Source organism: Phyllostomus hastatus, unplaced genomic scaffold (assembly GCF_019186645.2).
Source record: "Phyllostomus hastatus isolate PE091 unplaced genomic scaffold, TTU_PhHast_1.1 phas_contig_283, whole genome shotgun sequence".
Classification (NCBI taxonomy): Eukaryota; Metazoa; Chordata; class Mammalia; order Chiroptera; family Phyllostomidae; genus Phyllostomus; species Phyllostomus hastatus.
In genome coordinates, this window is record NW_025333833.1 from 8,016,525 (window position 1) to 8,086,625 (window position 70,101).

The following is a 70,101-nucleotide window of genomic DNA, read 5'->3' on the forward strand; positions in this document are numbered from 1 at the left end:
TCAGAGTACCGTGCACAGAGCACCGAGGAAAGAAACGGGATGAACAGCAGACAGGCCCAGGCCCACAGGTGGTGGAAGAAGGAACGGACTTGCACCCAACTCTGGAACTTGGAGAAGAGAGGATTCTCGGTCATTACTGCGAAACCAGTGTCTGCCCTGAGGGCATACACGCCACCCGATAAAGACCACTTCAGAACCCTGTGCTGTCTCTTAACTGAGGGGAAAAAAACCTTTCCTTCCACGGAAAACAATGAATTATTTGGGGGCAGACGGTCTCATCCAGCACACCAGCTCCCAAGCCCCTTGCCTTTTTATTGCCTCCTGCTTTCCAGTTCTTTTCCCCTTGGCCGGCCTCTCCTCAGCTGTCCTTTCCAATCCCGGCTTCCCCTTCCCACCCGTCCTGCCCCACTCAGGCCGCAGAATCCTCAACAGTGTGCTGTTCTCCTTTCCGCCCACTTGCGTGTGCTTCCCACCAAGTGATCACGTCTCGCAAGCTGGGAACACGATACTCTGACCCTGACCGGCTCGCCCCTCCATCCCATCCTAAGATAGGCCCCTCCCGGATTCTTCCCCCGATGGTTAGACCTCGGCGTCGGTATGTGGTTCAAGGCTGAATGCACACTCCAGTGCTGGGCATCCCCTCCCCTCTAGAGAGGCTCAAGGCTCCTGTTCCGTAACCTACCCCACGTCCCCACGAGGGAAAAGAAATTGCTGTTTTGAATGTATCCATTCAGCTACCATTGACTGAAGGAAATAGAAAATTCCGACTCAAAATGGCCCAACCAACAATAGGTGGGCAGCTCCACCATGAATTTGGCAACTCGCTCACCTCATTAAGGACCCAGGTGCTTGTCCTCATTTTTGCCTGGTCACTCTCAGAGCGTCCACCTGGTCCATAGGGTTGCCCCCTTCATAGTCCCAAGTCCCTGCAGCAGTCCCAGGCGTCCTTCGGGCGGTAGACAGGGAGCCACCTCTTTCCCGTGTCTCTTTTGAAAAGTGAGAAAACCTTTCCCGTGAGCCCTTAGGACACTTACCACATTTCATTGGCTGGAACAGCATCGTGTATCTATAGCTAACCAATAACTGGCAAGGAGAATGGGACCACCCACTGTGGTTGGCTGAGACAGGGGCTCTCAAAGCATAGTCTCAGACCAGTGGTATCAGCCTCACTGGATACAAATGCCCTGACCCCACCCAGACCTACTGAATAAGAAATTCTAGGGGTAGAGCCCAGCAAGCGGTGTTTTAACAAGCCCGGCAGGTGACGCACGTTGAAGTTTAGGAACCACGGGCTTAGACCACCCAAGACTTGCTTCTGGGTTAAAACCTGCCTCCCTTGAAACATGCGCTTATGATGAATGAGGCCAACAGACATCATCAGGGCTCTTTAACGAAGGGGAGAGGAGCGAGGGAAGGTGAAGACAGCCAACACCATCTTCTATAACCACATTCCTTTTTTTCCTTTTTGACTAGAGAAGTAGCCTTCTTATATACTAAGCTTTTATCACACACACCCTATTAACCACTTTATGGATTGGCCAAAAAATGTGTTTGGTTAGTCTTCGAAAAAAGTTTGACTAACTCTATTTCTGTACAGCATCGACAACTCTTTAGCAAGGCAAAAGTTTCATGTTATCCCCGGACGATTCCATAAGGCGGAGAAAGAGCAGTTGCTGTATTTATGTTCATGGGACATATGGGAAGACAGCAGCTCAGAAAGGGCGGAATAACAGAGTGAGCCAATTTCAGAGCCAGGATCCACCTTGTAGATTTTCTGGCTTCAACTCTTCTCTCTAACTTCCACGGTGATACCAAGCTGCCCCTCAAAGTAAACACTGTTAGCCAGAAGTCATCATGACCCAAACTACCCCCTGCCAGAACTCCACGGGGGCGTGACCTCCTGCAATAAAGTCTTTGTGGCCAGGGGGAGCCATGACCGTGTTTGTGATTCTCATTTGGGTCTCCTTCTCTGACGCAGGACACTGGCATTCCAACCACAGGGAAATCTGACAGCCCAGAGACATGGAGAGATTTCTCTATCACTCCAACTGTGCGCGCCGCTGCCCACAAAGATGGGCGCTTTCATTAACACCACAGATTCCAGGAGCGACCTGAAGTTCAGCAAAAGTGGTGCTACCCTGACCACATTGAAACTACCGAAGAAGATACTTTCCTCTAGAAAACCCAAATGATTTTTTTTATTTTGTTTTCGGGAGATATGGATGATTTTTAAATCCTAAATCGGAAAAAGGAAAAAGAATGCACAGACGATGTACCGGAAAATATATTCGGCAATGGCTTTTCAGCTAGGGATCCAGGCCGCCGTGTTCTTGAACAGCCATCAGACCGGGAGCTTCACCCCCAAAGCTGAACCCCACATTGGGTATCTGGAGAAAGAGAACCCAAGGACAGGGCTGTCGTGCTGCTCAGCCTCGGGGCCTCCAGTCCCCTAGTTCTCTGTCCAGTCTCCACAAATTCCCTTCGTGTCCTGGGGGCACTTCCAACTAGAACAGCGCCACCTGAGGCGGGAACCCTGTGAGTTCCAGCACAGCCTGGGTCGACCCTATCAATCCTCTGCAGCAAGCCAGAGACCCACCGAGCAGAAAGTTTGCTTGGAGATTTCCAGAACAAAGGATCTGCACTGAGAAGAATATGTCAGCAGATGTCAAGGGAAACGTGAATCAAGGGCAAAGGCAACATGTTCCTGATGTCCTAGGATTCTCCCAGGGAAATGGCCATCTCCAGACGCCCCACTCCTGGCCCTGCCGCTGACTTTCCTTCCCCCCGTGTGTCGTCAGTGTCCCCAGAAGGACGACCTCTGAGTTCTGAAGTTCCACGAGCCCGTGCTGAGCTCGCCAGCTCCTGGTCCCAGCACCACTCCGACCTGCCTTGTCTTAGATCTCCGGCACCTGCTCACCGGGATGCTGTCACCAAGAACTTTCTTTTTGATAAAGAGAAATCCCAGCTCTGGCTCCACCGGGCCTTGGTGCATCTGCCACATCCTGTCCCTGACGGAAGTCAGACATCCTCCTGCGGGAACCCAGGTGGGGGCGAGCACGTTCTGCACCCCAGCCCTGCAGGAGTGCTGGAGTTCAAAGCCCCGGGAAGAGCTCCGCCTAAGCTGGGTTCATGAATGCTTTATTATTGTTCTGCTGAGCAGTTACCCCCATGCCAAGCAAGTCAGAACAAGCCTTTTAAGCCGTGGTGATGGATGTTTGCGGGAAACCCATGGGAGTTATTAATATTCATGTTCCTATCACACTTTCACAAGTAATGAAAGCTTGTTTTCTGTAACACATCGTTAGGCGAGGAAGACAAGTGACCTCCTACACTTTTGAAGCGCAAAGGTGGCCACCCAAGACCCAGGAGGGACTGTGGGGAGAGCAACGAGGTGGGAGGCTTGAAGGTGTTAAAGTCCCTCCTTTCGGAGACTCCCCAAAGCCTCTCAGTGGGTGCAGACCTGGGCCCCTGCAGACAGAACGGAGTGAACTGGGGCTGGTCACGGTCTCTTCCCTCTCTGCAGAGGACAGCAGCCCTCGGTGCAGGCGTCTGAGGTCACAGCTTTGAGAGCACGGAGTGAGCATTGGAGCACCTGAGCTGAGCCATCCTGCCTGCGTCAGAGCACCGGAGGGTCTGCAGACTCTGGGCAAAATGGCAGAGGGCCATGAGGGTGGGAAGGAGAGCATTGGCCGAACCTGGTCTTAGGGGAGACCGGGTTAGGTTCCAGCAGCAGGAACTGGAGTGAGGGAGGGAAGAAGTTCTGGCCAGTGGGGGCAGGAGCAGGACCAACAGCCTCTGCGAGTGCCCCCAACCCCTCCCCTCCCCGGGGGAGCCCCGTTGAAAGGCAAGCTGTTCCCACCCCCTTCACTCCTCAGGGCACGTCTCACACCGCATCGTAGCTCCATGCGTGGCTTCCTTGTGCCTCTGTTTCCTCACCTGCAAAGTGAGCGGGAGAGTGATCACCTCACTTTGTTGTAAGAATCAGAGGGCTTGATATGCATCAACGTTCTTAGAACAGCACCTGGCACATAGTATGCCCCATTAAATGGACGATCATCATTATTATGATTAGTATTATTTATGAGTCCATTTCCCTCAGCCGACTGACTTCTGGACGCAGAACCGGGTCTCATTGCATCTATTCTCCCAAAGCCCAGCACCGCGCCACACGCAATTGAACCACACAACAAATACCTAGGGGGTGAATGAATCAACCAATGAATGCACCTCCTCTAGTCTGGCCATCGCAGGAAAAGCCTCACTCCATCCTTAGACCACGCAGAGTCATCTCTTCCTAATGGCATCAGGTGGTCAGTCTGTTCAACAAATAATCATCGGCCATGCGCTGTGGTCCAGGTGCTGTTCCGGGTGCTGACGACCCAGCAGGGGACCGGAAATAGCAAGACCCCTGGACTTCGTGGAGCTTCCTTTTCGTGGGACAGATGGAAGGGCCAAACGAAAAAGCAACACCAGTGAGTAAAACATGTGATGTCAGATGCAGACCTGGACTGCAGAGAACTCCGAGATGGCGGGAAGCCCAGGGAGCGGAGGTGCTCAGTGTCACTCCTGCGCAGAGGGAAGACCCATTCGAGGAGGGGTCCTTGCATCAGCCAAGGAGGTGAGGGAGCCAGCCAGGAGGATGAGACTTCCGGTTAGAGAAAAACATTCGTCTCTTTTCCTCCTGGAAGCACCAGGGCGATGAGATGTATTTAAAATGTCTAGTCCCGTACCTGGCACATGGTAATAGCTTTAAATAGTTGTTCCTGTCATTCCAGCCGTATTCCCTCTGCCCTCCCCAACTTGCTCCCTTCCAAAATGCTGGGAAGGAGGGACGGTCCTGGAGGAGGTGTTGCTCTGTCGCTACTCGGGGAGAGTGGGTGCGGAGGGCGAGGGCAGGTGTGATGGACACTCACTGTGTGTTTTCGGCACCAGACCGGGGGCGGCTGGCCAGCAGCCCTCTCCACCTGTGCGGCTGTGCCCAGCAGAAAACCTGCCCCCCACACAACAGGCAGACAATAAGTGCTTGGTAAGTGGAAAAGCAGTGCAGGAACACGCGGTGGGGCGCCACTGTAATGCACTTGTTTTGATGAGTCCCGCCAGGCTTCTCAGCCAGCACGAGCTGGTGACACCCACAGGGCGAGCCTTGACGGAGCCCTCACACCTCAGGGGTTAAACTCTCCTGCCATCTCACGCGTGTGCTCCCTGCAACGTCCCCTGGCGTTCCGGGTGGTGCGGGAGTGGCCGACCACATGGGGGCTCAGGTGATGTCACTACAGTTTAGCTTTGTCGGCATTTAGGTAAATCCTCCTTTCCTGTAATTTTCAGCTTTAGCTCAGTGTTCTCAGAGACGATGTAAATTATTCAACAAAAGACAGCAACTCTGGCTTCTGATCAGATGGGTATTAGCATCACCTAGCACTGAGAAAAGTCCCTTCACGTGGCCCACATGTCAGCAGAAGGAGCTTATAATTTGGCAACGCAGCTCAAGTTCTGGCGGACGCTCATCTCGGATGTGCCTGGAACCCAGAAGGACTCATTAAAATGATCCGGGCATTCACTCCCACTGCAAGGGACAAGGAAAGGCCATGGGAAAGAGAAGAGGAAAGAAAAGAAAAAAGGAGGTCTCGGTATAAGAACAGAGGGAATTTACACGTGCTGTTCGTTTTCCATGTATCACATGAGGTACGCCCATGTCTCGTTCTAGCGTTTACATCCCAAGGTGGGTGCCGCGACCTCTGTTGTGCCGATGACGAAGCTGGAGGTCACAGAAACTGCGTAACTCACCCGAAGGCTCACGGCAGGGGGAGGAGCTGGGGGAGGGCATGGGACCCACCCCCTGGGCAGCCGCGCGGTGCGTCCCAAAGGGCTCAGGGGCCGAGAGCGAGGATGCCTGGGCACGAGCGTCAGTGGGGGCTGCCTCCGTTGAACAAGGGAGGAAAGAGTCCTCACCCATTTCAGTGACATCGGAATTATCTCCCCCCAGTGAGAAGAAAGAGCTGTTTCTTTACCCCCAAGTGAGCCGAAGTCGGGAGGTCCCAGAGCCCCTTTCTCACCACGCTCTTCACTGTGGGCTCCCAACGGGGCACGTGGGCGTCTCCCCTATTTGATTACAATCTGTATTGTGTGTGCAGGGGTTGAGCTGCCGAGGTACGGTGCAGAGGCCCCGTCAGTGTCGGAGCCCAGCCTTTGTACGGGTTTGCTCAACCCTCATGTACCACCCGTCATGGGAAATAAAAGGTTAGAACTGGTCCGACTAAAGTGGGTTCACAAGAGAGACGCCTTTAAATACCAGTTTTTGTTTTCGGACGCCAAAGGTAGATGCCCCTCCGGGAATTCTGCATGTAACAGGCGTTCCTGGCACCGGGATGCGGGGCATGGGAGGTCGGGGTAACCAGGCATCGGAACGAAAATCTCTCCTTTGCCAAAGAGTCCCCCCGCCAGACGCCTTGAATGACGAGTCTCACTTCTCAGGTTTGGTCTTCGCAGAAACGAGGGCGAACGTGGCTTTAAGAGGGAAAACCAGGGAGTTGAAAGGACACCTGTAAAAGGCACGGGGGATCCCCAGGGCAGAGTCCCAACGGTCAGAAGATGTTCGTGGGGAGGAGAGAGCAGGAGCTACCTGCCTGGACAAGGGTGACATTCTTCCCAACGAACGCCAGGAAAGTGGGGAAGAAAAGACTGCTGCAAAGTTCCTCGTAAGATGCTTTTTCCCGTTTGGAGAGACCACGCTCACGTTCACACACACACACACACACACACACACACAACTGGTGAGAACGTTCCCGAGCCTTGGTAACCTTCCAGCAACCACTGTTGCCAACGACTGTGCCCTTTGTCTCAAGCCACCTGCTCGGGGTGTCACGAGCCAGAGCTTCCAGCTGAGCACCCCAGGACCATAGAAGTTCACATCAGGCAGGTGATGCCCGCGCCCGAGGACAGAGCCAGCTCAAACATTGCACTTGGGGGCACGCCAAAAGGCAGCTGCCTAAATAGCAGCCCTGACACCAGCCCCAAGAAGATCTGTCCCTGGATGAGAAGGGTCGTGTCTGCTGCCAACACGGGGGCTGAGGGGCAGGGAGAGAGGTTTGGGTTGAAAGAGACTGACAAGGTGGTAAAGTCCGTGTTGTTCGTCCCTGGAAATGTCAAACCTTCTTAGAACAAAGACCTAGAGCAGTGGTTTTCCCAGCTTTTTCTTTCTTTCTTCTTTCCCCCGGTGGGAGGAGAAAGGGAAGATGCCCCGCCCGGAAGGGGAAATAATTGCCTTCAGGGTTCTAAGACTGCGCCCCCCCCACCCCGTGCTTATGCCATCAAAGTCAGCCACAAATTCAGAACCAACAATATACCCTTCTAGCTGCTCTTTCTTTAAGCAAATTTCCTGCCTCTCCACTTGGAGTCAAAGAAAATTTTAAAACCGAACACTAGTATTAGCCCTAACGATTATGTTCCACGTGCGTATTCTCAAAGACCCCTGCTGTCCGTACGCAGTTAATGGCTATGACAGGCCGCTCAGCGAGGCAGGTCACCCCAGTCCCTCCCTCCCGGCGACAGGGCGTCTGGGTGCCGGCGGAGTCAGCGCTCACCCACCCTCCTGCCCTCCAGCAGCCACAGAGCCCACGCTGCAGACCAGATCTCCCCGACACGTGGGACCAGGAGCGGCCAACGGCCTCCAGAAGAGATGGTGTTTACAAAAAGAAACGCTTATCGATCAATGACAGGATTTGAAGGGAGCGTTCCCACTCTTCAGGGGAGATCAGGCTTGTGAATAATAAGCAGAGAACAGGAGCAGAAGATGATGTAAAGACCCAGGGTGACGCCGTGAGACCCAGAGGGTCCGAGCTGGGGAAGTCCGAGGAAGCAGACGTGTGTATGGTGGATGGTGGGGGGATGGGGGGCGCAGATACACAGAGAGTCTACACACGCACGCACACACGCACGCACACACACACACACACACACACAGTTCGCCCCACTAGGATCCTCGTCGCTCACGGGGGTGCTCTGCATTCACAGTCAGGGCACGCACTCACATGCCCCACCTAGAGACGGCCCAGCCCCTCCACCCGCAGAAGAGAATGCGTCCGACGTTGTTAGGACCTCGGGCTTCTGTGCTCCTCTGTCACGGTGACTGACTGGCCCGGACGGAGGAAATCTCCCGCAGCTTAGTGACGGCGTCGCCACGGGACGTCCGTGACCCAGCCTGGGTCCCTGCCCCGAAGAGACGAGGCGGGGAGGCCCTTGCAGGGTTTGAAGTGCCGCGTCATTCGCTGCGAGGAGCCAACCCTTGGAAGCAGCTCCGCGTCTCACTGAAGGCCAGCCGCTGGTTTCAGTGGTTGGTTTGTTTGTTTTTTCCCAAAAAGAAAGAGATGAGTTAAAGCAATGAAATCCCAGACTTTGGGATTTCACAGAACAATCAAAGTTTTCCTCCCTACCAAAAAAAAAAAAAAAAAAAAAGTGAGGGACTCAGAAACTATTTGTTTGGTCAAGTAAAGGCATTTTAAAAAAATGTCATCATCTACTACTACCATCAATTCCTAAAAGAAAGAGCATTTTTATGTCAAATGAGGTGGAAGGACCTAATCCCAGAATTCTAACAGAATTTGTGCAGCTCCATGAAAACGTACCACGCTGTATTTTTCTCACCGCATTGCAGGCTGGCGGGAACTCTGCACCCGTGTCCCAGCCCCGGCGCAGGTGTGGACCAGGGTGCGGTCCCCTGGAGGACATGCTCGGGGTTAAATGCTCAGCAAGGTCTCTGCTGGCTCTTGGTTTAGAGACCTCCTCTGCCATGGCACCATTTGTGTGCAAATGTAAGGAAAGCCGTGCCACATACCTGCTCTGTTCCTCCAAGCCACAGTGACAGGTAGACTGCACCTGCGTAGGGCAGTCTCTGAGGGAACAAGCTCTCTCATCCATCCATCCACCAACCCATTCACTCATTCATTCATCATTTATGGAGCGCCCACTGAATACCAGGGACTATGTTAGGAAATAGAGAAGCCAAAGGGAATCTCCAAGCAACACCGACACATAAATCATGAAACAAGGAGACAGAGTTGCAAGATGCAACAGGAGCTGTGAATAGCAGTGCCGGGGTGCATGTGGGGACGGTCAGAGATGAGGCGGTCTGGGGGTACAGGGGGTCGAGGGGGCATGCGCACGTGCTGCGCCCACCACAATCCCCACCTCCCGCTGCACAACCCTGCCCACGAAGCTGACAGCAGGCGTAGCTTCGGGTAAGGCAGATGCTGGTACGCCCCGCTGTTCTAATCCTGGAGCCGCTACGCCACCTCATTAATAGGTGAAAATGTGTTCAAAAGCGGCTGATGCGCAGCTGCACGGAGGCGGGAACACCGGCCCCCTCCCCCCGCACTTGCAGGCTTCACGGGCTCTCGGACGTGGCAGGGGAGCTGCGCCTGCAGGTGGAGACCCGGTCATTGGCTGGGGCACTCCCCGTTATTGGCAGATGTCTTGCCAAACCATGTCTCCCTGGCCACAGCTTAAGGACACTTCTGATTCACACAGCTCGGTAAAGGGCCTCTTTCTTAGAAAGCCCTGTCGTGTCGACCACGGGCGTAATTGTTTTAACAATCCAATTTGTCGATACAATGGAAGATGGACTAGCTTCTGCGTGTTGCACAGTTTCTAATAACTGAATTTCTATTCACTCAGAGAGTGTGCGATGAAGGAATTAGATACAAGTTATATATATATAAATCAGTGCAAGCCCTACAGCCACTGAGGCCTCAGGAAGCGCATTTTCGGGCATGGGGAGGAAACTGTACCCCAATCCAGGACCAAAGAGGCTGGTCTGAAACACGTCAGCCAGAGCAGACTGTCGTCACGACCAGGCACCGCTCCCCAAGGCCCGTGACAAGAGCCCCGCTGTCCCTGACCTCAGGGACGGCTCTGATCCCTGTTTCTCCGGCTACGCTTCCAGCTGGAGGAAAAGTCCCCAGCGAAGTTCAATTTCAATTACCACCTTTCTCCACTCCCCGTCTCTCCCCTTCCTGGTGACAGATTGATGGCCTCCTCGGGGGCCTCCTGACTGCACCCTGTGACAGGGGGCAGCCACACCGAGCCCGCTGAATTGATTTCCGCTGTGTCCCTATTTAGGCCAGGCCTGTGCGGTTGGCTGTCACCGCCGACCGCCCCCTCGGCCCGCCCCACCCCGCAGAGGAGTCACAGCCCGCTGGGAACCTTCTCTGCTGGATAAATATTAAACTCTTTCCTGTTCGGTACCAGGTGGCAGCTGCTCCCTTCCTTCTGAGTCGGGGATTATGTATTTGTGTAATTTTTATATTGTGTTTGTTTTCTCAGCAGATGGCTTTCTTCTCATTATTGGGGTGGCATGGTGGGGAAGGAAGGGTGTAACTCTCGGGCGTGTTCTGCTTGACAAAAGGCAGATAATTAAAAGGTAGCTTTAAAAAAAAAACACAGAGAGCAAAACTATATAATTTTCACTAAACATGAGCAGCCTGGATCCTGCAATTATCCAGGCAACATCCAAGCGGTGCTCGGAGCAGGGGGACGTGGAGACGGGGTTCCCTCTCTGCAAGCATTTAGATGCTGCTCCGGGCACACAGCTCCTCTGGACCCCCTCTGTGGCCCACCCCCTCTCCCAGAAGAGGTCAAAACAGACTCTGGGGTCAGGGTGTCCGTCCTCGCATCCGAGTGTTTCCTGGCAGCGTTAAGAGCAGAGGCCTTAGAACTGCAAATGCAGCATTAACTTAGAGCCCTTGGTATAAAATTTGACCTAATTAAGACACTATCAGGGCAAAGCATTCCAACAGCCATTACCCAGGTTGTAAAGGGATGAAGTACCCTTTAAAACCAAGAAATGCTTCTGCCAGAAATAAGCACAACGAGGGCATCGCTTGCCTTGACCTGAGGCGAGGGCCTCCCCTCCGGCAGCCGCCGGGGAGCTGGCCTGCCCGGGTGTCTCCGAGGAGCGCTGGACCCCTCCTCCAAAGATCTCCGTCATCTCTGCCACGGACAGGGTCTCAAGAGCTGCGGTGCCCCTGCCATTTGTGTCCCTGGCCTCCCTTACTGAGTCATCACTCATGCGCAGGTATGTTTTTGAGCATGTGTTTTTGTAGCAAGACTGGCCTCAGCTTCTAAAAGATGCAAAGACGGACCAAACTCGAACACCGGGATGGCCCCGCGGGGCCACCTCCTGGCCGGAAGTAATTTGTGGACAACAGTTTTGAGGTTCTCATGATGGGAAATCGTTCACTTGGGTCTGTTTTGAATATTTAGCCTTTATTACACATAGGCACAGCATAAGGTCCTGGAAATAAAAAAGATGAGTAAGTTATAGCATCTCTGTGCCTGAGAAGTCACAAGTCTACTGGCAAAAATAGACATTAACACGTGAGATGATGAGCCATCTCCCCCAGCAGCGGGCAGAAGGGAAACGGAGGGACAGAGAGCGTCACCCTAGCTGAGACAGCGGCGCAGGACTGGGAATAAGGTGCAGCCGTCCTGCCTGGTTTGCAGAACAGGTGCCACCACTTTAAGTTAACAGGAGGGAATCTAGGCTCTGTGGTCCAGCTCCCTAGGTTCAAGTCCCAGCTCCTCCACTTAATCTGTGACGTCCGGGAAGTTACTTAAACCCTCTGGGCCCCATGTCCTCACGGTGAAGTGAGGCTAATAAACATTGGTGAGTTGCATCAAGGGTTAAAGAAGGCGATATGTGAAGAAAAACGTAGCACGATGCTTTCTCGGCTCCACCATTAGCTGTGAAACGCTGGTCAAGTCATTTGAACTCTCTGCTTAATCCCTTCCTTGCGTGTTAAGAAGACAGAATAAACACATGTGAGCGCTTGTAACAATGCCTAGCACAACGTCTTAGTTCCTATTACTGATCTTTTCATTACTACCAACACACCCTCCATGGAAAAGCTTTACATGTTCCCTCGTGTTTTCATACGCAAGGGGAAAGGCCATCAACCTGGAAATCAGAACTTTAATGTAAGAGACTTAGAAAAATTAATTAACCGCTCCGGGCCATGGTCTTTTCATCGATAAATTTCCGTCTTCCAGAACCTTCCTCAGCACCTTCTTTCCTGAGAGGCACGGTCAGGGGCTCCGCCACACACCCGTGGCACCTGGGGCAGCGGCCACCCTGGGCCACGCGTGTCGCTTGCCTCCCAACTCGTCCGTGAGCCCTCGGAGGGCTGGACTCGCCTTCCACCCGCCTGTCCCGCGGGACGTCCTAAACCCACGTTTGCTGAATACGCCGCTCCAGTTTTTTAGTGGCGTTTGAGGACACTGAGAAATTCAATCAACTTGTGTAAAGGCAGCAGGTAAGCTGGTGGGAAACATGAGCCTAGAACCCGAGGTCTTATTTTCACTGTCCTCTCTTCCCCGGGACTATAAAATCAGTCTCTTTGAAGTGATAAATGGGAGTGATTGTTTTCTTTGCAAGTAATTCTTTATTTTAGGGCCTTAACATCAATTAATTTCCATTGCCAGCTACTCCAGTGCATTTAAAAACTAATTTGATTTCACAAATGTCAATGTGTCTGCATCGTGTCGGTAATATACCCGTTCACAAAGCAAGTGGGACTGGGTCCTGTCTCAAGGTATTAACTGAGGCGCATTATTGGGATGACTAATGGTTTATTGTTGGCATTGCCTGCAACCTGAACAAGCTGAAAAATTACATGCGGAAGTCATGACCAAAATATTTTTTAAAAAAAGGTAAAAAAAAAAAAAAGCCGTGACCGTAAGACTCTGGTTCGTTCCGACTTCATGGGAATCCATCCAAACACCCAAAGAGGTGGAGGTGAAATCCTGAAATCCAAAACTCAAATCCCCCCTGTTCCACCCAGAACGAGGTCTCTTCCTGACCACCGATCACGACTGTAGAACACAAGAACTGTTAATATTCCAAAATGAGCTCTTAGAACTCAGAGGCATGTTATCAAAGTCAAGGCCTTTGATTTCTAAGAACCAGGGAACATCATAAATCAGCTACCATTTTCTAGCCTAAGTCTGGATTTACTGACGGGGATCTGTTGCACCCCGTTCTGGTGAGTGGGACCCCAGGGGCGCCGACACGGTGTTGGCCACTCAGAAGGTGCTTCGTGGGGAGGCTGGCTTCTCTCCCCTCTTGGGAGTCAGCAGCAGTTGTGAAGAAGAGAGAGGAAGAGGCTGGGGGCAGAGCTCAGGTGGAAAGAGAGACAGTTGGGGAAAGGTCCTCACAGGACGGCACCCGTGTACGTGCGCACACACTGAACCACACGCACCCCCTGCCTGGGACCCTTCCTTCAGAGACTTCTACTGCAACGCTCAGCCTTTCCCTGCCTTCGAATCTTGCGAAGGGCAGGAAGAAGCAAGCAGAGATTCCGTCACTGCAATGTGGCGCGTCTAAACCCCGTGGTCTCCCTTTCAGGTGCCACTGGCCCAGGGTGTTGGCGGTCACAGTGCACGACTTCACGCATGCCCACTGATTCCTAATGCCACTTCCAACTCGGGCCAACAGCTTTGCTATTCTACACACTAGCCATGAACTTAACTTCGATCTTGACCTACAAGCAGTGGTACAATGTGACCATATTACATATCAGCCCCCCAAAATTACATAAATAGATGAAACCCCTATATTATTAAGAAATGGCAAGGCACTAGGTCCTCTGAATATAGCTTTAAGTGTAACAGTTATCACATTAGGTGGTAATTTCCACATTTACATGTCTGTCTCCCTCACTAGACCCTGAGTATTTTAAGTGTCAGGATCATCTGGTTGGGAAAGCAGGGCAATGCCTGATACATTATTCAGCTAATATTTGACAAATACGTGAATAAATGTGCATATGTCCAGGGACAACGTGGCTAAAAGCCCAGATTCAGAGGTCAGACCACCTGCATTCCAACCCCAGCTCTGTCCCGAGTAGCTGTATGACCTTGGACAAATTGCTTGATCTCTCTCTCGAGTCTTCAGATTCCTCATCCGTAACGTGTTGCAATAATCATATACACTTCCTAGAATGCAGACCACCGTGCCTGACACCCAGGAAGTGCTCGATAAATACTGTTATTGAAATGGAAATACGTGGCCACTATAGCTACCGAAAGACTCCAAGCATTTAGCCGGTTTGATCCCCAACTTTAGTCGGGAAAACCCTGTTTTGTAAGCCTTCATCCCATAAGCTGAAACATGACTCAATGGCCTTGCCGAACGTGAAGGAGTTCCAGACGCAGGTGGTGGTGCGTGGCTGTTTCCTGTCTCCTCCGAGGACCGGCCGAGAGTCTTAAAGAGCCACGGGAGTGATTTGGGTGTGAAGTATTAGGAAGAGCCTTCTCACGTTGGAGGGCGTGAACCTCTAGGCCGGAGCCTCCGGGGAAGCCACGGAATCCCCCCTCTCTCGAGATCCGTTAAAAATGGGATGCTCAGCCGGCTCTCTCGAAGGTGGTCAGAGACCAGGAGAGCATCTCACATTAATAGCACAAGCAGCTCGCCCAGGTCAGCCACGCTTGAGTCACAGTGCGGCTGACCTAGTTCTAGCGAAATACTTTTAAATATTACCCGGAGGTAGATGTGCAAAGGAAGAAAGCATGGAAAGCAGATGCCCCTCCTGCGCGAGCCTGTAATGAAACATTTAATATGCTGCTAGTCCCCATTCGACACGACATTCATTCAGTCTCGTTAGGAAACGCTCTCTGAAGGCCCTGAACGGACGGCCTAGTGTGACTGCTTCCAGGGAGCAGCGGTGACCTTGCGGCCGTGCCTGGAGGCGACCCCAGGGGAGCACCCAGCTGACACCCTACTGCTGCGTGCCAGTCAGCCGCCTGCAGTTGCCGGCGTCGGCTGGCGAACTCAAGTGGGGGAAAGGCAATTCCGTGCCACTGTCTGTGCAGGGCACGTGTCCCGGAAACTCCCGTGAGTCCGAGACCCAAATTACACACCTATTATTATTCCTTTCAAGCAGAAGAGTGTTTTGCATATTTCCTCTTGGGAAGAAAATATCCTGGTTTTTCGTGAAGAAGCAGATGCTGTCGCTTGCTCTTCCCCTTGGTTGCTCAGAGGAAGAGACCAAAGAGAGAGGAGATTTCAAGAGGGGGGAAGCCAGCAGAAGCTTTGATCCGGAGCGACCTGAGGCTCAGGCGAAGGCGGAGAGGGGAGAGCACGCAGCGTCGGGGACGGAGGACTCTCGGCCTGTTTGCCGTTTGCAGATTAGACAGAAGGCTGGAGTGGCTGTACGTGATAAAAACTCTTAAATGGAATTTAAGGGTTTGTTCCCCTCCAAATTACTGAACATTAAGTTTAAGTGTTTTCATATAAATATTAAATTGTACGTATATAGCAGAATCGCAAATTCTCACGTTACCACTCCATTTTTTTAAGGAAAATGTCCCTTAAAAAAACCTTTATTTCACCTCTATAATAAACGTTCACCTTTATTTCCTCACGCTATTCTTCCTCCAAGACCACACCCCAGCGAGGAGCAGGGACAAATCAAAACAGACTTTCCCCTCACTAATCTCTGTCTCTTCCCCTTTTAAACTGTGTCTTTCAGTAATTTTTTTCTTAAGAGAGAATTCTATTGCTTCTCTTTTTCCAAAATGGCTCATGGTGGAGGGCCGATAGAGTGGGCCCTGTTCTTTTTGGGTGACTGGTCCGGCCCCACCCTGACCCGGAGTCGGCTGGGGGCCCTGGGGCGCCTGGGACCCTTGGGGACACTGCACAACCGATCATCCCCTACAGGAGCCCGCATGCACCAGGCCGCAGGGAGCTGAGGCCCTGCCTCAGTTCCCGTCATCCCCAAGGCCAAGCTGCCAGGGCCCCAAGCCGCCCTGAACGGGAGATGCTGAGCCCGGGCAGCTTCTCCTCGAGCTCGCAGCCTGTCGCAAGCACTGGACAAGGGACGGCGCCAGGAACCCCGGGCTCTCGGGCCCCCACTTTTAACAGCAGATGTCCACCGTGTCCCGCTCTCCTGCCCACTTTCCGTCTCACAAAGAAAGAAAAGAATATTTCCCTCTTACAGCTGCACTTGCTTTGTTTTAGCACAACTGGCTCTAACCAGCAGAAGCCGTAAAATGACCATGACCTTCGGCAACCTCATCCGCATCAGCACCACTAAGAAAAGCTAATAAACCGCCGAGGCCCCTGCATGACCCTGGGTCGTCAGGCCCTTACTGGACCCAGCGGAGGGTTCTCTCCCGGCCACCGAACAACAGGGCCCGTTTCAATCAGCCACAGGCGGATGAGCGGGGGCGTCTGACGCGGCCACAGTACAAGCCCAAGATCGGGAATCAGCACACATACCCCGACATCCGCCCTTTCTAGCGTATGAAACCCCTGGCTTCCCCCTCGGCAGATTTGTTCCCTTTGCCTGAGAAGTAACTGAGTTCAGTGCCAGCTTTGCTTACTTACACTCCAGTCCCTGCTTTTCCATTTATCACCCCGACGGGAGGAGAAAGGGGGGACACAGGCACCCGACATCTTGGCCCTTCTCTTGGGTCCCCACTCTCCTCCTCGAAAGCGCTTCTTTCCGTGGGTCAGGACCACCCACTGCATCACTGTTCCCCGGGTCCCTAAGCCACAGACCTAGCACTGATTGGGGCAGGTGGGATACAGGAAGAGAAACCAGCTTAGTAATAAGGACGCACAGTGAGTAGTTTTTAAATATTATTCCCATGATACAGCTACATCGAGAATGAAAAATCCACAGTTTAATCTGGTAGGCAACAAGACAGCCAAGATTTAACTTATTGAGTACACATGGATAATTATTTAAAAAACACACACGAGTACAGTGCTTAGCATGTACCAGATACTGTTCCATGAGCCTGACCCACTGAATTCCTGCAGGGTCCCCCTGCGGTGGGTACTATTGTAATTATCATGCTCGTGTCACAGGTGAGAAGCACGGGGAAGTCAGGTAGGCGTGGCCCAGGCTATAAGGCAAACTGTGCATGAGCCAGGGTTCAAGTCCAAGCGTCTGACTCTGCGGAAGCCGCCCACTCCTGCCACAGTTCCGCCCCTGGGTGCCGGCACACCACCCCGAAGAGGCAGCCCTCTCGTCAGGAAGAAGGGGACAGCATTTAGCAAGGCCCTTCTGGCTGCCAAACCCTGAGGTGTGCACCCCCTCATTTATTCTGAAAGAAGAGCAGACGTCTCAGAAGACAGAATATGCAAGGGTGAATTCATGAAGCGACTCCTTTCCTCGAAGGAGCTTTCGTTCCTATTTTCCCAACTGAAAGTACTGAGGACATCGGCGCAGCCTTGGAGGGTCAGGAGATCAGGGCCCAGACTGCCGTCAGCAGAGGGCTCTGTCCAGCCCTGCACACCCTTTCCCACGGCGAAACTGTCGCTAGCAAGGACTTCAGGGAGGACGCCGTGGAATGTGCCACAGACAAGCATTGGCTGTAAAATTCCCAGGTTGAATCGCTGCCGACAGTGGAACGGTAGCGCGCTGGAGTACAAAACCTGTACACACCGTCACACGCACAAAAAACAATGTTCTTTGGGCGGCGGAGTGATTCTCCGCCAATCTGACAAACAGCACCAGTCCGTTCTATTTTGGGTCTAAGAGAAAAAGAACGGAAATCTCCAAAATGTCCCCCTCCTCCCTCTGTCTCCAGCGACTCCCCCCCCGCCCCCGAACATGGACTTGCAAAGGTCTGGAGCAGGGAGCGGGGGGTACACAATGTCACGCACCCCCTCCCCTTCTCTCTCGGGGAAGGGGTGAATTTTTAGAAAATGTTTTCCATCATTTATTTGACTGATGTTCCATCCATCTGCACCATTAGGTTCAGTAGTTGCCATGACAATATGATGCCTACGGCAATCTAACTTGATAGCCAGATGCCAGAATGTGAAAAAATAGGACCAGCTAGGAAAGTGAGAGAAATATAATTAATCTGAACCGCCTAAAAATGGGCACGAAAGGAGGACCAACAGGGAAACTGCTGAAATGCCACTGAAAAGGGAATGATGACAAGAAGAATCAAGTTTTCGTGTAAAAACGTTTGCTAAGGACAGCCATGGATTGCTGGTCGGTAACTGAACCTGAGGGAGAAGTCAGGTGAGGCCGGGAGATGGCTCAGACAGCCCTGCCCCAGAGTTCCTGCTGCAGGGCCCACTGGGGTCCGTGGTGGTGTCCCCCGGCCCCGACTGGTCTGGGGATCTGAAGCCACCACCCTCTAAGCTGCCCCATGGGTGGCAGCTGCTCCCTGCTCCCCTCCCGTCTGCGACCATGCCCAGCTTTTCCATCTGACGGAGCCATTTCTGTCGTGTGAAGCTGATCTTAAGAGACTGGACGGAATTGGACCCTGCGGGACCCTGTCCCTTGGCCTTCTCCATGCCCAGTGGAGGCACCAGGCCGGCACAACCCTCCTGGGGCCCTGACGCGGTAGAGGGGCTGGGAGGTGAAGAACGGATGGGTGGTCGCTCCTCAGGGCTGGGTCGGGTAGCGGCGCTGCGCGAGGCGATGTGGCCGGCTCGCACTCAGAGCCGTGGGGAGCTGGAAGAGAACCAAGGTCACGCTGGATTAGAGCCCCGCGTGTGACTCCTCCCAGGGCTGACGGGTTGGGCCGAGCTGAGCGTCTAGAATGTTCCAGCTGCATCTGGCTCCCCAGTGCGATGTTCTAACGACCGACGTCCACCCAGCACCTTGACCTCTTAAATACGGCAAAACAAATTCGGTTTTATAAACAGGGGGTGCCCAGGGACATAGTAGAGCCATCGGTGTCCCCAGATCACTGCAGAGCAGGGAGTTTGGCCTTTTCCAATGTTGGCAAAGGATCCCCTCACCCCGGGACACAGCAATGGTGCAAGGTCTCTGGTGATGTCACCACCACTTGTGTCCCCTGGGTCTTGAGGTGTATGAAAGGTCAGTGTTGACAACGGCAGCACTGACTGACCCTCCTCTGTGTGCCAGGCCCTACACACACGTACATGCTCCTACTGAACCCCCACAACCACTCGGAGAGGTAGCCACCACTCAGCCCATTTTACAGATGCAAAAACCGACACTTAGAAAGGGCGAGCTGTTGCTCGAGAAGCAACAGCTGTTGCTGCACCAAGCTGTTGTCGCACCGCAAGTGGTCCACTAGGGCTGTGAACCCGGATCTCCAACCTGCGCTGACCCCTGCCCCACGGGGCCGCCTTACCTGGGGGACCTGAGATGGGTTGTAGAGAGGAACTGCCCCTTTCATGGGGGGCGGGGGGGGCAGGGCACCAGGGCTGAAGTAGTGCTCGGAGGAAACGCCCTGCGACGGAGAATAACAGAAAAATCAGTCACTGGATGCCAGAGCACCAGGGGGGTCCCTGAGGGTCAACGTTGGTCAGGAGAGGCCGATGGGAAGGCTCCTGGATAGAACTCAGGGAATCTCGAGCAAACAAACACGGTTCCAGTGGGCACAGCCAGCCCTCAGGTGTGAGGTGGCACTGTGGAGGCTCAGGTACAGCTGTACCTGGAGCCCAGGAGGAGAAAAGGCCACAGTAAGTGGTACTGATAGGATCGTGAAAAGTAGCATTTTCTTTGAAAGGCCTACAGAACCCTAAGAGTGCTCTAACCAGGCCACAGGAAGTAAAAGCGTCCTCCTGGCCGTCAACACGAAAGCATACCAGTGTAGACAATTCACCGAGAGTTCGTCACAGCCCTTGCCAAGGACACGGGTGAACTCTGCCTCCCACTGGGGCACGGAAAGTTCTGCAGATTTCGCCCAAGGAAGCAGTTATGGGCTGAGTCATGTCCCCCCCAAAACTTCATATGCTCAAATCTAAATCCCAGTGCTTCAGGATGGATTGGGACATAGGGTGCTTACAGAGGGGATGAAGGCAAAGAGAGGTCCTTGTGGGGGTCCCTAACCCAGCACGACTGGTGTGTCCGTGGAAGAAGGGGACACGTGGACACAGACGCACAGAGAGGTGGCCACGGGAAGACTCGGGAGAGGCAGCCGTCCGCAAGCCGAGGAGGGGGACCGCAGGAGAAACCAACCTGCCGACGCCCTGATCTCGGGTCCCAGCCTCCAAGCAGGGAGGACGCAAACTTCCGTCGCTTTGTTTAAGCAGCTCCCTGTGTGACCCGTTGTCGTGGCAACTCCAGCAAACCCTCAGCGAAGCTCTCCCCACCTCCCCCTGACCCTGACAGGCCTCCGGCGGGGCCCTGGGCTCCCGCCCTCGGGCTGCTCACCTGTGGCCCGGACAAGCCTCCGTTCCCAGTGACCTCGGCTGTTCCCCAGCTGGACACTGGTCCTTGGGCTTCACCCCCACCTAGAAAGCCGTGCATGCGTCAGGGCTCTTTCCACTGCCCGGGACTGAGGAGTCTCCACCCCCCAGAAGGCACCCCCAGCCGCCGGGGAGTGGGGAGCACGGAGCAGACCACCGCGACCCAGGGGACATGAGCTTGGCCGTACCTGTGGCCCTGGAGAAGGTGCCGGTGCCTGGCAGAGACGGGGGCCCTGGGAGAGGAGTCAGGGAGAAGCCTGAGCCGGCCTGGGGGGGAGGAGACACACTGGGGGTCTCCTGCTCGGGGAGAAAGGAAAGGCTGCATTGGTGGTCAGCAAATCCGCGCGGCCCTGCTCGTGTTCCTGCAGCGCCCACCCAGGGCCTCCACCCACAACCCCTGTGGGGTGTTCTCCCCGCAAACCCCACTTCCTGGGGGCCACCCCCCTGCTCCGTGACTCCCAGTGACCGCCGGCCTTCTGAGCTGCAACTCGTCATCCTAACTTTTACGGCCCTCCCCTTCACAGGATCCGTTTCCTTCCCCACGACCTCTGTCCCTGCACAAAACCCCCATTGCACCCGGACGGGGCTGGAGTCCAAGGCCAACCAACGCCGGGCCCTCTGCGCCGGAGGAGCCATCCTGGGAGGGGCCCACATAGGCTGGGGCGTCCTGGTCCCTCCGCCAGGTTACCTCCGAGTCGGGGCCATCTGAGGAGTCTTCATCTCCGGAGAGGGATGCGCTGTGGGTGGGCTTTGAGCGAAACCAGCTGAACCAGCCAAACCCTGAGCTCTGGGGGAGGCGGGGGGGCAGAGGTCAGTGGCCTGCAGGTGTGATTCTCCCTCGGGACATGAGAGTAGTCCCCCCAGGGTGAGGTGGTGACGTGGGGCGGGGACACAGCCCAAGCCCAGACCCCCAGTGTGCTGGGAAGAGAAGCCCCGGTCCTCCACCTGTGTGCTCTGCCCCGAGCCTCCTACCTTTGCTCCCTGCGCGGTGTGATGGGAAGATTTCTTATCCGTCTCATCAGAAGAATCCTCCTCCTCTTCCTCCTTGGCCGAAACGGCAGCGCTCTCGGAAATGTCTTGTGTCCCGGGAATCAGTGGCACCTGGGACGAAAGAAAACAAGAACTCACCTGTGTAACGCCCTGGACAGGTTACAACGGCACCTGTACCTGGATTCCGTCACCTGACCTGGCCTGCTCACCTGCCACGTGGGGTCATCCTACCGGGTCACACTCCACTGATGAGGAGGTAGGGCTCAGTCATGCGGCAGGACTTGCCGAAGGTCTCAGGTCAAGGCCAGAGCCCGACCACGGTCCACACGTTATCCCCAGTCCCCTGGGGTCTGGGTGCTGTGCCAGCTCCTGGGAACACCGGGTTCCCAGGGCACACCAAGGCCCAGAGCAGGGGCAGGAAAGGCTACCGCCAGAAGTGCAGAGGGCCAGGGAACACCCCGCAGGGACCCACAAACCCACAAGGACAGTCAGAGTAACCCCCAAACCCACTCCTCCTAGAAAATCTCATCCTACCCCACTAAAAATCTCATTTGACAGCATTAAAGACCAAATAGGAAATAAAGCTGCATTCATGCTTGTTCTTAACCATGTAAAACATGTTGTTTGTGTGTATATATATGTACATACACATATGTGAGTATTGAAATAACCAACTATTTGACTTTGGGATCATGAGGAATATTGGCTTGACTCTTTATTTTTTAAGTTTTCTATAATTAAGAATGCACTACTTTTTCAGTTGGAAAAAGAAAAAGCAAAGCATACAGGTTTTCAAGACCTGTAGGCAGCCAGGACTCGAGAAAGTTACGTGGTACAACCGACCAACCAGGCGCGGCTGGGGAACATCTCACGCTCGGGACCCGCGCTGCCCTTGCCGGGGGAAGGGAGGCCCATGCAACCGCTCGATGACACGACTAATTAGACACGGTCACTTCGGAGACCTTACAGCATCTCCAAGGGCAAGAGACAGAGCTGCCGTAGGCCCTTCTCGGGAGCAAAGCAACGTAGAAATGAAAAGAAAAAAAAAGGAAGAAATATCCGGAGTCTCCCAGACGGGGCAGGGCGTGGCGAGCGTGCGGTGTGAGGGCGAGGAGGGTGAGTCGGACGGAGCAGCCCTGTGAGGCCGGCGCTACGCCCGGCCCCGCTGCCCTGGCCGGGGTGGGGGTCACAGCCGGGGGGGGGGGGCCAAGCGTCCGGGAACTCAGTGTCCCCGCATCTCGGGACTCGGTGTGGAGGACACGAGCACAGACAGGGTGCCGCGGGGAGGGGCGAGCGGGGCCCGGCGGAGGGGGGAGAGCAGGTGGCTGAGGAGCCCGGGGACCAGGGGAACCTGGCGCTTAGGGCGGGCCTCCTCCTCTCACCTGTGGCTCGGAAGCCGCCTTCGGACCGTCGGGATGCTGGGAAGTGTCCGGAGACGCCGCGTTCTCTCCTGCGGTACGAAAAGGAACGAATGTCATGATCTGCGACTGCAGCTGTTCCGACCGTCCTGAGGCAGGGAGTGGGGACAGTCGGCTCTCCTACCCGCACGGCAGCCGGGGCTCCCGGCCCGAAGCCCCAGGCGTATCACACTGAGCGTGAGCACCCCCTTGCCCGGCCTCTCAGTCCAATTCCAGCTGCCCCAGGACGTGCCGGTCACCCTTCCTCTGCCCTGGACACCACGGTTGTTCCCAGGAACCCTGGCACCAGGGCCACATAAAGCTGGGATGCAGGGTCCTCCCCGGCCGGGCCACTCCCTCCATGTGAGTGTCCTGTGGCAGACAGGCCCTTATCTCAGAAGGTCCGAGAGCCGATCCAACTGGCTGGCCTCCAGCACCTCCCTGGCGACCCCCACCACTGCTCGCCCACTCTCAGCCCTGTGGTCCAAGGCCTGATGGGCCTCGGACACCCGGGACCCACACAGGAGCACAGGTCTCGGTGGGCAGCGAGCTCTTGGACCTCAGTAGGAGGACTTGACCTTCACCACAGCCCTCCACCCTGCGGCCTCTCCCCTAGAAACCAAGTGGCCCCGGGGAGGGCAGACGGAGCTGCTGCCAGCATTGCTGCGCTTTTCCCAGCAGAGAGCAAGCTCCCTCGGATGTGTGCAGGGCACCGGCACTGGGGCCGACACACAGTAGGCCCTCTGTCACAGGGCCGACACACAGTAGGCCCTCTGTCACGGGCACGCCCCCAGGCAGGTCTTTCCCAGCTCCCCACCGGCCTGTGCCTCCCCTCATCTGCCCCCTCCCTCCGGACCTGCTCCCCCAGCCTGCCCGCCCAGCCCGGGCCTTACCAGGATGCGGCTGTGTCTGCTGGGCCTGCTCCCAGGCCCTTCCTCCGGGAGCCTCTGTCACAGCCACGCCGCCACCGATCCCCGGCAGGTGAGTCTCGGGAACTGAGTAGAGAGGCACCGGCCCCCCGGTCTGTCCCCAGTCTCCCCCCGCTGGGTAGGAGCCCGGCTGGAGCGGAAAGGGCTGCTGGGGGCCGGGCTGGACCGGGCCCACGGGCTCCACTGTCGGCCACGGGGCTGAGGGGTCCGCAGTGGCTGCTGAGTCGCCTTGGTGTCCCGAAAGATCCTGGTAGGAAGTGTTCTCTAAGGACACGGGGCAGAGAGAGAGAGGCGAGACCTGAGTGGCCGCATCTGCACGTCCCAGTCACCCCAGTGACTCCTTCCCACGTCCTCGTGGGAAAGCGGTCGCGAGAACAGGCCCCTGGACTGGCTGCCACTGATGTGACGACAAGCCCGGCACAGCCACTGCGGTGCCGCCACCCCCTGCCCACGACGTGGAGCTCAGACCACGTTTTCCTCCCACCGTGTGCGACCCCCGAGCCCCCGACGGTGGGTCGGGAGGCAGGAGTTACCACCGTCCTCTGCGATGCCACATTCTTTCTACTTTTGGAGAAACTTTCTCCTTCAAGGGTTTCCTCATGGGCTTGGGTGTTTAAAACTTAGAAAGATTCCAGTTAAAGTGCCCATTGGGCCACAGAAATGATGCCTTTGCTTTTAAGGCACAGGAGCGCCAGCGCGGGCCCTGGGCGGGCCCTTGGTGGCCTTTGCTCTGGCCCCACCATTCTGCCGACGAGACGGGCTACCATGTGGGTGTGTGCCACGACCAGCCCAAGGTCACGGCGTGGGACGGAGCCACGGTCCCACCTGCTCGACTGGGTGACAAGAGACACAGCTGCTCCCCAGCGGAAGCGGCTGCTCAGAGACACCCAGCCTGGCTCTCCTCCAGCCCTTGACCTTCACAGACTCTGCAACTCAGCAGCAAAGCCCAGACCTGGAGACCCAGGCCCGCCCTGCCGGCCTCCCCTCCACTCATGCCTGAAGGGAGCGGGAAAGGCTGGGGAGAGGCCGGCAATGAAGAGACGAGGCCTCGTTCTGACCGCACCGTGGTGCGTCGTCGCTTGGGAAAAGGGTGCGGAATAAACTGGGGGCGGTGATGCGACCCAGCCAGACGCGGAGGCATCCCTCGGGGGGCGTGGGGGGGGGAGCATGTGCGGAAACGCTCTGACACGCATTTCCCGTGTGCGTGGCGGCCGATCGCTCAGAGCCTGGAGAGCTCCGATCGTCCCCGACACCCACGGAAGACACAGGTCGAGCTCCGTCTCCGACCTCGAGAAATGTATTCAGCTGGGGAGACGGCAGGAACGGAGGTGAAACGGGTAGAGACGGATGGGAAGTGACAGGTGTTAAAGCCAGCACGGGAAGCAGAAGCTCGAACGGCGTGAGGATCAGGAGTGTCGGGAGCACCGCGGCCGCAGGAGCGCCGTGGGGATGGCACCCCGGGCCACTGGCTCAGCCCGACCTGGGCCAGAGAAGCGCAGCAGGACAGGGAGGGGTGGGCGTGTTCTAAGTGGCGCCGCCCCATGTCACCAGCTCCTGAGGGTCAGCTACTCACACACTCGGCGCGTCAGTTTGGGTACCTGTTGGTCCTCGGGCTCCCGAAATATCCGAGTGAGCGGCACGGGGTTCCCCAGGGTCTCCGGCTACCTTTTGCTAATCGAGATAAAGGAAAACCCTTTCAGCGACACAAAGGAAAACGCGAACTGGGAACAACGGGTTAAAAATTAAGCCAGAAAGAGACTAGAGGGAGTCACCAAGGTGAGGGAACCTCCGCGGAATGCCAGGGGCTGTGGGGAAGGTGGGGGGTGAGGGGTGGGTAGCAGCCTCAGCCCTGCCCGGCTCCTAGCTGTGCTCAGAGCAGGCAGGGCCCGGGCCCAGGACCACGAGGCTGGGCCCCCGTGTCCCCTCCAGGGAGGGGCGAGTGCACGGAACCCAATGTCCCGGAGTCAGCAGCCCGTGGAGGGAGTAAGGGCCAGGGTCCCTTAAAAACTCTACCCTGTCCTCTCTCAGAGGGCGTGGGAGAAATAAAATGGAGGAGCCCTGTTCCAATTACTGTCACAATTACAACCAGCAGCTTTGGCAATTGTCAGGACAAAAGGGAAAGGCCCGGAAGTCTTTCAAGCGATCGCCCTACATGACATGAAAGAGGCGCGGGCGCGCCGTGGCCCGGCGGCGCTCCTGAAGGAGCGGAAGCCTTGATCCTCATGAGTCGCATTTTCTGGGGCCGCGCGGGGAGCGGGCGGCAGGGGTGGCTGTGGAAGGGGCCCCGCCGCCTCACACGCGAGCACGGGGAACCGTTTCTGCCGGGGGGGATGGGGGGGGAGCCGAGGGGGGGGAAGCTGCCACTGGCTCCCAGGTCAGACCGGGCCTCGTGGGCGACAGGGTCGGGGACTGGCCCGGGTCAGCGCCTGTGCCCTCTGGGTAAGGGGAGCTCCGAGGGGCACAGACAGACCCCCGCCCCAGGCCCGCTCACCGCCAGCTCCTGGTGCAGCTTCCGAAGGCCCACGAGCCACTCGGGCTCCAGGTCCCGGTCCCCACGGCGTCTCTCCATCAGCAGAGGGTCCGACAGCTTCAGCTTCTCGGCTAGCTGTGCCCGGGGCGCAGGTGGGTTGGGGCGGGGAGTGCAAGAGGGGAGCAGGGGGAGGCAAGTCAGTGAGAGAAATGGCCAGAAAATGGGGGGAGACGCAATAGGAAGAAGGAGGACGCGCCGGAACGCACTTGTAAATTAGAGTATAAAGTGTAATCGGGAGAGAGCACATCCAGCAGATACGTCCGCAAAATTTGCAACACGCAAAGGCAGGGAACCCACCCTGGTGTCAGACGCTAAGTGAAATCGGAGGAGAAACTGTTACTCGGCTCTGTGCTCCTGCAGAGCTGCCTGCCGTGTGCGAGTGCTTCTCGAACTCCCACGCGCCTAGGACCCCCCAGGGACCTTGTCAAAATGCTAACTCTGACGTCAGAACTCTGGGCGGCGCCCAGGTGGTGCCTGTGCCCGCTGGTCCGGGGGACGACTTGGTATTGCAACCCTCTATCGCGTTACTAAGTTTCGGACCTTCCCTCCCCCTCCGTGCTGGGTGCCCGAGCTCACTACTGACCTCACCCTGCGGCAGAAACCTCAGAGCAAGGAGGCTCAGCACCACAGACTCTGTGGGTCACAGAACCTCACCTAAAGCAAAGCAAAAACTGACAGCAGGCTGCCTTTGTACTCTCCAGCGAACACATTTTTCTTCAATTAATTGGAACGATTTGCCTGATTTTCTTCCCCCCGGAACTACAAGTTGATCTGTTTTGTTTTCTAAGTGTATCCCACCTGTGATCAAGCATTCCATGCATTTGGAAGCACTTTAACAAGGGGCATTTCCTATGTCCATCACTAAAACATGGTCTCTGAGCGTAGCTTGTGCAATTATAATGTTCCACCCTAACGTGCAGTCTCACCGCACCAGAAACGCAGACGCAAGGATGAACCCAGCCCCCCTGCTGTGCCCCCGCCCCCAGCATCCTTCTCTGCCCGGTGTCAGGCCTCGGCTTATCACATCTGGGCATGCACGCACGGTCACAGACAGCCCCGGGCTCCCATTCTGCAGCAGCTCGAAGGAGATGAAATGCGGGCCTGAGCCACTTTGCAAGCGCTCGCTCTGAACGCTAAGGATAAAACAGGCGCAGAGAACCCTTTAGGAAGCTCACCTTGATGAGCTCCACCAGCAGCACAGGGTGACTGCTCTCTCCCTGGCTGAGCAGGGCTGTGCCGACGGCTTCGCAGTAATGCAGGGCCTGGGACGCAAGGCCGAAGTCTGCCAGCCGGGAAGCGTACAGGAACTTGTACACCTGCGAGGAGGAGCGGGGCGGGTGACTGGTCCACCCAGGCCGGCGTAGACAGAGAGGGGTGACGCCAGCAGACCGCCAGCTTCCTCTGACTCTGCCGTCTAAATACCAAGGAGGGCCTAGCGCCATTTGGGGCAGTCTATCTGTGCACGGGCCCAAGGACAAGTGCAGCCTGCGGCTCCTAGAGAAAGGGATGGAAGTCACATCCCTCCGTCTCCCTGGGCCCTGGTCACGAAGGAAATGCAGCCCCCTTTCCCGGAAAGCCACGTGGGGCACAGGGCCAGGGGCGGGGGGGTGCCGCGTAAAAGAAGACACAATGGCTGGTGCCGGGGCTTAAAGCCCACCGGGGAGTGCGGACGGACGTGGGTGGGCTTTCCCAGAAGCAAGCACAACAGGCGGAGATGGACCCTGAGGGCTCGGGGATCGGGCAGACCCAAGTTCAAGTCCCAGCTCCCTGCTGGGTGTGCAGCACTAGCTCGTGACCCCGCCTCTCTGTGCCTCACCAGAGATGGGGACGATAACACTACCTCTCAGCCGGTTGTGGCAAAGGCTCAATGAGAGAATCCGTGTTCTGAGAACAAATGACATGCAAGAGATGCGAACCCACAGCTCTGAACACCTGTTTCCCCTTCTGGGAAGGGGGCAGGCGGACACCACTCCAGCCTCACGGGGCTGGCAGTGATACACGAGGAGCATGCAAGCCCCATCCCAGGCACGGGGAGCCCAGGCGAGGAGACCGGTTCCTCTGATCACCACCAGCCCGGAGCTCACGGGAGGCGGCTGACTCGGGGAGGCAGGGGCAGGGAGGCTGAAGGCCTGCCCCCCGAGGCCCGGCCAGCAGGCTGTGCCGGCGCCCGCAGGGCTCTGGGGAACCTCGGAAGTGAGTCTCAAAGGGGGTCCTTTTTCTGCGCATAGTAATACATTCACTTTCAAGGTCTGGTTTGGTGTGTGTCCCGTGTTCTCAGGGGTGTGGGTATGTCTGTGTGTTTGTGCCTGTGTGTCACTGCCACCGTGTCACTGAAGCAGGCGCCGAAGGAGTCTCTGTGAATTGGAAGTGACAAGAGAGCGCCCCGCGGGGAAGCTGAGCAGGGAGGTTAGAACCCGTGAAGGACAAGGCCACCGGCACCGCTGGAGCCCTGGGGGCCGAGGATGGCGCAGGCAGTGGTTTCCAGAGTTTGAAGATAGAAGAGTCCCGAGAAGTCAGAGAAGCAGGTCAGCAGCAGCAGCAGGGCAGGGCGGGCAGCCCACCAGCTGGGGCCTCCAGGCCCAGGCCTGCCATGTAGCCGGGACCCCGGGGGCGGGATTTTCATCGGTCAGAGCCAGGCGGGGGCTTCCGGCAGACACCACTGCAGCATTTCGTGTTCATGTCCTAAAACTCAGACCTTCAGGGGACCTGGAGAGAAACCCTAACCCTCCCCACGCTCGCGCGAGGGAAAGGTGGTAGGGGACGTGGCCCCGCTGGCGTGTGCCGGAGAGCAGAGCTGAAAACCCAGCTGCCCGCCGCCAAGGACACGGAGCAGGTGCCGGCCCGGCCCCGTGTGGGTGCAGTTACCTGGAACGAAGGGATGAAGGACTGGGGGCGGCCCAGCATCTGACAGTACTCGAAGATTTCCGTCCTCTGGATAGCCTCGGTGGATGCAAATCTCGGAAACTCTTGACTGAAACCAGGGAAGGGCAGTAGGAGATTGAGGTGGGGGCGGGGGAGGAAGGTGGGTCCCAGCAGGTAGCGGAACACCAGTGGCGCCCATGCTCATCCTCGGCAGAGTCCCTGTCCCGGAGGGGGGAGGGCTCTGGGCCCCCCGAGGGAAGGCTCTTCCCCTCTGCTCCGCTCTGCTCCGGGGAAGGACCAGAACCCAGCGGGGGTGGGAGGGGGGGGGGCGGCAGCCCTGCGGGAAGCAGCAGGGGCGGGCAGGCTGCGGAAAAGGGGAAGGGGCTCGTCCTCCCCCCTCCTCGCTGGAGGGTCCCTGAGGCGGGCTGCTCTCCCTCCCAGCTCGCCTGAGGGCCCTGAGAGCCTAGCACGTGCACCTGTCTCGGGCCACCCCCAGCCTGAGCCCCGGGGCACGAAAGAGGGAGCAATGAGACACTCTGGGAGCACTTATCAGAGCCGGCACGGCAGCGACCTCGGAGGACCACGGAGCCAAAAATCAGCGCTGGTCCCTGTGCTGGGTGTTCCCTCAGCCAGTGAGGAAGCCAACTGGGTCAGTGTGACCCGAGGGGCCATCCGAGTCCCTTCGTGCCCCACGTCTCTCCCTCCACAGCTCGCCACCATCACCGGGGCTGTCCCTGGGGTCACAACTCCATCTCCAGACATCTCCTCTTGCCACACAAACCAGCAGAGAGACGTGTGAACCGCACACCCTTGCTGTCACCCGGGGCCCAGACGGGCTTCTCTGACGAGCTAACCACGGGCTATCGGGGGCCAGAGCCTCCAGAGAACAGGCCGTACGGCGTGCGCTCCTGTGGCTGCAGGCAGTTCCGGGCAGCTGCCAAAAGCAAGGGCTTCGCAGCCACCCGGTCTGGATTCCAAGTCTAGCTTGACCCCACACCAGCTGCGCTATCTTAGACAAGTTACTCAGCCTCTCTGTGCCTTGGTTTCCCTCCTCTAGCAAGTGAAGATTAAACAGAACGTCTTCTTCACAGGGTAAATTTGTGATGATGGAAGGAAATAGTGCAAATAAAATGACTAACACAATGTAAGAGCTCGGGAAATCTTCATTATTACAGGGACGGGAAGAAGAGGTCCAGAACGTGGAGGAAAAGCCTAATGTTAGAGCCCAGAGAGAACGAGTGACAGGTGGGACTCTGAGTAGCTTGTGCACCAAGGCCGCAGTGTAGGAGCTGAGCAAAAACTTCTTCCACTTTCCGGTTTTGCCCAGGGCTGCCTAACACAGCGCCACAAGGCGCTCACACTGGTTTAGGAGAGACGGTCCCCGGTCGTGGAGCCAGGGCGCCGCCAAGTGGCCAGGGGTGCACAATACAACCCCAGGGCGCCAGCTCTCACCAAAGGCCCCCTGGTGGTGTGAAGCGGCACCTGCTGGGCCTCCCCTTGCCCAGACCTGAGCGGAAACAAGTCCCCGAGAAGGGGACCGGCGGTAGCTGGGATTCACCCAAGACCACGGAAAATGGAGCCGTGAACCCAACGAGCACTAAAGCACACCCCTAGAAAACAGAACTCCCCTTCCCGTCTCCTGTGCCCCGGAAGATCGCCTACCTGTGGCTGCTGCCCAGCAGGGCCAGGTGGTCTGTCTTCACCGTGTAGTGGCCGAAGGGCACGCGAGCCACGAGGTAGCAGAAGTGAGCCGCCTCCACCATCCCCTTCCCGGCTGCAGGGCAAGGACAAGCCCCAGTCATGACACGCGCCGTGCCCACGTGGGGACCCGGCCTCTGGGTGGGAGGGGAGGCCGCTGAAGGTGGACTCCGAGGTAGGTCAGAGGGGAGAGCCTCACAGTCCCCAAACCCCGCCCCCTCGGTTTCTTTTCCCACCACATTTCCGGCCTCAGACACTCCATTTCAACCCTCTGCAGCGGGAATGAGGCACTGTTTCACGCCGCCCCTAATGGATTTTTGAGTAGGAATTTTCTAAGCAGGTGAGTCCTTCCCGAGGGTGAGAAGCGAGAACAGATGCCTACACCTGAGCAAAGACGAGGACCACTTCTAAGGAGGAGCCATGTTTAAAACCAGGCTTCTTGGCCACCTAATGCATTCCTTGCGGAAATCGAACAATGGAAGGCTTCCCCCGGCGCTCATAAAAATCACATTAATTACCAAATTGTTCCCGGGCTTGAAGTGCCCTCCCACACACTTTCCATTACCTCCAAATTGAGTGCATTCAAGCAGGTAAAGTACCTAGCACAGTGCCCGGCACCCAGGGGCTCAGCACACAGTGTCGCTTTGTAGCCAGGGGCTGAGTGACCTGCCATCTGACTCGGTGCAGCCTCCCACAAAGCTATTTTCAGTTTCACAGACTAGTATTTCACTAAGTTCCACAAAGAGAACCATGATTTCTCCCTGTTCTGCCCCTGGACCAAATCTGAGAGTCACTGATCTGAGCCATTCCAATAGCCCCCACGTGTTTATAAGGCCATGTTCACAGAGGGAGTTAGAAATAAAGGGCACACAATGTTCCGGGGTAGTTCAGGCAAAAATGGAATCTCCTGTCTGCTGGAGCTGGGCCACTGCAGGACTAACGGCGACAGGAGGGGACATGCCCCGTGCCCTAACTCATCTTCTGGGAAGTCTGACCAGAAGTAGGAGGTCCCCTGCTGAGAGAGCCGTGAACTCCAGTCTCGGGGCCTGCCCTGCCCTGGCGTGTCGCCCACTTTCTGGGAAACAGAGAGGCGAGGAGGCCACTCCTTTCCCTGGACTTTCTGTCCCCACAACACTGAGGCTCCTGGGTCAAAGGGAAGCTGGGGGCATCGTCTTGGACCCTCCACAGAACCTGAGAACCAAAGCACAGGGTGTGCTCGGCCCGGGGCTACCCTAGAGGGGCGGGGGAGGGCGAGGACGCCGCGCCGGCTTCTGCTCACCCAGGGTGTCCCCCATGGTGACGATGGCGCGCTGGTGCAGCTCCGGGTCCCCGGCCTGATTCGACAGGATCACCGCCAAGTGAGGCCTCCAGTCTCCCCACTGCTTGTCCCCACAACTCTGAGAAGCAGCAGAGAAAAGAAAAAAATGGAAGTTTCCTGAGCAGTGCAGCCCTGGCCAGGGTGGAGGTGAGGAAGGCTGCTGTCCACTTCCCGGCCTGGAGGAGTTCTGGGGCCACCTGCTGCACCGCCGGCCAGGCTGCCGCTCTCAACTGCAAGTTCTCTTTTCAGAAACAAAACCCCCAGAGCGATGGACAGGCGGACAGTTTTATACCCGAGCGCATGGAGGGGTAACACATAAAATGGCACTATTCGTCGCCAATTTTCAAACTTCTTCCTGGTGCCCCCCAATCCCGACAGCTAGGGGGAAACAAATGAAGATAAAACCCTGATGTGTCCGTGGGAGGAGGAAGGCCAAACATCCTGGGCTCCCGAGAGGAAGAGTCCACAGTAGCGTCAGAAGTCAGGGGAACACTGGACTTCTTAACACCTTGCAAATGGCTCGTGTTCTCTGGTTTTACAAAGCCCTGTCACATGCCTCGCCTTCTTTCATCTTCACAACAAACCTACTGCCACTTGGAGAAGGAAACAAATCAAGGCAGGTGGCCCAGCCCCATGAGATCCTAGACAAGAGCTATGTCCGCCTCCCTCTGGTGACAATGCAGGGGCAGGAGATGTCCACCAGGGGGCAGTAGAGTATAAACAAAGACCACACAAAGGGTGCTTTTCCTACCATCTGGCCCTAGGGCCACCTTATCCTGAATGAAGGGGGTTTCGGGGCAGGAAACACCAATAAAAGAAACAACATAAGGTCACAGGAGTAACACGGGCCCTGGTTCAACTGGAGTCCAGCCCCTGACTAGCTGTGTGACCTTCAGCACGTTTTTAAATGTGTTTAAACCTTCGTTTCCTTGTCTCTGAAATGCAGATCATAATTTCTACCCCAGAGGGTTATTGTTGTTGGTAATACTATGAGATAGGGAGGTAAAGCACATAGCACAGTGCTGCACACTTGGCTTGCACTTTATAAGTCACGTGTAGGTGCAAACACACGCGCACACACACGTAAGCCCAGCACAGGAAAGAGGTGATTTGCAGACGAGTTCTGTTTCCTGATTGTCACCTCAAGTGCGTAGAGATTGACGGTAATACCCAGGATCTGGGTGTCAAAACAATCCACGAATCCCTGGCCTTTGTCATTGCCCCAAGGAAGCGAAGACGCTTCACCGGACTCCATGTTACCGTTACTCTTTGCTGACCTGGGCGGTGCAGCGCGAGCGGGAAGGATGGCAATAATAAGTCACAGGACTGAGCGCAGCTGCCACTTATTGCACTCTGACCGTGCGTGGGCCACTCCCCATGCTGAGCGCGTCTTCCAGGACGGGTCCCCGGCTGCGGGTGCTATTATTATCCCCATCTTAACGCGTGAGCCGGGCCCTTTCTTGCTGGAACTGAAGCAAGCAGGAAAAGAAAAGCCTTTGCTAAAAATAACGAAAACTTAGAAGTCACCCCTCTGCCTCCTCCACAAGCGATTTTTAAAAATCGCTGTAAAGCAGATACAGCAAGAGAAAGGGACGGAGAGCGGGCATTTGTTCACTAATTTCAACCAGCCAAGCACGGCGGCTGACGTGTTCAGGTATTATCTCCCGTTAATTGTCACAGTAAGCCCATCGGTTCGGCATCGCAATGTCCACAGACAGGAGAAACCGAGGTTCTGAGATTAAGGAACAAGGCCAAGTGCACACAGAGCGCAGCTGCATAGAGTCCCGGTTACGCATGCGCTCGAAGCCCCGGCCGGTTTCCCTGGCCGTGCTCTTCATCCGCGACACCGCGCACCCCGCGGAACTGCAGTCCTGGCTGTCTCCGGACGCCACGATGAGACCCTCTCAAACGCCAAGATCAAACACAGCTTTGGCGCCGCACCGCTGACCTCTCGGTTTCCTCCCCGAACGGTCGGGAACACTTAGCTAACTCTCCCACTGGAGTGAGACGCAGAGGCCCCCGCATCGATGGCGCCATTTCCTGCGCGTTGCCAGGGGACGCGATGCCGAGGCGGAGCGCAGGCGTCAGGCTGAGCGGTGGGGCGCGCTCTGGGCTCTGGCGCAGCCCGGGGGTTGCGGGGGGCGGGGGGGGGGGGGTTGACGAAGGGACACGAAAGTCGTCATTTCCCTTTTCGTGGAGTTGTGCACAAGCAGCAAGGAAAACAACAATCAAGCACAAGCGTGAAGTCCATTGTCATGAAAGCTAGGTGTCAGCAGAGCCCCGCACCTGGAAATACGAGACAAGGCGGCCAGAAGTCATGGAGAGTGGGCAGAGGCATGCTCAGGAGGGAGCAGAGAGAGACCACGGGGGTCAGGGTGGGGGGACCCCACAGACATCTCCGCAGGCTGGGGACGCGTGAAGGCCGCACAGACGGTCACAGGAAACTCCAGGGGATGCGGAAAGGCCGCACGGCCTGGGTACGGCCCGGCCCCTCCCCGCACAGGCCTCCCACAAATAACCGGAACACGACAACTCAGCTCCTCGAAGGAGCGAGTGCAGACTCTGTGCAATTACACTACAAAGATAAAGGGAGAGGAGTAGCATGAAAAATAAACGGAAAGTAGAAGGAACATTCACCAGAAAAAAAAAAAAAAAACAAGTTATCAGAAACAAGAAACTGTCACCCAATTACCCAGTATTTTATCATTAACCGAAGCAAAATAAAGTAGTGAAACCAGTTCCTGGAAGCAAGGGCCTGAAACTAAGTTTTGGGGGCCCGGGAAGGACATGGTGCGAAGGGGGGAGGTCCACGCGGCCCTCCGAGCTCGGGGCTGCAGCGGGAGAAAAACCAGAGAAAGGAGGACGAAAGGGAAGAGAACATAAAAGCGCACAGACACCGCTGAGAACGCAAGAAGGGCTGAACAAGGTAGAAACCAGAAACGCAAAAAAAAAAAAAGGAAGAAATAAAGAAATGAAAATTTTTTTAATTAAATGAAATGTGTGTAAATGGAGTTTCTGAAAAGAAAACCAAAATAATAGAACAAAACGATCACTGAAGGATATAATTCAAGAAAACCTTTCTGCACTGTCAGATACGAATACATGTATTTAAAAAGCATGCTGTATTCCGCAAAAAAGCTGACCCAGACAGCCAACGAAAACGTATCCTAGTTACCGAACTTCCCAGGTCAGGAAGGCGAACTTGGAGCAAGAACCCCGAGCCTCTCACAACGGGACAGCGATCCGGCCGGCCTCGCTCCAAGTCCTGACGACGTGTAAAATCTATCCTGTCCCGGAGCGAGGGGTCCAGGCGCAGGGCGGAAAGGAGGAGGAGCCTGCGGAGGCCTGAGTGACAGCCGGGGCCCTCCCATACTTCGGGCGCAGCAGGCAGCCGAGCCCTTGTGCAAGTGCAGGGTGGGCGGCCCCCCGCAGACCTGGGCTGGCCCCGACACCACGCCTCACTCGCCCTGCGCTGTGGCTCCCCTCACTCCTGGGCACCTACGTTTCCACTTCAGCCAAACAAGGACAGGAGTCCCTACCTCCGTGCGTGACATGAAATCATGTGCCTCCAAGTGCATAGCACGAGGTAGGTGGTTAACAAACACTTATTTTGATCTTTAATCGTGGAAGCCACGCCCCGGCTCCAGAGCAGTCTCCTCCCCCTAAGGCCCTAGGATGCGGGTGCGGACAGGGCGCGTCCCCAGGAGTACCGTGGCCGCCTGTGGGATCCTGCCAGACATGAGCTGGAAGAGGGTCTGCAGCGGGTCGTGGAGCGCCAGCGTGCTGGTGAAGCTGCGGAGAGAGGCGGCCGTCAGTGGGGACCACGCCGAGAGGGCCTGTGGCCCACGGCCGGGGGCGCACGAGGCCTCGTCCGTCCGTATATCTGTCTGGTTTTAGCAGCTGCCTTTGGAACAAGAGTCTCTCTTTGCTTTCCGGTCGTGCCTTTGTCACCCTCACTTTTGCAGCGGGGTTGGGGGGGGGAGGAGGGAGTGGAGGACAGAATCTTCACTCCGCCACCCACCCAGGTGGCTCTTGTGGTGGTCTGGGGAGGTTTTCTGCACTTTGGCACGGACACCCAAATTCTTGGGTAAACATCTCTGCGTGGAGGTGACCCACCCACATTTCAAAGAGCCCCAAAGGGCCCCAGCAGTCATCCTGAACCTCTTCTCTGTGGGCCCCTCCTTTCCAGCACCCCCCCCCCAACTCCTACAGCTCCCAGCACTGGTTCTCTGGCTCATCGCCAGCCCGGGTCTGCAGTGCTTTTACTCACGGGCACTAAGTAGCCGTTCTCAGTGACCAAAAAGGCGTCAGACAGAGACCAGCAGTGGTCCCAATGATGACAAACCAAGAGATACCCCAAACAAGCAGTATAATAAGCTCTAGAGCTGAATGGAAAGAGGTATTTTCCACAATTCACTGGGCGCCGTCGAGAATCAATGGCCCGAGGCAAAGCTCTGTAGCAGAAGCATATGCTCCCACGCGGGGCCATGGGAGACGGCTTCCCGCCCCCCAGGGGAGAGTCACCCCTCAGAGCGCCGTCCTACAGCAGCGCCCTGGCCTCGCAGGCTCAGAGCACGTGACATGCTGAAGCTCCGTGCTCTTGCCCGCTCCAGCCCCTGCACAGGCCTAGGGCGCAGCCGGGGTACCAGGCCCCGTGCCGCCTGAGGGGCAGAGCCATGAAGAGACTCCGCGGAGGCCATCGTGAGGAGCAGGCTCCCGGGGAGTGTGACAGCCGCTAGCCCCACGGACTGAACTTGGACTAGAGTGTCTGTCTCCCTTGCTAATGCTCTGCTCAACAGGGTGTGTGGCAATTCACAGGTAAGTGAAGCTAAGAGGGTAGCCCCACCCATGCCACATGCCTGTCCCAGGGACGCTAACTAGGGCTGAACGGACTTGCTCAGAAACCCTCCTCTGGCATGCCCTAGACCTACCGCCTCCATCAGATCCAGTTCCCTTTTGCTGCTTCATCTGCCTTAGTCCGAACTCCTGGCTTTGAAGTTGCACCTCCATTCCTATCTCGTCCTGGTGTGGGCGTTTGTCCTGGTCCACCTGGCGCCCAGATCTTGGTGTCCTGGCCTGATTTCTGACTACATGTATCCCTCTGGTCTCATCATCTCCCCCTGCCCCGGGTGAAGACTTCAGGGTCTGTAAATCCCCTTTCCTGCCACAGCGCACGGCCCTGCTACCCCGCATCCCTGCCTTCTCAGCACCGATATCTCCACCGCAAAACTAAGCAGTGGGCATGCACTCATTCTCAGCCTTAGGACTCCTTCGGTTCACCTTAGTGGTCCTTCCCATCCCCTCGCTGATGGGGCTGTGTGCAACAGCCCCTTCGAAAGACAGAGGCTGTCGCAATGTAGAAACCCGCTTACTTCTTGGAAACCCTGACTCAGGGAGACATTGCTAAAACGTTCTCTTCAGCGTCTCAGGTAGAAAGAGTGTGTCTGTGGGTAGATTATAAGAATCTGGAGGACAGAAATGCTACGTCCCGTTCAGAAAAGAGCCTGGATGAACACTCGGAGGGTGGGCGCCTCAATGCTTCTTGCATTTCTCCCACTGTCACCCCCCCATCTGGTGGGGAGGCCTCTCCGCACCCCTGGTCTCCATGGCGAGTCCCCGGCTCACCCACTCATGACCCAGCTGTAGGTCCTGGGGTCCATCTTGCTGGACAGGAACAAAGCGTGGCCCCACAGGTGGTTCCTCATGGCCCACTCCAAGGCCTCCTGGAAACAAAGCATCACACGCGGTGTTGTGGTGTTGTGTGTCCACTCACCTTCCCCCGACAGCAGGAACACGCTGCTGCACTTAGGAGCCGCTGCCCCCTGGGCAAGAGGGACGGGGCCTCCACAAAGACTCTCAGAGCCCCACCTGTGGACACGAGACAGGAGCCGTGCGAAAGGGGCTTTCTCTGGCACGTATTTCTACACTGTCCCTTTCTCCAGCCTCGACTTTGTCAGAATCCTCTGTTCCCTTTCATTCGTTCCCCCTCCGACACAGCAGCCAGTTAGCCCTGTCACCGGCAAAGGCACACGACACGCTGGTGAACCCAAGCACCGAAAACTCGAGAAGCACCTCCCCCCAAGGACTGAGTCTCGGGACACACGTGACAAGGCAATGCAGCCGGCCCTCCATGTCCACGAGTTCCACGTGCCCAGGTCCCACCAACCTCATGCACCATGGGCAGAGTAAACTGGCATGACCTCTAGTAAGGCGACTTTAAATAGCTACCAGCATCACAAACCATCCACCCTTCCAGAACACCTCCACGTCCAGAAAGGTGTTCTCTCACACAAGGTGACATGACAACGGCTGTGCATCGCAGCATCGTTGGTGACAGCAAAAGACTGGACGTAACCTAAATGTCAGTATACAGGGTGTCATCGGTTATAATTTATCTGTAGAGCCCTGTGCAGCCCTCGGACATAACGAGGAAGACATTTACATATTATGCAGAGCAGGGCCCCGCAGAACGTGGCCTGGAGGCCAGCTTCCGCCCACGAGCTAAGAATAGTCTTTGCATTTTTAGATGATTGGAAAAATCAAGAGAAGAACAATATTCTGGGGCACATGGAAGTGATACATAATCTGAGTCCCCGCTGGAGCGCGGCCACTCCGCCGGTGCACACGCAGCCTGCGGCCGAGCACTCGCAGGAAGCGGGGCCGAGCGACTGCCAGCCTGGAAAAGTGACCGCCTGTCCTTGTCCCGGAAACACCTGCCCAGAGGTTTTGTTAAATAAAAAACAGAAGGTGAAAAGGGGTGAACAGTCTGCTGTTAAAAGAGGAGAAAGTAATCCCACATGCATAAAATGTCTCTGTGCCGTTTCCCCATTTTATCCTTTTTTCAATCTTTTGAATCAAATTGATTGACATTGATGTTAATCATACACTCACATATGATTAAGTTCATTTCAGACTTTCGTAAAATGCAAGTTTGACTTCAAAATTAAACAAGGCACAAAAATAGGTAAATCTGTGAGTGATGTATGTGTTAATTACCTCAACAGGGGAATCCCTTTGCATGATACACAGGTACTAAATCTGTACATGTTACATTTTAAAACCTCACCATTTTATTTGTCAAATATACCTCAAATATACCTCAAAGGTATACAAATACCTTTATTTGTCAAATAAAGTTGTCTAATTTATATGTCAAAAAATTAAGCAAGACATCACTCCATCTGTGGAATTAAAGTATTCAGATTGATAGGTGCACCTCAGATATAGCTGGGGAGGATACAGCTTGTAACAAATGTTCTGGAAACTAATTTAGTGTATGTATTAAGAGCTTTTTAGAAAGTGCATGCCCTTCAACCTGGTGATGTCACTTCTAGTAATCTATCCTTAAAAAATAATAATGAAAATATCCACCAAAGACTTATGTGACAAGAGGTTCAAACTGTATCATTTATAATGGGTGACAAAAATGTAGATAGCCTACATAGTCAACAAGAATGGATTTTAAATAAAAGCTGATGCCCTCAATTGATGGGATAGCGCCCAACCATTTTTAAATGGTGCATGTTCATGCCATGGGAGTATTTCACCATATAACCTCAGGGAAAAAAGTAGTACTTGTATATATGATTTAATTTGCTTTTGAATATATAGGCATAGAAAATGCTAGAAGGAAATACATCAAAAACGTTAACAGGTGTGATCTTTGAGTGGGAGGATTATGGCTGTTTTTCTTTTCTAATTATAGAAAAGTTTATAACAAACTGAACTTGTGTTCTCACTCTTTCCCCAAATCAAACTTGTCGTGGGTAAACCATAGTTCCCGGTCCCACTGCTCACTCCAGATGCCCCCCCCCACCCGAGAACGGAGCTTTGCCAGTGAGCAGGACACTCCGGCCACATTGTTGCCATGCAGTCCGAGGGTGTTTGCGGAATGTTTGCTGCTGCTCATGCAGAAAGATAAATAAGTGTGTAAAACACACCTTCTGATTTCAGGATACTTCTGTCATTTTGGAAAATCTGTAATTATTTTGTTTCACCCACACCATCATTAAAAAACATGTAATGAACTGTATTCGTGATGTTTCAACTCCAAATATACTCAGAGGGTTTGAGAGATTCTTAAGAAAAACAGCACTCCAACTTTGTTTTGCTTACAGGTGGAATGAGAAAAACAATCACTTGCCTTTCCTTAACTAGAAATTCCTGAGTAGTCATACCTCCTTAGAGACTTGAAGATTATATTTCTGAATACTGAGTTTGAGAAAACCAAATTGATCCAAATTCAAGAGTGATAAACATGAAATGACGATCTACATTGGAATTCTTTTCTACTCCTTAAATATCAAACCGCAAATGCGCTCCTTCGTGGTTTTATTTTCTCCTTTGCACCTTCCTGAGCTGCGGTGCTGTAAAATGGGTCTAGATACAGGGTCGGGCAGAAGTAACGCCTGCATGAGTGTGGTTGGTTGGGCAATAATAATATGGGTGTAACAACTTACACTTTTCATTTGAACACTTCACCTAAACTGTCACGTGGTGTGCTTGAGCGTGATATTGTCGTGTTACACAGTGACATGCTTACAATTTTGTAACAAAAGATTTTGTAATAAAAAAGGGGCGTTACTTGTGCTGGACCCTGTATTGCCCTGTCTGCGTGGAGGAGGGCTGAGCGGTGGGGACAGACAACGGTTGCTTTTTAAAAACAAGCCTGGAGGGGGCGCACTCGCCTTCTTCCTTCCGTAGTACAGCAGTTTGGTGAATTTCTCCACGATCTGCGCGGGCGTCTCCACGCTGGGCGGAATCTCCCCCGTGAGCAGGTTCGGGGTCCCCATGCCGAGCACCGGCCTGTCGTCCTCCTCGGTCAGGCTGATGAGATTGGCCACCGGCGGCTGCCTCTGGTACTTGTCCAGCTTTTTGCAGTCTTGCACCAGCAGCTCCGCAATGTCAGACCCCACCATGGACTGCAAGGCAAAGAGCGTCACCGGAGGGAGGGAGGGAGGATCCTCCTCCTCGCCCTAGCCACGCCGCCCAGGCTGAAGAAGCAGACCCGGGAGTGCCCGCCCTCTTCATGGGGAAGCCAGCCCTGGGTTGCTGCATCCCGCTGGGGTGCCACGAGGGTTCCGGGAACACGCACACTCTCACGGGTGTGTTGCTGCCTGGCGCAGCGACCCAACAACTTCCGATACCCCAAGCCAGGGGACAAGGGCCACAGGGAGGTGGGAGTTGGCAAGCTGGCATTGACAGCGGAGCAGTTTGGGGGGGGGGGGCGGTGCTTGTGGCTTCTTTGCTATTACCTTTGATAATTACGCCGTAAGCTGAACCTTACTTATCCCAAGAAGGCTGACGTTCCAATCCGGCTGCTCCTGCCCCCCCTATCCCCCCGCAGAGAGGCACCACTCACCCCATTCTGCCGGCAAAGGAGAACCAGCAGCTGCCACAGCAGAGCAGAGTCTCGGCTCCCTGGGGTCTCAGATTTGCGGCTCTGGGCTGCCTTCTGCTGGCAAAACGTCATGATGTCCACCTTGTGGACGTCTTCCCTGAGGAGAGATGCCAGGGAGCGAGGGGTGAGTGGCAGACTCTGCCCCGTGGGGCCCCGGGGCTCCCCCCGAGGTGCGTGGCCGCTGGCTGGGCTGGGACCGGGAATGAGCCTGCGGCTGCAGGATGGTCCTCTCCGTGGGGAACAGGGCGGGACTTCAGAGATTCTCACGGTCGCCCTCCCCATGTCACAGGTGAGGAGACCGAGGCCCCGAGACCTGAAGTGACCGCCGTCGGGGAGGGCAAGAGCCCAGACTTTGGAGCCGGGTTCAAACCCGGGGTTTAACTCTAGCTCGCCTCGTCTCAGCTCACACACAAGCTTGTCTCTCCTCGGAGCCCCAGCTTTCCCCCGTAAGACAGGGGTCATTTTAAAAATCGATCTCTCGACAAAAAAAGGAATTAGCAAATTGGGAGGCATATATTGCGTGCTCGATAAACAAGCAGTACTGTGTGCTCAAGACCATTCAATAAAATCAGTGCTCCGTTGGAACCAGTACCCCAGCGTCCAAACACACCACTCGGTGCTGCCTGCGTGCGAGAAACAGACAACTCAGCTTCACCTGGAGACACTGTCAAAATACTAGAGGGGCACTTCGCTGGAGGGAGAGATTCAGGACACAAACACATTTATGTAACAGCGTGGATGCTTAAAGAGTCTCACAGCCACGGTGGGTAGGCATAGCCGGCATCACATCATTTCTTAAAGGGAAAACTAAGGCTAGAGAGCAAACTAACTGAGCTGTCCACCTTAGTATATGCCTGGGGCTGGGACCCAGGTCCTCTGACATCAGCCTGGAGTCTCCACAGCAAAGGGCTTTTAAAAGCAGTTCTAGTTCAATCCTGCAGAGGGCAGACTTGCACACTGTCCGGGAACTCGCACTGACCAAGTTATTTCTCCAGAAAGCAGCAAGCAAGCCTTTCCCCCCCACCTCCGCTGAACCTGTCTACAACTTCCAGCCTGTTCTCCCCTCCTCCCACGTCTGTTAAGGACACAGAACACTAAACCTCCTACTCTGTCGCTGCTGCAAAATGGAACCGATTTCATATTTTTAAACCTTCACGATAATTTTTCTGGCCCTTCAAATACTGAATCGCTGGTAGAAAAAGGCTCAGACCACATTGGGCTCTGCCTGGCAGAACAGAGAAGTCTAGTGCACTGGGGATCGACGCTTTCTTTCAGAGAAGCCGAGAGCAAATCCTCCCAAATCCTGCTCTGAGCAGGAAGACTGCGGGTTTCAAAAGCCCTTCCTCCGCTGCTCATAGGGTGGTTTACCGGATCAGGGGTCCTGAGAAAGTTCTCATCTCTTCTTGTTCCTCGGAATCATTAAGAATAACCTGGAACAAAAATTAGATTTGCTCTTCCAGACCCCATCCACCCAATGCCCCTCTCAGTCCAGCCCAGGGCCAGTGCCCCAGGCCAGGGTCCCAAGGTGTGGCTCAGTGTCTGGTAGAGGAAGCAGAGCACGAGAGAGTTCTCCAGTTGCTGAATCTGTGCCGACAGCATCTCAGGAAAAATGTGAGTCTAGTGTCACTTCTCAGAGAAGGGCCCTGCCCCCTTCTGCATGCACAGCCCCACCCACAGGGTGCTCAGCCCAGTTCCCCACAAGAGGCCCCCCGTTCCTGGAGATGCCCAGGCTCAAACGAGAGGAAGCAGGGAGCAGCGCGCTGGCATGCCAGGGACTCGGACCCCCATTTACCTCCATGCTGTGCAGTTCGACCAGGGCCGTCTGCCCTTCGCTGGGAGAGCTGGGGCACGCACATACCAGGTGACCTCCTGGCCCGAAACTCACAGGCACGTGGGGGACGTAGAACTTCATGGGCGCCTTGGAACCAGCTGTCGAGACGTCCTCTGGCCAACAGACACGGGTGGACACTGTTAGCACGACCGTCACCGCTTTCCTCGACTTAGAAATATGCCGCAGACGCATTCCTATCCAAACTCCACCTGGGCGCTGGGTGGGCCACACCCTCAGAAGCAGCCCGAGCTGCGAGTCAGGTTTAAGCCCCTGAGACCATGTCAGAGCACAGCGCAAGCATCTGGGGGTCGGTCCAAATGTTAATAACGCACGAAGACCAGACTCTCGGTGACGATGAGAGGCCAGGACGTTTAACAAATCATCTGCATCCAGACATAGCAACCGTGCTCTGTGACCTGCCTTTGCTTTACCAGACTGATTCTAGTGCCCTTTTCCTTCACCTGCTACTTGAAAGCACCTGGGAGTGAGTGCCTGGTGGTGGCGAGGGGCGGGGCTCCCTCTCAAGAATCTGCTATGATGCAACGTCCAGGACGAGAGAGAAGCTGGGGAATGGAGACCAGTCGGCCCCTCTGCCCCGCAGACCTCTGTAGGCAAAGGAAGTGAACGACAACCCACTCCAGGAAACCAGGGTGACAGCGTCTTTCCAGGGGACTTGCCACTCAGCCTCCTTCCCATCGGACGCAACCACCTCCTCGGTCACTCATGTCAGTACCCACCGTCCTGAATTGGCCTCCAGGCCGCTGACGCCGCGGGGAGGTAGGACTCGGAGGCGTCTGCCATGTACTGGCTGAGCTCGTAGCTGCTGGAGCTGAGGCCAGACTCCTGCTGCTGCAGGAGGTTGGACTCGCTGGTCAGCGGCGGCTGCAGGGTGAAGCCGATGGAAGCACACGGGAAGAATCAGAAGCAGTTTCAGAGAGAGGGTTCCCCCAAGTGTTCGCACAGAGCAACAAAATTCAAACTTTCAGATACATGCAGCGCATGGGGATGTGTTGCAAGGAAAAGAACGGATGATTCAGCTGACAGGTGTGTGCTAAAGAACAACGTGTAAGGCCCAGTGGAAAGAGCTCAGGTCCTGGGCCCAGGAGGGACCGGGAGGTCAGGAGTCAGATCCCAGCTTTGCCAATGCTGAGCTGCTATGACTTAGGAACGAGTGACTCTGAGGGGGGCACCCTCATCTGTAATACACATCATCACACCTGCCCTGCATAGTGCATGCACCAACTATTTAATGAGCACCTACTACGCTCCAGGCACTGTGCTTTCCCTGGGCTACGGGCGTACAGGAAACTCATGGAACTCATTACCTGGGAAGGGACGAATGAAACCCTGGATACAAGAGCTCTTTGCACACGGTCAAGTGCTGTACCCGTGTGCAGCCACTGCTGTTGTGTTGTCGTTACTACTGCTCAGGACGCTAGGTGCCCTGGCCTGCTGCGTGCTCGGTATACAGAAGGGACTGTTCCCCAAAATCGTACAGAGCCAATCAGGGGAACAAAACGTATACAAGACTGTCAAACATTAAGAGCTTATCTCTACAAGCCCTGGCTGGTGTAGCTCAGTGGATTGAGCTCGGGCTGCGAACCAAAGCATCACAGGTTTGATTCCCAGTCTGGGCACATGCCTGGGTTGCAGGCCACGGCCCCCAGCAACTGCACATTGATGTTTCTCTCTCTCTTTCTTTCTCCCTCCCTTCCCTCTCTAAAAATAAATAAATAAAATCTTTTCAAAAAGAGCTCATCTCTACAGCATCTTTGCATATTTTCCACAAATCTAAAATTTTTCCAAAATAAAAGTCTATTTAAAAAATGTTAAAAGACTTCCAGTGCATGTACGGCCCAGGCAGTATACGTAGTAAGATTTCAGGAGACAGAGAGGGTTTGCTAAAACGTCAAGAGAGGTTTCAAGCTCTGCTTTCCAGGCCTGTCCTTCAAAGATTCCAGCAGCTCCACCACTGCCTGGGCGAAGCAAGTAGCCAGTCCACCGGGGTCCTGGTGGCAGCCTCTTCTCCTCCCTCCCACCACCTCAGAGTGACTCAGGTGACAGTTCCTGACCTGGCCAGTTTGACAAAAATGCAAAAGGACCAGATCGGGGCCCCAGGCCCTTCAGATTGAAGTGGGAAGGTGAAAATGAAGAGGAATTCGGGGACACTCTGCCAGGTGGGGCGGTGCTGGAACCCCCACTGCACAGGCCCCCCACCCCCATGTCACTGCAGGCTACCTTATTCTTCTGGGCCCCAGGGAGCAGACTCTCTGGAAGGAAGTCCCCAGGCCTCTCCTGTCCAGAGTTAGAAGCAGGGCTGTCTTTATAAGCGTTCCCGCTCTGAGATCTGCAGCAAAATGACAGAGACAGGGCAGGGTTTCAGGGCAAGCCGGCAGAGGCTGTCCTGTGGCAAGGGGCGGACGGCGTCAGGCCGGCCTGGGTGCCACAGGGAGAAAGCACAGTCCTTCCATGCACCACAGCAGTCCATGAATGCCAGGACAATAGGGGCCCCTGGGCTCCCCAGGGCAGCGACAGAAACCGCCCCAAACACTGCAGAGTGGGGTTGGCCCCTGCAGCCTGGAACAGCATAAATCAGAGCAGTTGGGCGGGTGGGTTCCAGGCAAAGATGCCAGGCCTAAGGCCACCGGGACAGGCGCCTGAATCAAAGGCTGTCCCCATCCCCTGCTCACCTTACCCAAAGGATGACCCATCTCAGCACGCAGGAGTGGACAGAGGAGGAGCCTCCCGGCCCCAGCAGGACCCCATGGTGAGGACTCCCGCAAGGCCACATCTGTTCCGCGGCCCACCGAGCATGAAGTCCCTCCCCACTTCAGCACGGACCTCAAGTAGCAGAACCCAGACTGGCCCAGGCCTGGGAACCACGTCCCAGAGCTAAGAATCTCTCCGCCCAGGGTTCCTGCTAACAGCCGGTCTGGGCTACACCCGAGTCCCCAGGACAAACCCCCACACCGCACAGCAGAAGCAAACGGGCTTCCGGAGACGAGGGCTCGGCACCCGGTGCACCGGGTTCCCCGAACGCAGCCTGGAGGGGCTGGGCCACGTGCACCTGGCCTCTCCCACACACTCACCGGAACGGGGTCCCCGACGGGCTCCTCTGGTTTTCGCGGGGATGTTCATGGAGGTACTTTGGATCTCGATAATCTTCAGGCCTGATGTAAGGACTCGCTTGCCTCGGCACTGCACCCTCAGAGAAAAAAAAAACAACAACAACAAAAAACACAGAATAAAGCAAGTCACTTCTGGCTCCAGAACGTTCAGAAAGGCACCTGCAGGCTGTGGGGCTGAGTCCCTGGAGCACAGTAGCACGGACACGTATTTGCCAAACTGAATAAAATTGGTCAGTGAGCTAATGATGAACGTCCCCAAGAGGTATGGCTCCTTACAATGGTACGACTCGGGGTATTGTGTGTGTGTGTGTGTGTGTGTGTGTGTGTGTGTGTGCATTCTCAGTGTTGAAACAGACTTTCTCTCTGCTAGCATGCATTAGCACACACCTAAAACCTTAGTCTTGTGTAGGGCCCAGACTCCGAGTGGCGCCCGCCTGCACCCTCAGGGCACATGCCGGTCAGGCTCACCCCAGCCCAAGCACACACAGGATGACTTTACCGACACTTGGTCAGAGATGGTCATCTGCACCACGATGAGAAATAGAAGGAAAAAAATGTGGATAAAGTGCAAAGTATCCATAATATCAGCAACAGAATGATAGTTTCAGCACCATCCTCTACACGTACAAAGAAAAATGACTGCTTTCTGTCTCTTCTCAAGACACCAAGCACTAGTGTCTTTGCTGTGACCTTGTCTGCCCAAGAAAAAAGTGGGCAGGGGAGGGAGTTCTTTCTACCTCCGCAGAGCAGTGCATCCGACGGGGGTGGGGGGGTTCTGAGCGTGGCTCCCTTGGCCTCTGCCCTGCCCCAGAGGCTTCTGGGAGGTTATTCCATACCTCTTTCTTCTGGTTGCTGCTGCGGGTGCCCACGGTAGTAATAACTTCCATAAGCATATTCTTCCCTCAGAGCTGGAGGGTGGTAGCTCAGATACGGATCCTCAGCGCCCGGCCTAAAATGTCACAAAGAAGGCCAGCCATTCAAGGATGAGTGTGGCAAAGAGAAAAGCCAGTGGAAGATGACCCAGTAAACCACCCCGGAGGAGAGAATTGTGTCCTCAGTCTAGAATCCCTTTTAAAAGTCGCAGCTAATTCTAGATCCGGTAAACAGGAAATCCAGACTCAGAGCAGGACTGAGGTCTTGGTTTCGGAACCAGGCTGGGATTTTCACAGCAAAACCACAGCTATAGACTCCTTCTTCTCCACAATCCTCCTTGCTCTCCAAGTACACACATCCTACCACGCAGATAGTATCTTAGTGAACCCCTTCCTGAGACCACTGTGTGAGTATCCAACATGCCGCTGTAGGCCCCATGCATGTTACAGATGGAAGTGAGAGGAAAAACACTATTGGGACCATCTTAAACCCGATGGCTTTTACTGCCTCTGTCCTCAACGCACCTTCCTGTGAGGAGTCCACAACACAGAAAGACCAAGGAAAGGAACACCAGTTCTTAGTGTTTTTATCAGTTAGTAATTCTTTAGCACTTCACAGAGGCAAAATTCTTTAAAACAGTTGTCCTAAGTTCAACCCTGTGTAGGCAGGTAAATCTCACCCCACCTGGAAAAGCTCACGTGAACACGAAGAGCTCCCAGCATTCCCTAGGAGGTTAAGTGCAGAGCCATCAATGAGAACCCAGGAGAAGTCTACAGCCTCCAACCCAGAATGACCTCGCCGAGACCTCTTCCCTCTGAACTTGGAGCCTGCTAGCTTATATCTGCTTCCCCTGAGGTTAATTTCTTTTGCATTTTCATTCATTCATTCAACATCTATGTTTCCTGGATGCCCATCACACTCTCGGTGCTGTTCTAGCTATCAGGGCTCTTCTGGTTGCCGGGGGTGTGGTGCTGACCCCAGGTCGGAGTGGTCCACAGACGACGGGGAAGTTTTTACAGGGACCCCTAGGTCCCCTCTGCTCTCTTGAACTTCACCATTCTTTCATCCCTTCTGCCCTCTCCCCCACCCCCAACACCCAACCACGTGCATTCTGACAGCTTCCTTAGGAAGCTCCACTAGGCGATACAGAAGAAGGCAATACTATTTTCAGTCACCAAAATCCAACTTGGGAGAGAAAGGTGTTGAACTAAATCAATGTAGCAGGGAGGAGAGGGAAAAGGGGGGGAAGAGAAGGAAAAGGAGAAGGAAGAAGGAAAAGAGCAATGTGGCCACAAGCACAGAGGAGAGTTGGGTCTGTTCCAAGCACTGACACCGTACCGTGAGTACAGCTGATGGGGGTGGCCACTTTCATAATAGTCGCCCCCGGACAAAGGCCTGGGCACGTAGTGGGGCTGCTGGCGCTCTGCCCTGGGGTCCTTCTGCGGCTGGGGGCTCCTGCGGACATCTTGCCATTGACGGAACCTCTCTCCGTCGTGCCAAGCGTGAGGGGCAGCCCGATGATGCCCTTCTCGCCGAAGGCTGCAATCTGGACCCTGTGACTGGGCCAGGGGCCTCCCCCGGGGCTGCGGCGGCCACTGGGGCGCCCCAGGCTCCATCCCCGGCCTTCTGACCTTCTCCCTTGTTTACAGTCTGTTGTGTAGTTATTTCATCTCCCTGCAGACAAAACAACAACAACAACAACAACAAATTATCATTATTTCAGGTTTATATCCAAACATGATGGTTGATTGGGTTTTGTGGGGGGAAAAAGCAGGTATGGTCCTCAACATCCTCTGTCTAGAGCAAGCCAGATGGACACTGACACAGAAGTATCTGGGGGAAAAAATCTCAAACAGATACATGAAATAAATAACAGGCTAGACGACTATATCGATGTTGCCTTAAAAATGAAAAAGTGTAGTTAGTCGGAGCAGTAATAGATGTGGGAGAGCTGGGAGAGAGAACAGTACTAGACGAAGCTCCCAAACCCTATCACAGTGTTCCAATTAAAGAAACGGTCATTTATTCCGCCAGCAAATATTGATTTAACAGTTACTGTGGGGGCCCCACACTATCTCGGAAACAGGGCGGGCCTTAGACAGGGCTAGAGACCGCAGTTCAAATCCTAGCTCTCCCACTTACTAGCTAGTTCATTTTTTTAAGCCCCGGTGTCCTTATCCATGAAATGGGAATCCTAATGGCTCGCTTGCAGGGCTACTGTCAGAATCAGGATAATTCAGGGCGTGCCCAATCCCGGGCCTGGTCTGTGGCGATTGTTTCAATAAATAGCTGTGTTAGAGATAAAGAGCGGGGGGAGTGGGAGTAGCTGAAGGCACTTCCTCAACAAAAAGAAGCTCAAAATGACCTCAGGAGACATCTTTTCCAAACCCTTAAATTCACCTCTTAGCACCACGGCCAGGCCTGCTCCACTCCAGGGGGGCCGACAAGACCAGAGAGCCGTGTCCAGCGAGCCTCCCAGCTGCTGAGGATGTTAAAACCTGGAAGTCTCCCCAGAACCAAAATGACTTTCCCCACTTACTCTGCAAGACGGGAAACTGCCCGGGGGACAACAGCCTGCCCTCCCAGCGCCCTGGCCCTGGGCCGCAGCGCAGAACAGACCTGCCCCTGGCGCCTCCGCAGGGAGGCATGCGCCGTCCTCGCTCCCACCCCGGGAGCCCCCCATGTCAGGGAGCGCCTGAGCTCAGTCTCACCCTATGGTTTCTCTCCGCCGGGAGCTGTTTCCAGGTGAGAAATCCTGATGGAACCCAACTCACTTGCTCCCACTCCTGAAACTCCCAGCCGAAAGTAAAAATTCTTATCAGCACGAAAGGTCAAAGGGCGCGTGTTGAAATCAAGCTGTCACTCCGCCCCAGGGCCGTGGAGCCAGGGTCCACCGTTTGCTCTGAGCCGAGAGCCGAGCGCTGAGCAACCCGCACGGGAGGGCCTTCCTCCTCGAGACCAGTCCCGGCTCTGGGAAGCCAGCACCCTCTGCCCCGCGTCACCCACTTTCCTGAAGAAAGAAACAGGCTTTTCCCAGCAAATCCCAGCAAAGGCCAAATGCCACCACAGTGAAAGGGTGCGAGGGTCTTCCCTAAAGCCCACGGGACTCAACACCATGTGGAGACACGTGAGAAAGTCTCTTCGCCCCGTCCCCCCGACTTTCCCTGGACGGCCCGCCCCGAGTGCAACGGCACAGCACCCGGTCTCTTTGCCGAAATCCGGTCATTTCGTTTTCAAGGGACACCAGTTCCAGTCAGGTGGAGCTGTGTAAAGAAGGACACCCACCCCAAAGCACCCAGGATTTCCAGGATGAAGGCGTCACGTCCACAGTGACAAGCCACCACACCCGCATGGTCCCATGAAGGGCCCTCCCCGGCCCCCGTCCGGCGCTCTGGCCCTGCCCTGTCTGGCAGGAGGGCAAGCACGGGTGAGGGAGAGGAGACGAAGGAGCCCGCATTCCCACACACCTGCTCGGACAGACGCCCTTCCACCTGCCTTCCGCGCAGCCCCAGCAGCCTGGCCCTGGGGTGTCTCCTCTCCTCACGGAGGCTGTCAAAGTCCAGGTGCCACATCCACCAAGGCTCACCTGGCCCTCCCATCCACAGCCAGTCGGTTCCCTTTGCAACTGCCCGGCCTCCCCGTGGCTGACTCACCAGGGCAAAGTACGGCCCGGCCCCCGCGTGTGGGGTGCACCCGACTCGGAGGGTTTGCTTGGAACCTGGGCTCCTGTTTGCCCGGCCGGCCGTGGGCTGAGCGAGCTCTCCCACACGCGAGAGCGTCCAAACCCCCGCAGCACACAAAGAACAGAGGCACCAGGGACAGGAAACCCAGGAAGCCCGCAGGCAGCCTGGCCCGGCCAGGAACGCACTGCCTTTGGGCTGTTAACCCCTGGCTCTGCCGCTGGCTGGCTCCGCGACCTAACCTCTCCACGTCTGAGTTTCTCCTTCTCTGTACTGGGAGTAATAATACTTAGCTCCTGAGGGTGACTAGGGGGATGAAAGGCTGGTAAAACAGCACATATGTAAATAAGAATACTCTGCCTGGCTGGCGTAGTTCCGTGGACTGAGCGCGGGCTGCGAATCAAAGTGTCGCAGGTTTGATTCCCAGTCAGGGCACATGCCTGGGTTGCAGGCCATGACCCCAGCAACCGCACATTGATGTTTCTCTCTCTCTCTTTCTCCCTCCCTTCCCTCTCTAAAAATAAATAAATAAAATCTTTTAAAGTTTTTTTTTAAAAAGAATACTCTATAAATCAGTATTATCTTTCCTTTTAGAAAAGGTAAGGTATTTCTACTGGTCGAAGCACAGTCGTAAATACCGGCCCATCTGGTGTGGTGTTCCTCGTTCATGCTTCCCCCCATGGGGTCCTGGCTGCATACACAGTGTATCCTCTAAGGGAGGGCAAATTCAAACGCCCAACACTGAACTGAAGGCCCTGAAACACGTTCTGTTACAATAAGAAGATAATTTCTTGCAGTTGCAGAGTACATTTTTTTTTCAGCATTATTACGGTACACTTAGAGAAGTTCATGTTCACTTTTGAATTGATATTTTAAAACACAGAAAATCGTGTTATATACCATAAACGTACACAACGTTATAGGTCAGTTATATCTCAATAATTTGGAGGGTGGGAATAAAATTCAGAATTTGCTCTAAAAAGGCCCCAAGGGTGTATTCTTTCCTTCAACAAACACTTCACCTAGTCTCCATAAGATGCCCGGATTTGACACCGGACAACTTGAAGGACACAGTCCTTCCCTTCGACAAGCTGGGAGCAAGCCCACCTCCCAAGAGGTTCCTAGTGCAGGGACGGCCACCACAGTGGCTCTCAGGGTCGCCACGCTAATATGCCTGCACTCTCGGGTTCTGTCTCAGCGCCTGAACTGACCCCTTGGACCGGGCCATGGAGTGTAGAATTCTCTGACCGTGGACACGGCTCCTTACCCCGGTCATGGGTCCTGATGTCTGGCTCATTAATGGCTGCACCACCACCCTCCCGGGAAGAGTTTCTAGAGAAGGATGCACAGGACAGCGGAAACAGTATGGTCATGTAGACAACCAGTGATGGGTTCCAATGTATCACGATAATGTGCATGAGCACCTGACCCGATTCTTTTGGCTTATAACCCCATGTCAGTCCTGGCCCACAGCACCACCTGCATCACTGGAGCGTTAACTCCGGAGCCTCGCTGTATGGATGACAAAACTAAGGTCCAGAGAAGTGACATGACTTAACCGAGATCACCCAGCTAGCCAGAAGCCTTGACTCAACCCCAGCAAAGCCACCGCTTGGGGCCAGTCTTGGAGAGAGGGAGCCCCTGGCCTCGGCCAGCGATTGGCCTCCTAGGCTGCGACCCCTTCCTTCAGGTGAGCGGGGTGTCAGACAAAACGCACACAGCAGCGGGAGCCACTCGGCAGTCCAATTATCAGGAAGGACGGGTGCCAGGAAAACGCGGCCCGAGAGCCAGGGACCATTAGCCTGGCACGGGCACCAGGAGCTGCCGGCGCCCGCCCTGGAGCTGGCGCTCGCAGCACAAGCTCGGAGTGAAGTCATGGACCCAGCTCCAGCTTCCTTCAGGACCGAGGGATCCCACGTAGGAGCCCTGATGAAATCACTCCTTTAATGCCCCTACCTGGCTGCCTGCAAGCCTGCCCTCCCTGAACCTGCCTCCGCTGCCAAGACCTAGAGAAGCAATATGTCACTCAGGAAGAAGAATGGCTCCGTCCTTCCTTATCAGCCCTGGGCTGGCGGAGGTGGCCTTCCGTCCCCTCTCTCCACCCCTCCCACTTGACTGACGGCCCCTGGACCGGGACGAGTGGGGTGACGGATGGATGCTGCTGGGACTTCTGACCTCACCTCAAGCTCCGATGGGCACAAGTGGCTCAGCACCCACTGAATGGAATAAAGGGCTGTAATGTGCTTGGAGTGTCCTCCCAGCCCCCGAGGCCCGTGGGACGTACTCCCCAGAGGAGCCGTGGCACTTGGTGGCCCCGGAACGAGGCTGCCCGCGTGTGACTCTCAGCCCCATCCTCCGCTGGCTGCGTGAACTCGGGCGTGCTACTGTGGGTCGCCTTTGCTTCTTCTGTGCAAGGCGGGTAATAACAGAACCCACCTCACGGAGCTAGGAAGAGTATAGTTGGATCAAACACCTACAAAGTGTTTCGTGCCCATCAAATGCTTAATAAACGTTAGCTATTCTCCTCACCCTGGAAAGGCTATCAGGTGTGTAGGAAGTGCTCTGCACAATCATCAGAAAAGGATAAGCTGAGTCCCCACGATGCTGTGACATCCACACTTCTCCTTTACACTTAATCCAGTGTCCCCATAGAGCCACAAGACCAGGGGAACACAGAGAACCTATGCCACATGACTACACGGGAAAAAAGAATGGATTAAAGTGAAAACATCGGAATTAGAAACGTCAGTAAAGCACAGCCTAATGCTTCGCACACTCAAGTAGTCGTAGCCCCAGCGACGATGCAAGATGCACAGGAGAAGCACCAATGTTATCCCACGAGCAACTGCAAAATATGTTTTAATGTTAACAAACGTAAATATTCTACTACAGAATATTATGCAACAACATTCAGATTTGTGTTAATTTTTACCAAGAAGCATAAGATGTCAAAGAAATTTTGCACTTGCAATGAAACGGATAAACACACATTCAGACACACACACACCCTGCACCCCAGAAGTCCCTCCCTGCCGCTTGGTGGAAATGTGTGACAGACTCTTGAACAAGAGCGGACATCCAGACACGGGCCGATGAGCCGGAAAGAATCCGTCCCTGCAGGTGACGCGGCGGCTGAGCCGGGGAGACTCCGCCTGCGCCCGCATCGGCTCTTCCCTGGGCACACCCGCAGCGCCCCGAGCGCTCTACTGCCGGATACACATCCTCTCTGGATCTCCCGGTTCCCCGGCACAGAAGGTGCTTGTTCTCCAGGGAAGGCCGGTCTCGGGCTCTTTATAGAAGCAACACCCCAATATTGCAGAGTCAGACGCTCTTCCTGAGATAATGCAACGCACACGCGTGACTCTAACTCCCATGTGAACTCTCTGAATAGAGGACGGCGTGCCACTCAGCAGCTTTCTCCTCTCCAACTTCCACCGCCCCGTTTGTGCCTCCTTATAAAACGTCCTTCCCTCTGTCACTTTGGGGAGGAGCAGAGGCCTGGGGGGAAGGAAATAGATATTGGAACCCAGATACAGTTTTAACAGTGCCGCTTCCCAGCCATGTGCCTTTGGGGAAAAAAAAACCGCTCAATCTCCATGAACCCCAGTTCTCTTATCTTTAAAATTCAGTCTAGCCCTGGCCAGTGTGGCTCAGTTCTTTGGAGCATTGTCCTATAAACTAAAAGGTCATGGGTTCAATTCCCACTCAGGTCACATACCCTGGTTGTGAGGTCAATCCCTGGTAGGGACTCATGCAAGAAGTCAACCAATCGATGTTTCTCTCTCACATCGATGTTTCCCTCCCCCCACCCCTTTCCCCTGTCCTCTCTCTCTCTCTCTCTCTCTCTCCCTTTCTCCCTCCCTCTCTCTCTCTCTCTCTTCCTCTCTCTCTAAAGCAATAAAAAAATGTCCTTGGGTGAGGATAAAAAAAATGAAGTCTAAAAAGCAGCTAACAGAGCTGCGAAAATGAAATAATGCATGGAAACACACCGAAATGCCTGTTAAACAGGGGAGTGGGTCTCCAATACGTCTCTGTCTTTCACTGTCCCGGGTTCACATACTGCTCTGCTGGCTTCTCCTCTGCCCGCTGCTGCCCCATGCACAGAAACAGCCCATGCGTGTGCACAGCGTGAGTACACACACACATTTCCACCGCTCTGACAATCCTGTCCTCTCGGTCCGGACTGAGTGACTGCAGACAGAGTTTAGGTGCCCTGGAGTGCTGTTTTAATGCTGAATTTAACACATCAGGGCAATTTCCGTAGACGCCACGTATGATGCCAGAAAACAGAGTTCACGCTGCAGTTCCTGGAGGACAGGGAAAGACACGGCAAGTCGATGGAGAAGATTCCTCGCCGAGCATTCGTGCCTGCAGCCGTCGCCAGGGAGGTGGCCGAAGTTCATTATTTGGGGAGAGCATTCCATAAATGAATGTGATAGACTCTCTCCACGCTGAGCAAATATTTACTGCCTTTCCCGACATTGCTTCTGTGATGTAATTTCCATGCGAGCTCCCCAAGAATATCTCCTTTTCCACTAACACTTTCTCTGCTTCGTGATTTCACGACACTGGGTCATTCATGGAACAAACGATGTCACTGAATGAATCTGACGGGAGTACATAGCTTTACCTTGAAATTAAAAAAATCATCTTCCATTAAACAAATAATATTTTAGACAAATATTAATTCGTTATTCATTGTAATAAATATTTTCTCCTGCATCAGCTGACTCTTCAGAGTTTCTCTGCAGTGGCCAAGACATATGCTTCCAGAACTTAAGCTTGAACTATTAAGAAAGAAATTTGCTTTCTGTTGGGTTGACTGCGATCGAATGTCAGCCTGGAGGGGCGGCAGGCAGCCACCTGGCCCCCATTCGGTCATTCAATAATAGTGTATCGAATAGCTGGTGTGTTCCTCATGTCATTGTAGGCATTAGGAATATGGAAATAAACACATAATTCTAATTCTTGGGTTTTCACCGTCAACTTAAGGGGTAAATAAAATAAACGAATCACTTTAACAAAACATGAGAAGTGTTTCGGAGTATTATATTATTGGGGAAGGGCCACCGACTCAGGCAAGGCCTCCTGGGAGAGAAAGCCTTTTGAACCTGGTTGCATAATTAGGACTCAACCAGTGGACAGGCGGCTGAGAGTGATTTCAGAAGAGGAGGCGGTAGGTCCAAAGGCGGGGGTCGGGGGCAGGCTCAGCTGGGCAGGCTCGGCCACCCACATGATTCACTCAGACTCAGTGGAGTGGGGGGGAAGAGGCTGGATGGCCATTGTTTTGGATTTCTGCTGAAGACAAGACGCTTCTAAAAGATTCAAAGCAGGTGAGTACCATCATCGGGCTGACATTTGAGGAAAGCACGCAAGTCACAATGAAGAGAACGGCACGAGGAGGGCCAGGCCGCAGGCAGGGCGATCCGTAAGAGGCAGTTGCCATTGTCTGCCTTTATAAAGTCCATGCGAGCTGAACTGACACACTGGTGGGGGTGGGGGGGGGCGGGGAATGTCAGAGGGGCTGGGGTCAGGTTCAGGGGAGAACACAGGCGCTGAATACATGGGATTTAAAGGTTAACTGGATTTCCTCAGCAGTGGCTGGAGGAAGGTCAATGGTAATGTTCCTGATCAAGATTGAAGTGCATTTTACTGGAAGAAGCAAGTTTTGTGAGGAAAGGGAAGTTCGGGCTGGGGCCCCGGGGAGTTCCATTGCCTGCAGCACAAGGTACTGGAGCTGTCTCTGGCAAGGAGGAGGAGCTCCCGAGAGAAGGCGGCTTGGACTTGGGTTTGTGGTAGGTGGTGTTTGTTTGTGCATTGCTTCCTTCCTGAAGACTGGTATGTTATCAGGTTTGATGTAGGCACTATTAGCACACAAGCCATTATTAAAACCATGGATATGGACGAGATTGTCAAGGAAGAGCACAGATTTCAAAATAAGAAAATGATCACGTAAGGTGAAAGGGAGAGAAAGAGAAGTTCTCGAAGACTGGGGAGGCAGAGTCAGAGCAACATGAAGGAAGCCAGGAGAGCAGAGAGTGTCAGGAAGGAGGAAGAGGTAAAGGAAAGAAACACAGCAAAAGATCGAGTTGCATAAGAACTTGAAAGTGTCTGCTGGGTTCCACACGGTCGGTGGAATGGTCAGAGCGGGGCTGGGACAGTAGGGAGAGACTGTGAGTGGTTGTTCACGGGCTGATGGGTAGGCTGGCTGGTATAAAATGGGAGACACTCAAACGTGTCTGCCTACGGTGGGGAGCCCATGAGAAGAGTGGCTGAAGAGACAGGGGAATAAAGGAAATGGGCGGTGGCTGTGGTCCCTCGGGAGGCCGATGGGGGGGGCACTCATAGCCCAAGAGGAGGGGTCACTCAGGGATCAGGGAGTGCACTTCTGTCCTTGAGAAGGAGGGGAAGCAGCAAGGGATGAATGAACGCCTATGTGGGTGACTTTGGGAGCTAGGCCAGGCCAGGCTGATTGGGAAGATAGAGTACCTACTCATTATATTAAAGAAGTTGCTTTTACCCAACATTCCATTAACACAGGTTAATGAGACTCCCACAAATTCCAAAGCCCAAAATGACTGACGAGTTTCAGGAAGCTGAGGGTGCACCCTACAGTCACCAGTGGTGGAAATTTTTTCTTTCTTTCTTTCTTTCTTTCTTTCTTTCTTTCTTTCTTTCTTTCTTTCTTTCATTCTTTCTTTCTTTCTTGTTTTGTATTTTCTATTCTATTTGAAAACACAGCCTGGTGTATTTCTGACACAGTTTCATTTCTTTCAGGCTGTGGCCTGTGGGTCACACCTATTTCAAGCAATTTCATTTTCCTTAGTGTCAGGCTTTTGTAGCTTTGCCCCTCAAAAATCAGCAGCTGTTGGGAAGGTATTCGTTCCAATCAATAACCATTTAAAGATAGAAACTCAGTTAGGTAAGATGAGTTGTTAGCTTTTAGACATCTTTCTCAGAAGGAACCTTTCCTCCTACCCATACTACACCGTAAGGAGGCCGGTCCAGGAGGATGCTACAAGTGTCTGTTACAGGAAACCACAATTTGACAAAGCCTGGTAGGTACATGGGAGGTCCATGTCATCCGTAAACACCTGTTTCCAAGTGGGACGTGGAGCCAATCCAATGCTGTGTGAAAAGCTGTTCAGCAAGGGAAAAACTCACACTAGGTGAAGAATCAATTACTGAAGCATTGCAATGAATCCCTTCCGGATGCATTCGTTGTATAGCATATAAACAGGAGCCCAGAGTGCCATATGGTTAATTGGGATCAAGGCCAGGACCCTAATCCACGCATCCTGACTCCCCTCCCACTATTCATTCCTCCTCTCATAGCATCTGTTTTTCCTGCTGGGTAGCAAATTCTGCAGGGCCAAGGACCTCTTCGCTGAGGTATCCCCAGGACAGAAGTGACCATCAAAATAGCTGTTAGTAGGTTAGCCACACTCAGGGTGGATGGTTGTTGGTCATTTGTGACATTTCTTACAGAGCTGAACATTGGAGTAAAAGGTCTCAACAAAAAGAAAAAAAAAATCATCTCATAAGCGCATGGTTCGTGAACTCTGAAAATCCCAGGACTCGGGATGTGACTTCCAGGGTGGAAATCTTGGGAACAGCAGCTCTAGAGCCACCTTCTGCTAACGGGAGCCGGGCCAGGGTTCCGTTTCGCCGTGGCTTAGCAGGCACCACGTCCCTAGCTATCCATGCGGCCCGAGGACCGAAGTTTCCACACCTCCTCTCAGTCAGCTTTAACCAACTTGCCTCTTCCTTGAAATATTTAACAGGGTCTCTCCTCTCCCCCAAACACTGTAACTGCTGAGCCTCCTTTCATCTGCCCAATAATCAAACCTACCTAAAGTTTTACGTGCATTGAAATCACATGTCCTTTTACACACCCTCAATTCAATCCACGCCTCAGGGGACAGCCAGGGTCCACAGTCACTTCAAGGAGTTAGGGTTTGAAAGTTGCATGAGCCACAGTTGAAGTTTATTTTTTCAAACAAAACCCTGTGAGGTTCTTCATTTTGCTGAGAACCATGTGCTGGCTTGATGCCTTTCTACTTTGGCTGAGACCAAATGCTTCTCAAATGAACCTACTAGAAGGGTTTCAAATGAGAAGTATATTCCCTCACAGCACTCTTCAGTTTGGGTTTGGTTTGGGTTAATCGGTTAATGGTGAAAACGAGTACTTACATCGTTTGCCCCTAAATCAGGAGCTGCTGCTGCTGCTGCTGCTGCTTCTGCTCTATCCCAGCATGACAGCCTGCTGTTACTCACAGCTGGCAGACACTGTGAACTGTGATGCCACGTCAGCTGCATGGAACCTTTCTGCTTTAGCAACAGTTTCCCAGTGGAATGATTTTGTGTGTGGCTCCTGAGGCTGGAAACATGATCCGACCACCATATTGAGAAGGTCTGAGTAACAGAAGCCAGTACCTGAGATTATAGAAAGAAGCCACAAAAAACACTTCCCGGGACTAAATAAGAATTCCAAGGAGAACTTAAACACTACACTGACTTTCTAAACAATCATGACAGCAAGTTAATAATGGGAAAAAAAACAGGACTAGAAATTGGAAAGTAAAATTTGGAGACTTTCAATCAGCATTGTGGATATTAGTTCATTTAAAAAGTCCGTGTGAGGTTGGAGTGGGCAAAAACTGAGTAAGCGGATGCTCGTAAATAGGGGAATGATTAAACAGATTGAGATATTTCTGTCATGGAATGTTAGGACATCTAATAGCAAATAATAAATTATAGCTGCATCAGTTAAGGGGTTTTTATGGCATATCATCAAGCAAAAAAAAAAGTATAATATTAGACCACTGAGGTCACCATAATATATTATTGAATAAAAAAGTATATTATCCCATATGCTATTATATATGCACATCTAATAGGTGCTTATATCCAAGCATTTATGAACTTACATAGATAAAAGTATGTAAAAGATATATACCTGGCTGTTAATAATATTTTCTTTGCTTGACAAAAAGAATGTATGAAAACAATGGATGAGGGTGCAAGTAACTTTTTAAGAGACTTAGCACTAAATTGGCACCTACTACACTGCATCCCAGATAAAACTATGTGGGAGTGGTATGTGTGCTTCAAGAAAGTATGTGCAAGTTTACAAAAGTGTCAATTAGATATCCTAAGGTGGTGGGATTACAGATAACTTCGTTTATTCTCTATAAGCTTGTGTCTGTTTAAATTTTTCAAAGAATTATTTATGTAATCAGGGGAAACAATGAAGCTGACTGTATTATGTAACAATTGTTGACAGCTGGCAACTTGCCTGAGCTCTTTTGCTTCTGAGTCCAGCTGCTAAATCTTCGATGGAGCTGGGGTCTTCCTCTGTGTCCCAAACACACTCAAGAAGCCTACAGATGTTCTTGTGCCCAGCTGGAGCGGGCAGGCCACGCCAAAAGGAAACGTAAGACACGCTTCCAGCCCTGCCTTCCCACAGCCCTCTCTCCTTTGAGAGCGATGTCAGAGGCGGCTGGATCCTCACACGCTTCCACGCCGTGCGGTGCGCAGGGAGGGCCCACGGCACGTGCTCGCACAGAGATGTCGCTGACGCGCTCTGCAACCAGCCTGCCTCGGGTCCTGCCTCTGGAGGGGACTCAGACATCATCTGGGAAAATGCCAATGGAGGAAAAGGAGAAGGGAGTTGGAATGGACTGACCCATCCATGTATTTCAGGAACAGAGCCAGAAATTGAGAAATAAACTCTTACTGATCAATGATCAAATAATCAACAGGGAGGAAGAAAAGGACATAATTAGAACATGGGAAAGGTCACTACTGGCCTCATTTTCTGAATTAAAATGAAGTGCATGGGCCCAAACCGCTCTCGTTGTGTTAACAACGGGTGGACTTCTCCCAGGCAGACCTCATATGCACAGACTGGAAGTCTCATGCTCGCCCACCAGCAGCCTGAGTCACAGATGGGAGAGCATCTTGGAACTCCCTGGGAGAGGGGACACAAAAGGTGGAAAGCCCGTTTTTGAGCAGAGACAGCACATCACGATGGTCACATGCGTGGGTGCTGAAGCCACACCGCCACCCTGGGGCCCTGGCTCTGCCACCCTCTAACTCCCCTGATGTCAGGTAAGTCACTGAACCTCCCCGGGCCTCAGTTTCCTGATTTGTATGGTGAACCTGATAGTTACCGTCTCATGGGGTTGTGTGAAGAATAATCAGATCAGCCCTGGCTGGCGTAGCTCAGTGGATTGAGCACGGGCTGCGAACCAAAGTGTCACAGGTTCGATTCCCAGTCAGGGTACATGCCTGGGTTGCAGGCCATGACCCCCAGCAACCGCACATTGATGTTTCTCTCTCCCTCTCTCTCTCCCTCCCTTCCCTCTCTAAAAATAAATAATAAAGTCTTTTAAAAAAAGAGTTTAATTTTAAAAAAGAATAATCAGATCATAATAGGTAAAGCATTTAGAAAGTGCTTTAGTAACTAATTAATTTTTTACTAATTAAATGTATTGGGGTAATATTATTATTACTATTAAACATTTGTTGATTGCTTATAATGTAACAGGTTTGGGGCTGTTTTCAGGTATAATTTTATGTAATCCACACAGCATCCCTATGGAGTAGCTCCTCATATCCTAATTCTTTACAAATGAGACAACTAAAGCCCAGAGAGGGTGAGCGATTTGCTCCAAGTCCCACAGCGAGCAAGGAGAGAACCAGACTTGGAATCCAGGGCTAGTATCAATCAAGAGCTCAAACTTCTAGTCACTGCTTTTTTTGTTATTTTTATTTCTATAATAACATTTATTTTTTTAAAAAGTTGACATGTGCGTATATAGAACTAAAAAAACACAAAAAGCAAAGAACAAAGTCACCCATCATCAAAGGACATCGAATCACTGTTCATACAGCCTCCCAGGTCGGCTCAAAAATAGCCGGCGTGGATCTGTCCCTTCGTTTGCTCGTCCACTCGCTGGTTCGTTCACGGAGAGCCCGCGGTGCCCCAGGCTCCGCTCCTGGCGTTGGTTGGGGGTCTAGGCGTGAACCAAGGAGACCACGGTGGAGCCGCCCTTAGGAAGCCTGCCCGCGCATGAGGGAGCCAGGCAAGCAAACCAAAACAAATGCATCCCGTAACAGTGGACGGTTCGCTTTCCTGCGAAGGTTGGAGGAGCCCAGGGAGGGCCGGCCCTCGGCAGGGCGGGGAGGAAGGAAGGAGGGCCGCGGGAACTGTAAACGCAAGGTCTCCAGGCAGCAGCGCGCTTGGCCTACCGGAGGAGCGGAGGAGCGACGAGGCCAGAGGCGCCGGCGGGAGCTGGTCTGGAGAGAGAGGGTGCGAAGGAGCATCTGGAAGGGAGGACAGGGACCCGCCAGGGAGATGAGGCGGCGCGGCGGGCGGCGCGGCGGGCAGCACCGAGAGCCACCTGAGCTGTCCCTTCGCAGAGCGAGGACCAGAAAGCAGCTGTGCGTTTCCTCCAGCCACGTTCTGACACGAGTCGGGGGGAGGGCAGGAGGTTGAGCCTGGGCCACGGACACGGGTCGGCCGAGGTGGATGGCAAGGCCCGAGGGCCGTGATGGGCAGGTGGACATGGCGAGGTCACAGAGCGGCTGGAGCTGGGATTCTACAGGAAGCGAGCCCGAGGCACAGAGGTGGGGGTCAGAGCAGGACGCCGGAAATCACCACGGCTGGGGAGGGGGAGCGGGCTTGCTGGAGGCGAGGAGGTCCTGAAAGGCCACAGCGTTGCTTGGGTCACCTATGCCAGTGGTCTGAAACCTAGTCGCGTACCAGCATGACCTCGGGAGCTCTTAAAAAACACACAGGCCTCCAACCCCCAAAGATGCTGACTCATTTGGTTGGGAGGAGGGGGATGCAGTGCCTTGGTTGGTTTTGGGGGGGTTGTTTTTTTTTAAGGCTTCCCAAATAAGTTTCTGAAGTGCAGCCAGGGTCGAGATCCACTGGTGTATGTGAGCCACCCAGCAGGAGTGGGGACAGAAAGTGGGCCAGCAGGGCCCAGAGCCTTAACTGGAGTGGGGCAGGGGGGCGGACCGCAGCATGGAAGGCTTATGCAGATTCGATGGCCTCTCCTTCAAAGCAGCGGGTGTGATGATTGCCAGGGGGGAGGGGGTAAAAAAAACTGGTGGGGAAGGGTCAGGGAGGAACAATGGTTTGGGCGTGGGGGTCCCAGACTGAGGTCATCACAAAGGAAGGCACCACGAGAGTAGTACCAAGGTCTTCCAGGGAAGATGAGTAATTAATTCTAATTAGAGCCTCCCTTTTGTATCTTATTTAGACTCCCTGACAGTGCATCCATTTCCTGCAGCTGCCATAACAAATTACCACAGACTGGGTGGATCAAAACAGAGGACTTAATCTCTCACAGCTCTGGAGGCTGAAAGTCTGAAACCGTGGTGTCAGCAGGGCCCTGCTCCCTGTAAACGCTCTGTGGGAGAATCCTTCCCCACCTCTTCTTAGCTTCTGCCGGCGCCCGGCAATCCTTGGCGTTCCTTGGCTTGCGGCCCCATCACTCCGATTTCCGCCGCCGTCTTCCCACGCTCAGATCTTCCCTCTGTGTGTGTCCGCATCTCCCTCTCCTGATAAAGGCACCAGTCACTGCCTGAAGGCCACCCAGGATGACCTCATCTTAACCTCATTGCAGCTAGGAAGACCCTATTTCTCAATAAGGTCACATTCGCAGGTAGCAGTGGCTAGGATTCCAACACAGCTTTTGGGGGGACACAGTTGAACCCACAATGAGCACTTCATGGAGGTGATTGACAGCCAGCAATACTGTTCTTCCCCAGAGGACGCAGGCTCTCTGGCTCGCTAGGAAGCGCTCTGAGAGCCTGTCCCAGCAGAAGCGGGTACGGTGCAGGCCTCCTTTATAGACCTCCTACCCCTGGGCTTGGGGGCCCACCTCAACCCCACCTGAATGGAAAAACAAAGCTGATTCAGGGACAACCCATCTTCGTAGTGGATACACGACTCAAACAAACTTTGCGTTCCTGGCGAGTCAGCCGTATCTGTCAATGCCCAATAGAATATATTTGATGAGGAGCTACACGTTGACCAGATAAGAAAAGCCTGAAAGACTTCCTACTCTCTCACCATTAGCAGCAATCAGTGAAACCAGAGAGAGAAAGACAAAGAAAATAGCCTCTGTTGTGCCACAGAACCCAAATCTGGTTGATGAGTAACGTCCTCCAGTAATCGGCTGTCAAGGACTAAGTGCCTGTTATTGCAACAACCAACACAGGGAAAATTAAGGGCACTGCACTGTGCTACAAGGAACTTACCCACCAGCTGGAGGTGTGAAGAAAATAGAGACACATATTAAAGATAATGTATAGTTTATTGTTAAACGGCATGATGTCAGTAGACTCAATGATACAAACATAGGACAGATCAGTCATTCCAGGATCACTCAAATTAGGCTTCCTGGAGTTTGACAAGCATGCCGTTGGAGCCCATGTGGTGTATGCCGGTCACCCCGAAGCCTGGCTCCGTGGGAGGGTCAGCATCTCTGTTTCGCAAACAGGCGAAGAAACCGAGAGTCACACACACGGAGTGGCTTACTTGCCCAAGGTCAAATTGCTTATAAGTTTCCAGGTCAGGAATCGAACCCACGTCTTTCATCCTCAAGCCCATGGCTTTCTCGGCAGTGCATTGGAGGGAGAGTCAGGTTCTGGACAGGTAAGGAAAAACAAGGAGACCAGGTTACCATGTGTGGGAAATAGGATTAATATTTTATTATTACATTTAGCTAATCGGCTCCTGAGAGCCAGCCCACAGGCTGCTGTCAATCCTTCAGCTCTTCAAATATCTGGGTCGGTAAGAAGAGGATCACGAGGTCTCCTTGTGCTTATTTTTAACAACAACAACCAAAAAAAGCCTTTAAAGACAAGGAGAGGATAAAAATGAAAAAAAGCGAGAAATCTTACAAGCTGAATTCAAAAGGGAATCGTTGGACAGAAACAGTTGGGTCATTGACCCGGACTTGGAACCTGAGGGGGGGGTCCCTGGAGGATCGCAGGGGTTCCTGGCCCCATCGGAACCGAGGGGGGGTGGCCTGGAGTCCACATCAGAAGGTGGACCTGGGACACAGTGGGAACCGGAGGCAGGAGGCCCCCCATCGCCGTGCCTGCCTTTAAAGTGCCGTTACCCTTGATCCTTTCTTCAGAGAATAAAGGGAGGCAGAAATCCAGGGGACCTGTTCCAGCTCTTAGCGCTGGCTTTTGCGGTTTCAGAACAAAAGGAAAGGCAGGAGAATCTTTTAAGCAATCACCCTGTGTTACAGGAAAGTGGCACCAATTGACGTGCGGCTGCTGTTCTTAAGAGAGAGACATTCTGAGTGCCGCTTGATGGGTTTTTCCGAGACACATCAGCAGTAACGCAAACCCCCTGCCCAGCTTTCCCATCCACGCAAAGATGCCGGGAATGAGGAAGCTGTACGTGCCAGAAAATAGACCTCCCAGGACCTCCGAGCGAAGGCTTCTGCAAAGCACCCCACAGTGTCATGTGACAGTGCAGAATGGGTTTCTCTAGGGTCTGCCACAGAGGGTCCCCTGCAGGGGACAATGTCAGAAACAGGTCGGAAGTCTAAGGAAGCCACTCCCTCCCCGGCCGAGTCTCTAACCCAGGGCCCTGGTCACAGGCAGTGTGGCGAAGCACTGAACGGCGCTGAAGGAGAAGATGAACAGACCCACGCCAAGATCGCTGCGCAGCACCGGCGCTGTCTCCAGGCGGCAGTGTGTGCTCTGGGGTTCCTGGAAAAGCAAGGTCACTGCCATCTGCTTTCACTGAGAAACCGGCCTCCGGCTGGGCCCTGGATGGGTGCAACTTGCGCAGGAACGGAATGGCGCGTTCTCAGTGCCGGGAGATTTGTTTCTTCAGGCGCTGTGTGTGCCAGAGACAGAAGTGCGCAAAGCACGCCAGTTCCCTGCTTTCGTGGAGCTTGGATCTAGCCGTCGGAAGTCTCCTCCACCAGTAGAGGGCACTGGTGGGCGTGACAAAAGCTGACGCTTGTTTAGGGCGGATGATTTGCCAAGCACCCTGCTAAGTGCTTCCCAAATGGGGGTATCGTTTGGTCCTCGCTGCCACTCAAGGATGGAGGGGGTTGGCATGATCATCATTCTATGGGTCGGAAACCGAGCCCACACAGCTAACTAGTGGTAAAGCCAAAACTCGAACCCAGGGCTGCCTGGCTCAGGGGCCATAGCCCTCCCCCTTGCCCCCATGGGAGGCCAGGTAAAGCAGTTCTATTTGCTCTGGAGGAAATAAGGAGGTGTTTTGTTGCAGCTCTCTCCTCCTGATGTTGCCATGCACCTCGCCCCCCAAAGTTAGACTCCCAAGGGAAACAAAATTCAGAGGGCGGTCCATCCGGGCAAGACAAACCCTCTCTCCCCGAATCTCTATCAGCGTTCTTTCCGCAGTGCACTGCCATGGCCATCGTGGAAGGAAATTTGAGTCGTATTTTTCTCTCCCTCAAATCCTAAACCCGGGAGGAGCCACAGGAAACCAGTCCCCGAGGTTTTTCTCCTCCAGCCCCTGTACTGCCCCTTCTTCAGTTTCCCAAGACCCACAAGAACCCTCGAAGTCACCCAGAGACCAGAAGACCTGTCCTTTAGGTGGCATCTCACCAGCAAAACGTCCAAAGGAGGAGAAGAGAGGCTAGCGAAGCTCCCCCTCCCTTCCGTTCCCCGCCCGCCTTCACAGGGAGGGAATGGGGAGGGGAGGAGAGCGGTCTGCAGATCCTCCACCTCCCGAGAGGGTCAGAGGTGAGTCCTTGCCCTCCATCCCCGTCTTCATTTCCGAACCGACAAACACGGCTCCTTAACAAGGCCAGGGTCCAGAAGGACAAGGTGAAGGTCGACCCACCGGGAGAGCACAGAACTGAACATGCTGAAACAGGAGTGGAAACCCTTGTGCCCACAAAGATAATATCTGCTCATCGAGCACACAGCACTTCCAGAAACATCACTTCCTCTGACTCTCTCACAGTGGTAGGCAGGTATTAGTGTTGTTATTACTTCTTTCCTTTTTTTTTTCCCATAAAGAAACGGAAGCACCCCTGGCTGGCGTAGCTCAGTGGATTGAGCGCGGGCTGGGAACCAAAGTGTCCCAGGTTCGATTCCCAGCCAGGGTACATGCCTGAGTTGCAGGCCATAACCCCCAGCAACCGCACATTGAAGTTTCTCTGTCTCTCTCTATCTCCCTCCCTTCCCTCTCTAAAAATAAATAAATAAAATCTTTAAAAAAAGAAGAAAAAAGAAACGGAAGCACCTAAAAAAGAGGGGATTCTCTAAGGTCGGAGAGGTCACCTTCTGAGCCCAAATTCTGTGCTCTGTCCTCTCCAGCACACCCACTCAGGAGTCCAGACAGACAAGGGTGCCAAACAGGGGCAAGAAGCTGAATGGTCACCCCTACGCTGTCACCTCCCAAGATTGGGGAAGGTTACCCAAAGAGTCTTAATTTCACTTTATAATCACCTATGAATCTCCCCTCCACACAATATAAATCTTTCTCTTCTAATATTTGGTTTGAGTCCTTGCAGACTTTGACAGTAATAACTTGCACATGCTTACCCTTCCTGTGTCAAGAAGTGCTATTTTTACTTTGCCCTAAAACTATTTCTTTAAAACCATAAAGTTGTCCCTCGCACTTGTGCTCTGGGACTTAATGCGTTCATATTTTTATCCTATGATTTCCATTAGTTTATAAATTTCAATCACATCCTCCTCTTAGCCTGTGTCTTTCTGGAATGAAGAGCCCTAATTCTTTTATCATCCCTCACAAAGAACTCCCTCGGCCCTCTGCATCAATTTAAGTGCCCTTCTGTGGACCTCGGCTGGCTCGGGATGTCTTTGAGACACATCAGCTCATGGGCCCCCTATCACTTTGTCCATTATTCTGTATAAAAAGGCACAATGACTTCAGCTAAAATAAAATGTAGAGCTGTTAGAGATACTTTAAAAATCCAACCATATTTTGTTCCATGTCGGCCCAGCCTAGGCTGAAAAAAAAAAATACTCATCTTTCTTCAACTCTGAAATGCATTTGAGCACACTGGCACTAAGCAACCGTGTCGTCTATTATGAAAGTGACCATTTGCAAAGTGCTTTCACATACATGATCTCATTTGACCCTCACATGGACTCTGCGAGGTGGGAAGCACGTATTATTGTCCTCATTTTCTCACATGAGAAATGTAAGAAGGTGAGTCTGGCCCAAGGTCAAACAGCTGCAATTAGGGCCTCAGTGGCTGGCCCTGCATCGAGAGGACGATGTCCTATTGGCTCTGCAGTGCAACCTTCCTTATAACCACTTGTCATGTATTTTAAATCACCAAACGACCCCCTCCAAGCCTTTCAGTGGTCCACAGCAGTCACAAAATATTCTAGGGTTCTGCTGAGAGAAAAAAAGGTTACGGTTCATCTAGTCCCTCCTGCCTTCTCACTGCATGCTCCCAGGGGAACTCTCTGCCACAGCCTGGGTACCGATATCACCTCCTTGCAAACGACGCCCACGTCGGTGTCTGGGATATAAAACTGCGTACTCGGTATCTCCTGGATGTCTCAATGTGTACAAAGTTCTGCCCCATCCTATCCCCCTTCTCGGCTGAAACCCAGTTCTCCTTGGACAGGCCTCCTCTCTAACACCTATCCAGGAATCTGGGCATCAGCCGCACCTTTCCTTCCCCTAGCCCCGCCCCCATCCAAGCCAACACCCAGTCCTTCGGCTTTTCCGTCCTGCATAGCTCCCTGTCCAGTCCACTTCTCTCCCCCTCCCCCCGCACCTCTCGGCCCCAGACACCATCATCTCTCATTTGGACTTTCCCAGACTCCCCACTGGTCTACTCCTCTCCAGTCCTTCACCACATGCAGCCGGAGGAGTTCTTCCAAAAATGCCATTCTGGTCGTGCCACCCCGAATCCACTCTGCTTAGAACACTGCAGTGGTGTCGGGTCGCTGTTAGGGTAAAGGCAAAGCACCCCTAAACGGCCCACGGGTCCGGGTCTGGTCTGGTCCCCGCCTCCAGCCCCAGCCCCTGCAGCCTCCCTGCGGCACCTCCCACTCACCGTGCTTGGCTTCGCCCCGGTGGCTGAGAACATGCCTCCCCATTTAAACCCCCAGAATTAGATCGCCGGAAGGCTCCACCTTCAGATCGAGATTCAAGGGTCTTTCCTCAGGGAAACCTTTCCCGACCTCCCCGAGTTAAATTCCCTGTCACAGCTCGCCCGGCACTGGCTTGGCGTGGTCGGTGAGTTTAGTGACCATCTGTCTCCCCAGCGGACGTCTCGCCTTTGCTTGCCGTCCCATTCCCTGTGCCGTGCTGAGCTCAGCATGTAAATGCGCATCCATAAACGTTTGTTAAATATATGAGCAGACAGACCCACTACGAAGGAGATGGTCGTATATGCCTAACGCCCTCCCTAGGGAATAGCAAGCAACTGTTACAAAAATCAAGGTAAGAGGATCTTTACTGATATGGAATGATGTCCAAGATGCCTTAACTCAGCGCGTCACAGGACACTATGCATACAGTGATCGGCGGTTCTTAAAACCCACGTGTCTTTAAAACACGCACCGACCACCTCTGAGTGTGCACCTGTGCTTATATGTGCTTTACAGGGTCTGTGAGGCTCACGCCAGCTGCTTCCAGCGGTTCCCCTGGAGAATGGGAAGGAGAGAGGGCACAGAGAAACAGGGTGCTCTCTGCTCATAATCTTCTCTCCGGCCTGACTTTTCCCCAATGGCCCTGCGAGGTTGCTGTCATTACTTTAACAATACCACTTTTCGAAGAGCCAAGCAATTCACTGAGGTTCAGGACACTGTCTCTACACACAGCAAAAAAGGGGGCACAAAGCTACTTTGTATACGATTCCCCGACAAGGGTCAAGTCCCGAAGAGCAGCCTTCCCAGCCCAGCTCCTCAGTCCGGCGATGAGCTGAGACGGAGGCGCCAAGTGGAAGCCAACAATCGGACAAGCCCCGGGTGTTGGTGGAGGCCTTCCCCCCACACGACCTGTACGGAACCTTTTTTGAAAAAATAGTTGCTCTTGGATTTACTTACACAGTACTGGAAGGAAACGTAACAGCAAGAATAGCATGGGTTTTTCCTACTTTACTTAGATTTTTTCCTTTGTTAAATAGAAGTGATCCCGTGAAGACACCTTTCTTTTCCTTTAGTGGCCAAATAACACACCTTTTGCTGTCCTTGCTGTGGCTCAGATAGAAAGGATGGCTGCCTAGAGCCAGCAGATGACAGGAAGGAGCAAGGACAGGCAGACCGGCGATGTGCAGACA

At 54.0% G+C, this 70,101-nt stretch overlaps 1 protein-coding gene across 2 annotated transcripts; it reads right to left on the bottom strand.

Moving 5' to 3' along the window:
• Positions 1-17,844: 17,844 nt before the first annotated feature.
• On the bottom strand, positions 17,845-50,732 carry LOC123818521 (protein transport protein Sec16B-like). 2 transcript variants are annotated; one of them, XM_045838764.1, is made up of 27 exons: positions 50,603-50,648; positions 49,847-49,921; positions 48,474-48,809; positions 47,099-47,211; positions 46,224-46,332; positions 45,373-45,481; positions 43,872-44,016; positions 43,096-43,247; positions 42,672-42,733; positions 41,265-41,400; positions 40,591-40,824; positions 37,529-37,626; positions 35,614-35,695; positions 31,865-31,982; positions 30,550-30,661; positions 28,891-28,996; positions 27,201-27,341; positions 25,987-26,100; positions 25,094-25,166; positions 23,460-23,759; positions 22,552-22,619; positions 21,152-21,280; positions 20,868-20,966; positions 20,368-20,476; positions 20,145-20,224; positions 19,120-19,218; positions 17,845-18,470 (listed from the first exon to the last, which is right to left on the bottom strand). In XM_045838764.1, exons 3-27 carry the CDS (start codon positions 48,749-48,751, stop codon positions 18,402-18,404), a joined length of 3,135 nt encoding a protein of 1,044 aa, XP_045694720.1. In that variant the 5' UTR covers positions 48,752-48,809; positions 49,847-49,921; positions 50,603-50,648; the 3' UTR covers positions 17,845-18,401. The 2 variants fall into 2 exon arrangements, with proteins under 2 accessions (XP_045694720.1, XP_045694719.1); XM_045838763.1 differs by lacking the exon at positions 49,847-49,921 and having other exon boundaries at positions 50,603-50,732.
• Between the last annotated feature and the right edge of the window lie 19,369 nt (positions 50,733-70,101).

Bases quoted from the DNA above. Each gene is read 5' to 3' on its own strand.
- LOC123818521 (XM_045838763.1), bottom strand. From the start codon at position 48,751: ATGGAGCCTGGGGCGCCCCAGTGGCCGCCGCAGCCCCGGGGGAGGCCC. The intron at 46,333-47,098 runs GTATGGAATAAC...CTGAGGGTGCAG, and splicing joins GCAGCAACCAGAAGAAAGAG to TGCCGAGGCAAGCGAGTCCT. The intron at 26,101-27,200 runs GTGAGCTTCCTA...CCCCGGGCACAG, and splicing joins TGCTGGTGGAGCTCATCAAG to CTAGCCGAGAAGCTGAAGCT.